The sequence below is a fragment of the Salvelinus sp. IW2-2015 genome, linkage group LG31 (genome assembly GCF_002910315.2).
Source record: "Salvelinus sp. IW2-2015 linkage group LG31, ASM291031v2, whole genome shotgun sequence".
In the NCBI taxonomy this organism is placed as follows: Eukaryota; Metazoa; Chordata; class Actinopteri; order Salmoniformes; family Salmonidae; genus Salvelinus; species Salvelinus sp. IW2-2015.
In genome coordinates this window covers 5,262,534-5,329,098 of record NC_036870.1, presented here as the reverse complement: position 1 = coordinate 5,329,098, position 66,565 = coordinate 5,262,534, and the positions used below count along the sequence as shown (strand labels likewise).

Sequence of the window (66,565 nt, the reverse complement as noted above, 5' to 3'; positions counted from 1 at the left end):
CCAGAGAGGTAGCAGTTGGTCGACGTGGCATCGGCTGCGGGACAGTACAGGCGCAAAACCTGACTCTATAGGGAGGGTCCGGGTGGCATCTATTCACGGCGCGCTCCGGTGCGGGACGTAGACCCCGCTCCAACTCTGGCTCCCCCACTTTGGTGGGCGCCTCTGGTGCGGGGGCCCTCGTCGCTGACCACGGACTGGGGACCCTCGCTGCAGGACGGACTGGGACCCCTCGTTGCAGGCCCGGACTGGGGACCTCGCCGCATGGAGGCCCCGGACTGGGAACTCCTCGGCCGCAGGCCCCGGATGGGAACGCTCGCTGCAGGCCCCGGACTGGGAACCCTCGCTGCAGGCCCGGACTGGGGAACCTCGCTGCAGCCCGGATGGACCTCTCGCAGGCCCCGGACTGGGGACCTCGTTGCAAGCCCGCGGACTGGGACCTCGTTGCAAGCCTCGGACTGGGGACCGTCGCTGGAGGCTCCGGACTGGAGACTCGCTGACGCTCGACTGGAGGCGTCGCTGGAGGCTCCGACTGGAGCCGTCGTTGGAGGCTCCGGACTGGAGACCGTCGTTGGAGGCTCGGCCTGGAGACCGTCGCCGAAGGCTTCGTGCCATGATCACCGCCGGAGGCTTCGTGCCATGGATCACCGCCGGAGGATCTTCGTGCCATGGTCATCGCTGAGGCTTCATGCAGATCACAGTTCGGATGCAACTGGAGGCTTCGTGCCATGGATCACCACTGGAGGCTGGCATGGTATCGTGCTGATGGATCATCACTGGGCCTTCTATGGCAGGGCGTGATCTGGGTAAAATAATGTTTCATGGTGAGTACCTATAACTGTTATCATACTATTACTATGTTAGTAGCACTGTATGCTGTGCTACCCATCTACAATGTGCATTGTCCTTATTGCAAACCTTTTCCCATACTACAAAATCCAAGCCAGTTTATGCATACTGACAAAGGCTTTTCATCAGGAAATCCCCAGGCATCAGTGCAGGTATGAGGGGAAAAGTAAGGTGGCGGTGCAGTGACATGTGGGTGGAAATGGAGGAGAGAGGAGTGGGGAGAGGGGGGGTCATAACAGTTCAAGGAAGGCAATGCTGAATTCCCTGTTACCTTGGTTAAGGAGTGGCCTGTCTGTCCCTACTACCAAAGCCAGAGAGCATTTCCACCAGGAGTGAGCGATCCCATTAAAAACACTTCACGGCTATTACAGATAAAGTATTTCCCTTATCCAAGGACAATATGAACCTAAACTCAGCAAAAAAAGAAACATCCTCTCACTGTCAACTGTGTTTATTTTCAGCAAACTTAACTGTGTTAAATATTTGTATGAACATAACAAGATTCAAAAACTGACAGATAACTGAACAAGTTCCCACAGACATGTGACTAACAGAAATTGAATATTGAAGATCCGAGCTCTGCTGGCCATGGCAGAACACTGACATTCCTGTCTTGCAGGAAATCAGCACAGAACGAGCAGTATGGCTGGTGCATTGTCATGCTGGACGGGTCATGTCAGGATGAGCCTGCAGGAAGGTACCAATGAGGAGGAGGATGTCTTCCCTGTAACGCACAGTGTTGAGATCGCCAGCATGACAACAAGCTCATTCGATGATGCTGTGACACATCGCCCCAGACCATGACGGACCCTCCACCTCCAAATCGATCCGCCGCAGAGTAAGGCCTCGGTGTAACGCTCATTCTTTCGACGATAACGCGAATCCGACCATCACTCTGGTAAGACAAACGCGACTCGTCAGTGAAGACTTTTTGCCAGTCCTGTCAGTCTAACGACGGTGGGTTTGTGCCCATAGGCAACGTGTTGCCAGTGATGTCTGGTGAGGACCTGCCTTACAACAGACCTACAAGCCCTCAGTCCAGCCTCTCTCAGCCTATTGCGGACAGTCTGAGCACTGATGGAGGATTGTGCGTTCTTGTGTAACTCGGGCAGTTGTTGTTGCCATCCTGTACCTGTCCTGCAGGTGTGATGTTCGGATGTCCGATCCTGTGCAGGTGTTGTTACACGTGGTCTGCCACTGCGAGGACGATCAGCTGTCCGTTCTGTTTCCCTGTAGCGGCGGTCTTAGGCATCTCACAGTATGGACATTGCAATTTATTGCCCTGGCCACATCTGCAGTCCTCATGCCTCCTTGCAGCATGCCTAAGGCACGTTTCACGCAGATGAGCAGGACCCTGGGCATCTTTCTTTTGGTGTTTTTCAGAGTCAGTAGCTGTTGTAAGGCAGGTCCTCACCAGACATCACTGGCAACAACGTCGCCTATGGGCACAAACCCACCGTCGTTAGACCAGACAGGACTGGCAAAAAGTCTTCACTGACGAGTCGCGGTTTTGTTTTACCAGAGGTGATGGTCGGATTCGCGTTTATCGTCGAAAGAATGAGCGTTACACCGAGGCCTGTACTCTGGCCTGTTCAGTTTATCTGTCAGTTTTTGAATCTTGTTATGTTCATACAAATATTTACACACGTTAAGTTTGCTGAAAATAAACACAGTTGACAGTGAGAGGATGTTTCTTTTTTTGCTGAGTTTAGGTTCATATTGTCCTTGGATAAGGGAAATACTTTATCTGTAWTAGCCGTGAAGTGTTTTTAATGGGATCGCTCACTCCTGGTGGAAATGCTCTCTGGCTTTGGTAGTAGGGACAGACAGGCCACTCCTTAACCAAGGTAACAGGGAATTCAGCATACGCCTTCCTTGAACTGTTATGACCCCCCCTCTCCCCACTCTCTCTCTCCTCCATTTCCACCCACATGTCACTGCACCGCCACCTTACTTTTCCCCTCATACCTGCACTGATGCCTGGGGATTTCCTGATGAAAAGCCTTTGTCAGTATGGCATAAACTGGCTTGGATTTTGTAGGTCATGGAAAAGGTTTTGCAATAGGACAATGCACATTGTTAGATGGGTAGCACAGCATACAGTGCTACTAACATAGTAATAGTATGATAACAAGTTATAGGTACTCACCATGAATACATTATTTTACCCAGATCACACCCTGGCCATAGAGAGGCTCCAGTGATGATCCATGGCACGAAGCCTCCAGTGATGATCCATGGCACGAAGCCTCCAGTGGTGATCCATGGCACGAAGCCTCCAGTGATGATCCATGCACCAAAACGTCTCCGGCGGACATCCATGGCACAAGCCTCCGGCGAACGGTTCTCCAGTCCGGAGCCATCCAAACGACGGTCTCCAGTCCGGAGCCTCCACGACGTCCTCCAGTCCCGGAGCCTCCAGCGACGGTCTCCAGTCCGGAGCCTCCAGCGGCGGTCCCCAGTCCGAGGCTTGCAACGAGGGTCCCCAGTCCGGGCTTGCAACGAGGGGTCCCCAGTCCGGGGCCTGCGAGAGGTCCATCCGGGCTGCAGCGAGGGTCCCAGTCCGGGGCCTGCAGCGAGGGTTCCCAGTCGGGGCCTGCAGCGAGGGTTCCCATCCGGGGCCTGCGGCGAGGTTCCCAGTCCGGGGCCGCGCGAGGGTCCCCAGTCCGGGCCTGCGGCGAGGGTCCCCAGTCTGGGGCCTGCAACGAGGTTCCCAGTCCGTGGCCTGCAGCGAGGCCCCAGTCCGGGGTCGGCGACGAGAGTCCCCAGTCCGTGGTCAGCGACGAGGGCCCCGCACCAGAGGCGCCACCAAAGTGGGGGAGCCAGAGTTGGAGCGGGGTCTACGTCCCGCACCGGAGCCGCCGCCGTGAATAGATGCCCACCCGGACCCTCCCCTATAGAGTCAGGTTTTGCGGCCGGAGTCCGCACCTTTGGGGGGGGGGTACTGTCACGCCCTGGCCATAGAGAGGCTTTTATTCTCTATTTTAGTTAGGCCAGGGTGTGACTAGGGTGGGCATTCTAGTTTCTTTATTTCTATGTTTTTGTATTTCTATTTCTATGGTTCTCAATCAGGGACAGCTGTCTATCGTTGTCTCTGATTGGGAATCATACTTAGGCAGCCCTTTTTCCCACCTGTGATTGTGGGYAGTTATCTTTGTTAGTGGCACTATAGCCCTGTTAAGCTTCACGGTTGTTTCTTCGTTTCTTGTTTTGTTGGCAACATTTAAAATAATAATAGAAAACGTACGCTTACCACGCTGCACCTTGGTCTCCTTCCGACGACGGCCGTGACAATACCGCTACATTTTTGTGTAAATACAGTGGGGAGAACAAGTATTTGATACACTGCCGATTTTGCAGGTTTCCCTACTTACAAAGCATGTAGAGGTCTGTAATTTTTATYATAGGTACACTTCAACTGTGAGAGACGGAATCTAAAACAAAACTCCAGAAAATSACATTGTATGATTTTTAAGTAATTMATTTGCATTTTATTGCATGACATAAGTATTTGATCACCTACCAACCAGTAAGAATGCCGGCTCTCACAGACCTGTTMGTTTTTCTTTAAGAAGCCCTCCTGTTCTCCACTCATTACCTTAGATTCCGTCTCTCACAGTTGAAGTGTACCTATGATAAAAATTACAGACCTCTACATGCTTTGTAAGTAGGGAAACCTGCAAAATCGKCAGTGTGTCAAATACTTGTTCTCCCCACTGTATATGATTGTCTCAGAGTAGTACGCACCATATGTAATAGAGGGGCTAACAATACAAGACGGCACAATGCATGGTAAACAACCCTAAACTGAAAGATGTAAGACAAGTCATCGTCACTGTTTGTGCTGTTATGGGAGCTCTTGAATGTGTGTAGTTTGTGGTGTTCGGTTATTGCAGCTTTTCATGAGACAGTCATGAGGTCCCTGAAGTTTGCTGCTGTGGTTTTTTATGTTTTGATGATTTCCTCCCTCATAGTAGTTTCTTCTATATTTGCCATTGCCTCAGGCTTACCAGTGTACCACACATTAAATCAAATTTTAAGACCCAAAGTATTAAGTAACAAAAATGATAAGTCACACACACACACACACACACACACCTGTCTCTTATACACATCTAACTTTTCTTTTTCCTTTGGTTTTGTCTTTGTTTTCACACACCTGTTTTCCATTTCACAATGATTTGTTCCTGTATTTAAACCCTCTGTTTCTCCCATGGTGTTGTGCGGGATTATTTCATGTTTAGTTAGGTTTATTATGATGGCTGGTTTTTTGACAGGTGCTATGTTCACCCGTGCGTTATCTTTACCGTCTTGTTTTGGTCAAGTTTAATTGTTACCTTGTGCCTTGTTGAGTAAAGTACGTTGCTCACTCATTCTGCTCTCCTGCGCATGACTTCATGCACCAGCTACACTCACCTTCTGACACCCTCCCTCTATTTACATCTCTCTCCCCTTTTTTGTCCCCCTCGCCCTCTCCATTTCTCTCTTGTGTTTAGCCTGCAAGCACTATTTCAATCCTCTGTCTAGGAGAGAGAGAGAGAGAGAGAGACAGAGAGAGCAAGTGCACGTGAGAGAAAGAGGGAAAGGGGAGGGTATGCCAGACAGGATTTGGAGTTCAAGTGCACGTGTAGAAAATTGCCTGAATAAAAGGGAGACTGAGCGGAAAGTAAGCAAGGAGGAAGGGAGGCGAAAAGAGGCACAAAGTGGAGAGAGCAGTGCTCTTACTCTCTCTTTCTGAGAGAAAATATATTAACCCAGGAATGAGGGAAGAAATGGAAGTACAAAAAATGAATAGTGGGAGAGAGAAAAAAATAAACTCCAGCAGCCCCCTCCTCTTCCCTCTCTCCCCAACAACACACTCCTCCTCTTCTATCCCTCCCTCCTGGATATTTCACCATGAAATCCCAGTCTCGCTCTAGCTAGCTTTCCCTTTTCTCCCCTCCCACCTCTTTACACACCCGGGCTGACTCCTTCCCTCACACGCCTACTATCCACTTTCGCCTGAGACCGCAGCCAGCACAGGGCTCAGTTTTTTATTMGATTTTTTTTWATTTGCTTTGCTTGCTTTGGGTCTTTCCCTCTTGTACAGCGAGACGAGTCCCATTGCACCCCTCCTCTGCCCCTGAAAACATAGGCCCTGGATTGTCCCTGCATCAGACTGCATGCTACCAATTGATTTGTGCATCTACTCCTCCCTATTATTTTTGCTCTTTATATAAAAAATTGCTCTCCAGCTTTAATGTAAAAATTCGGTTCATTTTGAGTCATTTCTTCACATACCCATTCTGGAAGAGAGGACGAAGAAAAGAAGAGAACGCTCACGGAATGGACAGACGAAATGGGACAGCAGAAGAAAGAGTGAGAAAATGGAGAGCATGTTCTGTGGGAGAGCAAGAGAGGTAGGAGAGAGAGTACCGGCACTACCAAGAAAAATTAGAGGGAGAGAAGAGAAGGGGGGACCAGTAAGAGGGTCAAAATCAAGGGAAAAAGAGGGGAAAAAAAGAGAAAACTAAAAAGAGAAGGAACAAGACCTAAACGTGTGCTGGTACTTTCTATATCGCTTTTGTGTTTTTTGCCCCCTCACTTTTCCTCATTTCTTATAATTCCGTCAATGTCCCTCTCGCCTCTGTGTGTCTGTTCATATCCTTTTTTCCTCTTCATACGTTTATCGCTTTCTTTCTCTCAGATTCTCCTTTCTCCCGCCCTCCTCATGCCTTGCTCCATTTTTCAACTATTTTATTTTTGTTTGAAAAATGTGTTCCCTAGGATCCTAATCCCCCATCCTATCCCCTCTCTCTCTCTCCTTCTCTCTCTTCCCTATCTCCCTCTCTCTCTTACTCTCCCCCCCTCTGCTGTTCTCTAACATATGCTATCTTAAGTGCCTCCCTGTAGGATTACCCTTGGTCGCATTTAGATGGGGCTTTTGGAGGGGGCTGCATTCAGAGCATCCCGTTTTGGGGGTCCAGACAGAAGAGAGAGAGGGAGACTGGGGGGTTGGAGTGAGAGGTGCCTGGCGGTTCACTCTTATGGCGGATCACTCTTCTGTGACTCCCTACGCATTCGTGGTGTTGTGCCAATCACGGTTCATGTTATATATCGGCGTGTGTATCGAAAGGATGTTGTATGTTATAATGAAGCGTTAAAGGAGGCATGAAGGGCATGTCGACTTGGCTGATGACAGCCAAGTTTGATTATTTTAGTATTAGAATATGGGTATTGGGAATTGGGAAATAGAAGTATAGGGTCGCCTCTTCTCTCTTTTTGTTATATGCTCCTCCCATCTTTTTCCCCTTTTCTGTCCCATCTTCCATCCGGGTACCCCTCAATCTGTCTGTCCTCCTGTATTGAAAGACAATATTCACAAATCAAGACATGGTCTGGTGTCATCAATAGATCAGGGTAAATGAACTACTGGTTCCGAACCACTTAAACGGTTTCAAAAAGTTAGTTTGATTATCTTTCCTGCATTTTTGAGGATAACTTGTTTGATGTGGTGATATTTACTGGTGAAGAGAGAGACTTGGTATGTACATACAATTTCGACACAGAGCAATAGCAATAGTAGTATCTTGTGTTCATTTAAAGATATCGTGGTCATTCATTACTTTGCCTCACATGTCATATCAATGTAATGACATGTGAGGCAATGGCGATTCACACTACATATGTTATATATATGTGATTGTTGGTTAGAAAAAGACCCAAATATGCTCTACCCAGCTGCTAATCCGTCCGTATGTATTGTATGTCCAGTACCAGTATGTAAACCCACCTTCTCCTCGCCATCATCAGCCTGATATACACTACATATACAAAAGTATGTGGATACCCATTCAAATTAGTAGATTYGGCTATTTCAATCACACCTGTTTCTGACAGGTGTTTAAAATCGAGCACACAGCCATGCAATCTCCATAGACAGACKTTGGCAGTAGAATGGCCTTACTGAAGAGCTCAGTGACTTTCAAAGTGGCACCTTTCCAACAAGTCAGTTCATCAAATTTCTGCCCTGCTAGAGCTGCTCCGGTCAACTGTAAGTACTGTTATTGTGAAGTGGAAACGTCAAGGAGCAACAGCTGCTTAGCGCAAAGTGGTAGACCACACAAGCTTACAGAACGGGACCGCAGACTGCTGAAGCGCGTAGCGCATAAAATCCTCTGTCCTCGGTTGCAACTCTCACTACCGAGGTCCAAACTGCCTCTGGAAGCAACGTCAGCACAATAACTGTTCGTCGGGAGCTTCATGAAATGGGTTTCCATGGCCGAGCAGCCGCACACAAGCCTAAGATTACCATATGCAATACCGTGCGTCGGCTAGAGTGGTGTAAAGCTCGCCGCCATTGGACTCTGGAGCAGTGGAAACGCGTTCTCTGGAGTGATGAATCACGCTTCACCATCTGGCAGTCCAACGGACAAATCAGGGTTTGGCGGATGCCAGGAGAACGCTTCCTGCCTGAATGCATAGTGCCAACTATAAAGTTTGGTGGAGGAGGAGTAATGGTCTGGGATGTTTTCATGGTTTGGGCTAGGCCCCTTAGTTCCAGTGAAGGGAAATCTTAACGCTACAGCATACAATGACATTCAACTTTGTGGCAACAGTTTGGGGAAGGCCCTTTCCATGTTCAGAATGACAATGCCCCTGTGCACAAAGTGAGGTTCATACAGAAATGGTTTGACGAGATTAGTGTCGAAGAACTTGACTGGCCTGCACAGAGCCCTGACCTCAACCCCATCGAACACCTTTGGTATGAAATGGAACACCGACTGTGAGCCAGGCCTAATCGCTAAACAGGAGTTCCCGACCAAACTAATGCTCTTGTGGCTGAATGGAAGCAAGTCCCCACAGCAACGTTCCAACATCTGGTGGGAAGAGTGGAGGCTGTTATAGCAGCAAAGGGGGGACCAACTCCGTATTAATGCCTATAATTTTGGAATGAGATGTTTGACGAGAAGGTGTCCACATACTTTTGGTCATGTAGTTTATCTTTCCCTTTCTCTCTTCCCTCCCCTGCGTTATCTGCCTCCCTACTCTGTGGTTGATTTATATACAGTATGTGCTTAAGTCGAACCAGTATGACTACAATACGCGGCCTAATTTCTACGCATGTTTCGTGCATAGTTACAGGATGAATTCACATGTCTTGATTTGATTAATGAAGACATCATCTCAATAGTATGCGTGGGACGTCCCTTTGTTTAGTGGCGTTCCAGCCCTGGCACCACCACGACCCCCTATGGCTTTTAAAGAAAGAGGGGGGAAAAGTCTTTGATGTCAAAGTTCACATGAGGCAAACGTCTGGGTTTGCAGCAGCATCAGTCAGGGGGGGATCCCATGCTCCGGCAGTACACCTGTTTGATTCAACTCCACCGTCAGATGTCTCTGAATGTTCCTCAACCTCAACAAACCGCCTTTGATTTCAGTCCTGTAGGTAGTTGATGGTAATGCCAGTGTACTGTATTGGGACCCGGGTGTTTTGTAATCTTTACGTGACAGTGGCTGGATGAGGGTGCAGGCTCATGATCAGTGGTAGTGAACTACATGGGTCTACCCCTGGCATGGACTCGATGGCCCCATCCTAGCACCTATAGTACAGTACATACCTGTGCTTGAAGTGGAAGAGACAGGTTGTAAATGACAAGAATACTGTATGTCTCAGAGGGAGGTTGACATCACATCTAAATACCACAGAGTACATTATTATCATAATCATACCAGATTTCAAATCTACTAGATCCATCCATTTCAGAAATGTAGAAATCATTCATCATCACATTAGGCTCATATGGAGAATTTTAACAAGTATATGAACATTGTCACCCTCCAGCAGCTCATGTGATATTCCAAACATGTAATAGAAATACATACTGTACAAGCCCATAGCTCTRATCTGTCTACATCTTGCTCTCTTAGGTTAGGTCTCAAATAGCACCATATACCCTTTGTAGTGCACTACTTTTGACCAGAGCTGTATGGGGGCTCTGGTCAAAASTTGTGCACTATATAGGGAATAAGTGTACCATCGATGTGTACCATTGTTTTAGCATCCGAATGTTCCTCTCACCATCAGTTCCATTCTTCTGTGTGTGAATCTGTTGTGTTGCTCATGCTTAAGAGATGATATTCAACCGCAGCATCAGACATTAACTGGATCAGTGCAGACCTAAGGATTTCCTCTGCAGGCTGGCTCTGTGTGTGTGTGTGTGTAGATGGGGTTGATTCATTGAGATACAGGGCCTTCAGAAAGTATTCACACCCTTTGACTTTTTCCACATTTTGCTGTGTTACAGCCTGAATTTAAAATGGATTAAATTGAAATGTTGTGTCACTGGCCTACACAATATCCCATAATGTCAACGTGGAATTATGTTTTTTAGAAATTAATTTAAAATTTAAAGCTGAAATGTATTGAGTCTATAAGTATTCAACACTTTTGTTATGGCAAGCCTAAATAAGTTTGTTTAACAATAATACATTTATCAATATAGAGATCATTACTCTGAACTGACCAAGGGGGACACCTAATTTCAGAGAGCTCTGTAGTGACTCTGCAATACTAACCTAAACGACAGCGTAAAAAAAAGGAAGCCTTTACAAAATAAAAATATTCCAAAACATGCATCCTGTTTGCAATAAGGCACTAAAGTAAAACTGCAAAAAATGTGKCAAAGAAGTTMACTTTATGTCATGAATACAAATTGTTATGTTGGGGGCAAATCCAMAACAACACATCACCGAGTACCGCTCTTCATATTTTCAAGCATTGTGGGGGTGGCATCATGTTATGGGTATGCTTGTCATCAGCAAGGACTAGGGAGTTTTTTAAGGTAAAATAAACGGAATAGAGCTAAGCAAAGGAAAAATCGTGGAGGAAAACTTGGTTCAGTCTGCTTTCCAACAGACACTGGGAGACAAAAATCCCCATTTCAGCAGGACAATTACCAAAAACACAAGGAGAAATATACACTGGAGTTACTTACCAAGACAACATTGAATGATCCTGAGTGGCCTAGTTACAGTTTTGACTTAAATGGGCTTGAAAATCTATGGCAAGACTTGAAAATGGCTGTCTAGCAATGATCTACAACCAACTTGACAGAGTTTGAAGAATTTTGAAAAGAATAATGGCCAGATGTTATACAATTCAGGTGTGCAACGCTCTTAGAGACTTACCCAGAAAGACTCACAGCTATAATCACTGCCAAACATAATTCTAACACCTGTATTGAATGTATTGAATCAGGAATGTGAAAACTTATTAAAATGCGATATCTGTATTTCATTTTCAATACATTTGCAAACATTTCTAAAAACATGWTTTCACTTTGTCATTATGGGGTATTTTGTGTGAGAGCWAAAAAATATAGTTAATCCATTTTGAATTCAGGCTGTAACACAACACAATGTGGAAAAAGTCAAGGGGTATGAATCTTTCTGAAGKCAGGGGTTGARTGTCAATTTTTAYCAACAGAAATCTGTTGATATGATATGATACACTGGTCATTGATGATATATATCTGTGATGGTATGGAAAAACTCCCAGTGTGACTGTTGCAAAGAGTAGGAGCRATATATCTGCAGAGCAATAGACAGATTGGTAGACATACAGTTGAAGTCGGAAGTTTACATTTAAAACTCGTTTTTCAACCACTCYACAAATTTCTTGTTAACAAACTATAGTTTTGGCAAGTCGGTTAGTACATCTACCTTGTGCATGACACAAGTATTTTTTTCCAACAATTGTTTACAGACAGATTATTTCACTTATAATTCATTGTATCAAAATTCCAGTGGGTCAGAAGTTGATTGTGCCTTTAAACAGCTTGGAAAATTCCAGAAAATGATGTCATGGCTTTAGAAGCTTCTGATAGGCTAATTGACATCATTTGAGTCAATTGGAGGTGTACCTGTGGATGTATTTGTRGATGAAGGCCTACCTTCAAACTCAGTGACATCTATGTTTGACATCATGGGAAAATCAAAAGAAATCAGCCAAGACCTCAGAAAAAAATTGTAGATCTCCACAAGTCTGGTTCATCCTTGGGAGCAATTTCCTGAAGGTCTGAAGGTACCACGTTCATCTGTACAAACAATAGTACGCAAGTATAAACACCATGTGACCTCGTAGCCGCCATACCGCTCAGGAAGGAGACGCGTTCTGTCTCCTAGAGATGAACGTGCTTTGGTGCGACAAGTGCAAATCAATCCCAGAACAACAACAAAGGACCTTGTGAAGATGCTGGAGGAAACAGGTACAAAAGTATCTATATCCACAGTAAAACAAGTCCTATATCGACATAACCTGAAAGGCCGCTCAGCAAGGAAGAAGCCACTGCTCGAAAACCGCCATAAAAAAAGCCAGACTACGGTTTGCACATGGGGACAAAGATCGTACTTTTTGGAGAAATGTCCTCTGGTCTGATGAAACAAAAATAGAACTGTTTGGCCATAATGGGAATCGTTATGTTTGGAGGAAAAAGGGGGAAGCTTGCAAGCCGAAGAACACCATCCCAACCGTGAAGCACGGGGGTGGCAGCATCATGGTGTGGGGGTGCTTTGCTGCAGGAGGGACTGGTGCACTTCACAAAATAGATGGCATCATGAGGCAGGAAAATKATGTGGATATATTGAGGCAACATCTCAAGGCATTAGTCAGGAAGTGTATGTAAACTTCTGACCCACTGGGAATGTGATGAAAGAAATAAAAGCTGAAATAAATAATTCTCTCTACTATTATTCTGACATTTCACGTTCTTAAAATAAAGTGGTGATCCTAACTGACATAACAGGGATTTTTAGGATTACATTTCAGGAATTGTGAAAAACTGAGTTTAAATGTATTTGGCTAAGGTGTATGTAAAGTTCAGACTTCAACTGTATACAGTAAGTGGACACGCTGATAGACATACTGGGAAACAGACAGGTGGATATACAGTAAAAACAATAGACAGCCTAACAGACAAGCAAAGACAAATATAGAGAATACAGAGGCTACCTCTCTTTAGGGGTAGCGGGGGAGCAGCAGTCAAGCATACAGAACTMGAACTGAAAGTTTTCAAAAGAACTAAAGATGACTGCAAAAAAGGTAACAGTTTTTTTCTCTTTTTCAGACCTGGCCTACGCACCCAACATTGCCACTCCCATTCCATGTAGCCCAAGACCTGAAAAGTAAGCAGTGGTGTAAAGTATTACTTAAAGTAGGTTTTTGGGGTATCTGTACTTTACTTTACTATTTATATTTTTGACTACTTTTACTTCACTACATTCCTAAAGAAAATGATGTACTTTTTACTCCATACATTTTCCCTGACACCCAAAAGTACTTCTTACATTTTGAATGCTTAGCAGGACAGGAAAATGGTCTAATTCAAATACTTATCAAGCGAACATCCCTGGTCATCCCTACTTCCTCTAATCTGGCAGATTCACTAAGCATGCTTTGTTTGTAAACTATATCTTAGTGTTGGAGCGTGTCCCTGGCTATCCGTAAATTAAAAAAACATGAAAATTAGGCTGTCTGGTACATTTACTTATTTAAAAGCAAATACTTTTAGACTTTTACTTAAGTAGTATTTTACTGGGTGACTTTCATTTTTACTTGAGTCATTTTTTATTAATGTATCWTTACTTTTACTCAAGTATGACATTTGGGTGCTTTTACCCCCCACCGAAGGTAAGGATATTTCTTTTATTTTCAGTCAAAACTAACCAACACAAATTATCCATCATACTTCACTTACCTTTCAAGGAAGTCATCTGAAGGTGAATAGAATCAAGTGCTCTATAGGTCATCTTTTTTCTCAAAGATCTAGCAGTGAGGAAGATCACTTGGTCAGCCATTTTGAGCTCGGAACCGATTTACCACCAGAACAATTGAATTACAACTCCCTGAGTCATCCTATAATGATTCCCTTTAAGGTTGTTCTMCCAAGGAAGCTAAATAGCAAACTAATGATAATGTTCTACAGTGATGGGTATTTCATGTCACATTTGATCTTCGTACAATGCGGGTTGCATGTTTGAGCTTTGACATACTGTACTTCTTACTGAGTTACAAGTGGTGAGKTTACCAGTTGGTCATGTCCTGATCCTGCAGTATTGTATGTAGTGAATTGCTAGGGAATCATGGAGAAGCAGAGGGGTATAAAGAAGAGCATGTGGCTTTGAGAAGCTTCACATTACATTTTTGTCTTTGTAACCCCCCGTCCCCCGTTCCCACCAGCAGAATAAGAGCTACATTCTGCCCCGGCGACACAATAGAGCCCTTCATATCCAGATATTGTCACAATGTGTTTTTGCAGCACCATATGCACACCTACACCCAGTKCAATGGTTCATTTGGTTATGCTACGCACTTTACCTGATCAACCCATTCTTGTTTACTGTGTTCGTTTAGAAATGTGTATAGGCTCCCTTCAGCGTTTGTGTGTGTGTGTGTGTGTGTGTGTGTGTGTGTGTGTGTGTGTGTGTGTGTGTGTGTGTGTGTGTGTGTGTGTGTGTGTGTGTGTGTGTGTGTGTGTGTGCCGTGTCAGTTTAGGCATCACAATTAATCATGCTTCAATATATGTAGATCAGTGGCTTTTCAGATACAGTATATGTGCTGATTTATTGTGTGTGCAGAACTAGGCTTGGTGAATGTGTGCACAGGACAGTACTGAGGAAGTGGCCAGTGGTGGTCTAGCCGTTTACTGTGGCTGCCTTTGGAGCACTGTCTCCCTTCACTGTCTCTATCCAATAAATAAATACAAACTTTAAAACAATGAGTTGCTAGTGTAGAGCGTTGTACAATGGTGCAACCCAGTGCCAGTGAGGGCTGCCAGTGTAACCCGCTCCACCCCAACAGGGCGGCAGSGCGTGGGTTAATGTCTGAGGACCGGAGGAATGTGTCCTGGTCGACAGGGAGAATTCCTCAGTCCTGCATGAGTAGGTCACAGTGCCGACAAGAGCCTGCCTCTTATTTTAGCACACACCCTCCCGCCTGCCCTCTCTCTCTCTTATCGCTCTCTTTTTCTGTCTCTCTCTCTCTCCCCCCTAACCCAGGCCCTTTCTGCCCCGCTCTCTTTCACGGGTAGTCTATTCCTGTCTATCAACCTCTTGCTCATTCTTCCTGCTTCTCTGTCTTACTTTCTGCTCTCTTCTCACTCCTGTTCATTGTGTCTCATTTTGTCTTGATCTCCACGTCTCTCTATTCACATTCACATATCCTCCACTTACATTAGGTATCCTATTATCCTTATGCACTATACCTACCCTTCGTTGATCTCTTTCTCCTTCTCTCAATTCAATTTCAATTCAATTCCATTTTAAGGGCTTTATTGGCATGGGAAACATATGTTAACATTGCCAATGCAAGTGAAGTAGATAATACTGTAGCTCTCTCTCTCGCTCTCTTCGGCACATGGAGTTCAGTACCTGTGGTGCTGGGGGGTTGGTTGAGAAAGGGAAAGATACAGACTGTGTGTCTGTGCGTACTTGTTATTAATGCAGCGCGGTACAGTGTCTGTATAGTGTGCCTGGTGCTGGTGGTCATGTATGATTTATAACATGTGTTCCCAAACACAGGAGGTTGGTGGCACCTTAATTGCGGAGCACGGACTTGTGGTAATGGCTGGAGTGGAATGAGTGGAATGGTATCAAATACGTCCGACACAAAATTTGAAATTGTGTTTTTTACATTGGATAAAAGTAGAGACTCAGAGCTCAAAAATTGTATAACATTCTATTGAAATGGTTACTTGCATAGTGGAGTCTTTTGTTTAGACATGTAGCTAGCTAGCCAGCTAAACAACAAGCCATAATCCCAACTCATTATGTTACTACCCTGCATGAATCTGCAGGTAGCTAAACCACCAGGTTCAATGTTAGCGAGCTAACATTGACTAGCAATGCAAATGGCTCTGAGATACTAATAATATTACCACACAGATCATACACATAACATTAGCTAGCGAGCCAGCCAGCTAACGTTAGCTAGCTAGCTAACAGTACACTTTAACTTGAAATGAAAACGACTTTCTGACAAAATTAGAAACGTGTAACATCTGAAAATGTAGCTAGCTAGACTATCTTATACATGGACACTTCTCCCTCTCTGTCACGGATGCCATAGTTGCCTTAGTTTGAAGTTGTAATCCGGAGACGGGTGTTTTATATAACAGCCTTCTGTGTGTTCTCTTTTCGACTCAGTTCGTAATTTAACAATTTTATTTACAGATGGCAAATGTATTTACAAATGGCATGCAAGTTTGTTATTAAGGCACATGAAAGTTCACATGTTCCAGAAAGCATTTCTGGCCAAAAACGCATTTTCATTCAAAAAATKTAGTTTATGTTCAAAAGGCTCTGCTGTGAAGTAGTGACGCACGACATACGCKTAGTTTCCTGAAATGAGTCACATATGAGCTATCTGGATATCTGACTGTAGTAACCCAAAGCTGTGATTCTCTCTTTCTGTAACCCCCCCCCCCTACTATCCCCAATCCTGACTGGTTCATATTGTGAGTGACAGACTCAAAGATAGCCCCCTCAGGTACGCTGATGTTCTAGCTTCTGTCAGATGGGGGATTTGACATACTTTAAACCTCATACACATGCCCCTTGAATGAAAGCACATTTCACATACACAGATGTAGGGCATCTCATATCTGACGCAAAGGAAGCTTTTAATGCCAGATTGGCAGGGAATAGAACTTAGCTCAGGGGGGCAGACAGAGGGAGGGAGGGCGGGAGAGAGAGAGAGAGAGGGGGAAGGGGGAAAAAGAGATCAGAGAGAGAGTCTCCTGGTCTGTCTCACTCAGACACACAGACAAACATACACACACAGCTCTGTATTACTATACTTGTGAGGACTTTTTACCCTAACCCTAAACCAAACCCTTACAATAACCCTAATTCTAACCCTAAACCTAACCCGAAGCCTAAAATAGCCTTTTTAGAAGTGAGGACCGGCCAGATGTCCTCACTTCTCAGAATTGTCCTTGGTTTACCATTGTTGTCAGGACTTCCATTGCTGTGAGCACTTTGTGCGCTGAGGTGGGAGGGGTGGCAACATCTGAGGTGTGTCTTTTAAAACATGTGCCAACGTGCCCATTTCAGGCAGTGCTGGTGGGGATATTTAAGACCAAACAAAAGCTGGTCATAGCGGTTATGACATGGATTTTGAAGTTGGAAGCACAGCCTATCCAGCCGTGATGCACAGTGCCCGTATGCGCATGGAGCAAGAGGGATGTGCTTTTTTCCCCCCCATGTATTTTAATTTGATTAAAAACCAAGCATAGCCTCCCCTCCTCTCAATGAAGGCAGTTTTTTGTAATGCCCAAGAGAGAGAGAGATAYTTACTTATCTTGGACACATTCTATAACTATTCTCACAATGATATAGTTTGCACACGAACCGCCCGTTTGGAAAACTAAATAGAGTTCACTCTTCCATAGGGGGGATTAGTGTAGTGTACTACGGKGATTTGAGACTCGTAGTAAGATGGRATGGTTTGAAGAGTTCGAGATATTTGACCAAGGACAGCTAATCAGCTGTACCAGTGATTGTCTGAGACGGGAGTTTGTCGCCAAGAAGTACTCTATATTTTTATTAACTAGGAAAGTCAGTTAAGAACATTCTTATTTACAATGACGGCCTAGCAACAGTGAGTTAACTGCCTTATTCAGGGGCAGAACGACAGATTTTTACCTTGTCAGCTCGGGAATTCGATCTAGCAACCTTTCAGTTACTGGCCCAACGCTCTAACCACTAGGCTACCTGTCGCCTCAAAAGCACAGAACCAGTCGTACGTGATGTGATCATGGTTCAAGACTTCTAATACATTTCTGTCATGGTTCCACGTGTCACCAGAGGGCTGCAGAGATCATCCTAGAGACATTAACGACACTCAGGTGTGTCCTGTTTACTCATTATGATTTCCCTGTTAAAAGAGGTGTGTTTTCTGTTGTTCTTTTCTGAAGCTGTGTGCRTTTGTCTCCTGAGTTTTCGAGACTTAGTGTTTGTTGTTTTCCCAGTGTTACTGTGATCCTTCCATTACCGTTTCTCAGTAAAGCATTATGCTTATCCTTAACTTCTTTGGGAACGGGGGCAGTATTGAGTATCTTGGATGAATAAGGTGCCCAGAGTAAACTGCCTGCTACTCAGGCCCAAAAGCTAGAATATGCATATAATTAGTAGATTTGGATAGAAAACAATATGAAGTTTCTAAAACTGTTTGAATGATGTCTGTGAGTATAACAGAACTCATATGGCAGGCGAGAAAGTGGGAAATCTAAGGTTTGTAGGTTTTCAAGTCTTTGCCTATCCAATATACAGGTCATATGGGGTCATATTGCACTTCCTAAGGCTTCCACTAGATGTCAACAGTCTTTAGAACCTTGTTTCAGGCTTCTACTATGAAGGGGGAGCGAATAAGAGCTGTTTGACTAAGAGGTCTGGCAGAATGCCATGAGCTAAGTCAGGCGCGCGGCCGTGAGAGCGAGCTGCGTTCCTTTTCATTTCTAAAGACAAAGGAATTGTCCGGTTGAAACATTATTGAAGATTTATGATAAAAACATCCTAAAGATTGATTCTATACATCGTTTGACATTGTTTCTATGAACTGTAATATAACTTTTATGACTTTTCGTCTGAACTAATTGCTCGCGCATTGTGCATTTGGATTACTGGGCTAAAAGCGCGAACAAAAAGGAGGTATTTGGACATAAATTATGGACTTTATTGAACAAACAAACATTTATTGTGGAACTGCGATTCCTGGGAGTGCATTCCGATGAAGATAATCAAAGGTAAGTGAATATTTATAATGCTATTTCTGAGTTTTTTGATACCTCTCCTTCTTTGGAAAATGGCTGTGTTTTTATGTGACTTGGCGCTGACCTAACATAATCACAATGTGTGCTTTTGCCGTAAAGCCTTTTTGAAATCAGACACTGTGGCTGGATTAACGAGAAGTTTATCTTTAAAATAGTGTATAATACTTGTATGTTTTGAGGAATTTTAATTATGAGATTTCTGTTTGAATTTGGCACCCTGCAATTTCACTGGTTGTTGTCGTATGGGACGCTAGCATCCACATATCCCAGAGAAGTTAACCTCTAATTCCTTCCCAAACCCGGATCCGGGAGCACCCCCCACAGTAAAAAAGCTGACTAGCATAGCGGTCACAAGTAAATACTAGCATCTAAATATCATTAAATCACAAGTCCAAGACACCAGATGAAAGATACACATCTTGTGAATCCAGCCATCATTTCTGATTTTTAAAATGTTTTACAGGGAAGACACAATATGTAAATCTATTAGCTAACCACGTTAGCAAAAGACACCACTTTTATTACTCCACCAGTTTTTTACTCCATCAGTAGCTATCACAAATTCGCCACTAACCACTAACCAAGAAACAACTTCATAAGATGACAGTCTGATAACATATTTATTGTATAGCATATGTTTTTTTAGAAAAATGTGCATATTTCAGGTATAAATCACAGTTCTACATTGCAGCTGCAATCTGAAATAGTGCCGAAGCTGACAGAATAATTACAGAGACCAACGTCAAATACCTAATTACTCATCTTAAAACATTTCTGAAAAATACACAGCGTACAGCAAATGAAAGCCCAACATCTTGTGAATCCAGCAATATGTCAGATTTTTTAAGTGTTTTACAGCGAAAACACAATATAGCATTATATTAGCTTAGCACAATAGCAGAAACACAAGCAATTTACCAGCAGCACAGGTTAGCGATCGTAACAATACAGCAAAAGATATATAATTTTTGACTAACCTTGATATACTTCGTCAGATGACAGTCCTGTAACATCATATTACACAACGCATATAGGTTTTGTTCGAAAATGTGCATATTTAGCAGCACAAATCGTGGTTATACAATGTGATCAGTGGCAACAGGTCATGCATTCTGGCCGGCGCCATCTTGGAAAGGCACCTAAGTTTACGATTATTTATCGATTAGATTGACTAAAAAATACAGGTTGGACAGCAAATGAAAAGATGCATTAGTTATTAATGCAACGCTGAGTTAGATTTTTAAAATTAACGTTACTAGACATACAGTGTGCGTTACAGCCAGACTAGTGCCGCAATAATGGCGGACAAATGCGTTTACATTTTTTCCACATAAATACGGAATAACATCATAAATAGCTCTTACTTTTGGACGAGTTCCATCAGAATCTTGGGCAAGTGGTCCTTTGTCCAAAAGAATCGTTGCTTTGGTTGTAAAACGTCATCTTCAACTTCGGAATTAGCAGCTAACAATAGCTATGTGGCCACAACATGCCCAAATGTTCAAAAGGCAATACTAAGGAAATTCCGAAAATAGCAATATACTCGCATAAACTGATATAACTCGGTTTAAAATAACTTCGTTATGATGTTTCTAACACCTATATCGAATTAAATTACAGACGGATATAGCTAAGGCCGATAACTGAGCGTTTCAAAAATGCCATCCTGAGGTCTTGCTTGCGCAATGACGAACGACGAAAAGAGAGCTCCCTTCGTTCCTTGGCCTTTTATAAGCTCTGAGAACTACGTAGACACTCCATTCCACTTCTCATTGGTTACTGACATCCAGGGGAAGGCGGGTGCAGTTCATGTCGACCCATAGGATACATACAGAGCTTTAAACTGATCTGAGAACAGAGCCTCGTTTTCAGACCTTCGCAGTTCCTGTCATGAATTTCGCTGCAGAAAGAGTTCTGGTTCACCCACAGACATAATTCAAACGGTTTTAGAAACTAGAGATTGTTTTCTATCCAATAGTAATAATAATATGCATATTGTACGAGCAAGAATTGAGTACGAGCAGTTTAATTTGGGAACGATAATGTGCCAAGTTGAAACAGCACCCCCTGTATTAACAACTTGATTCCTTGTCTGGTCTCATCTCTGCACCTGGTCCAACCTCACCATGTCACAGCAATCTTCAGCCTACAACATGGACCCAGCAGAGGTCAGTCAGGTCAAGAATATTGTAACCCACCAAGGAGCACTGCTGGGGCGGCAGCAAGAACAACTCTTCCAGATATCAGAAACCCTCCGGGCAAYTACCGACTCCCTCCAACCACAGTCCAACCCCAACCCAGGAGCAGCCAATGTCCAAGTCTCATCACCCAGTGCTACAGGCGTTGCCGTAGTTCCTCCAGGGGACCTCCACCGGGAATCCAAGATCCCAGCCCCTGAGTGGTATGACGGCCACCCTGGAGGRTGCAAGGGGTTCCTCATCCAGTGCTCTCTGRTGTTTGAGCTACTGTCCTCCTCGTTCCACACTGATAGGGCTATTATCGCCTATATAATCTCTCTACTCTCGGGCAAGGTCCTGGAGTGGGAAATGGCGGTGTGGGAACARCAGCCACCATCCTGCAGCTCCATATTAGCCTTCGCTGTGACAAGACTTCGACCACCCAGTCGGCAGACGAGAAGCGGCCAGCCGACCGTTCAACATCCRCCAAAGGGCCAGACCAGTGGCTGACTTCGCCATTGAGTTCCGCACCCTCGCTGCCGAGAGTGGATTGCTTTTCACCAGGGGTTGTCTAACTCCATTAAGGATGAACTGGCCTCTCGGGAACTGGGAGAGGACATCAAGTCCCTGATAATGCTGGCAATCAGGATAGATGGCCGCCTCCAAGAACGCGAGACATCGCTTTTTTGACACCACCCCAGTGCCCTGGTTTTCTGAGCACCCCAAGCCCCCCGAACACAGCATTGAGGAGCCCATGCAGCTGGGACGCACACRTCTGAGCCCACAGGAGCGTGACAGGCACACATGCACRAAGTCTGCTGCCTCTACTGCGGAAGCTCRGCCATCACCGTGCTACAYGCCCAGAGCTGACTGGAAAMCGCCAGGGCTCCACAGGACAAGGGGAKACCCTGACGAGCTGTGCAGTTAYCCCCTGGCTACCTATTCACCATCTGTCACTACCCGCAACCCTCCACTGGGACAACCGTCAGCACCAGATTAAAGCCTTCGTGGACTCCAGGGACTCAGATAATTTCATTGATCAGGACTTCACCAGAGAATTACAAATCCCCTGCGTGAAATATACAATCTCTCTGCAGATTCAAGCCTTCGATGGATGCCCCATTGGCTCCGGTCAGGTGTAATATCAGACCAAGCCCATTCTACTGCAGGTTGGGGTGAATCACTCTTAGTTTTCTTTTGATCACGGCTCCCGAGAACCTTGGCTAGCACTACATAACCCACTACTCTCCTGGTCCACGGGACACATACTAGACTGGGGAAAGAACTGCCAGACTAAATGTCTAAGACCCCCACCTAGAGCCTCGCCGCATCCCCCTGCATCCATTGAAGACCAAGACTTCTCCGTTCTCCCTCCCGAATACTTCGACCTCCGGGAGGCCTTCAGTAAGAGGCAAGCCACCACCCTCTCTCCTCATCGTCCATACAACTGCGCCATAGAACTCCTACCTGGCTCCACCACTCCTCGGGGCCGTCTTTACTCCCTCTCCATCCCTGAAGCTGCAGTCATGGACAATTACATCCAGGAGTTGCTGGAGGCAGGTTTCATTCGCTCCTCAGAAGGATGGAGGTCTGCGTCCCACCATCGACTACCGAGGGTTAAACAGGATCACAATTAAGAACCGTTACCTCCTACCCCTTCTGTCCGCCGCCTTGGAGCTGGACCAGGGGGCCCAATTCTTCACCAAACTGGTCCGCTGCAACGCTTACAATCTGGTCAGAATCAGGGAGGGAGATGAATGTAAAACTGCCTTTAACATCCCTAGTAGCCACTATGAGTATTTAGTCATGCCATTCGGATNGGTCCAACCTCACCATGTCACAGCAATCTTCAGCCTACAACATGGACCCAGCAGAGGTCAGTCAGGTCAAGAATATTGTAACCCACCAAGGAGCACTGCTGGGGCGGCAGCAAGAACAACTCTTCCAGATATCAGAAACCCTCCGGGCAACTACCGACTCCCTCCAACCACAGTCCAACCCCAACCCAGGAGCAGCCAATGTCCAAGTCTCATCACCCAGTGCTACAGGCGTTGCCGTAGTTCCTCCAGGGGACCTCCACCGGGAATCCAAGATCCCAGCCCCTGAGTGGTATGACGGCCACCCTGGAGGATGCAAGGGGTTCCTCATCCAGTGCTCTCTGATGTTTGAGCTACTGTCCTCCTCGTTCCACACTGATAGGGCTATTATCGCCTATATAATCTCTCTACTCTCGGGCAAGGTCCTGGAGTGGGAAATGGCGGTGTGGGAACAACAGCCACCATCCTGCAGCTCCATATTAGCCTTCGCTGTGACAAGACTTCGACCACCCAGTCGGCAGACGAGAAGCGGCCAGCCGACCGTTCAACATCCACCAAAGGGCCAGACCAGTGGCTGACTTCGCCATTGAGTTCCGCACCCTCGCTGCCGAGAGTGGATGGCTTTTCACCAGGGGTTGTCTAACTCCATTAAGGATGAACTGGCTTCTCGGGAACTGGGAGAGGACATCAAGTCCCTGATAATACTGGCAATCAGGATAGATGGCCGCCTCCAAGAACGCGAGACATCGCTTTTTTGACACCACCCCAGTGCCCTGGTTTTCTGAGCACCCCAAGCCCCCCGAACCCAGCATTGAGGAGCCCATGCAGCTGGGACGCACACATCTGAGCCCACAGGAGCGTGACAGGCACACATGCACAAAGTCTGCTGCCTCTACTGCGGAAGCTCAGCCATCACCGTGCTACACGCCCAGAGCTGACTGGAAACCGCCAGGGCTCCACAGGACAAGGGGAGACCCTGACGAGCTGTGCAGTTACCCCCTGGCTACCTATTCACCATCTGTCACTACCCGCAACCCTCCACTGGGACAACCGTCAGCACCAGATTAAAGCCTTCGTGGACTCCAGGGACTCAGATAATTTCATTGATCAGGACTTCACCAGAGAATTACAAATCCCCTGCGTGAAATATACAATCTCTCTGCAGATTCAAGCCTTCGATGGATGCCCCATTGGCTCCGGTCAGGTGTAATATCAGACCAAGCCCATTCTACTGCAGGTTGGGGTGAATCACTCTTAGTTTTCTTTTGATCACGGCTCCCGAGAACCTTGGCTAGCACTACATAACCCACTACTCTCCTGGTCCACGGGACACATACTAGACTGGGGAAAGAACTGCCAGACTAAATGTCTAAGACCCCCACCTAGAGCCTCGCCGCATCCCCCTGCATCCATTGAAGACCAAGACTTCTCCGTTCTCCCTCCCGAATACTTCGACCTCCGGGAGGCCTTCAGTAAGAGGCAAGCCACCACCCTCTCTCCTCATCGTCCATACAACTGCGCCATAGAACTCCTACCTGGCTCCACCACTCCTCGGGGCCGTCTTTACTCCCTCTCCATCCCTGAAGCTGCAGTCATGGACAATTACATCCAGGAGTTGCTGGAGGCAGGTTTCATTCGCTCCTCAGAAGGATGGAGGTCTGCGTCCCACCATCGACTACCGAGGGTTAAACAGGATCACAATTAAGAACCGTTACCTCCTACCCCTTCTGTCCGCCGCCTTGGAGCTGGACCAGGGGGCCCAATTCTTCACCAAACTGGTCCGCTGCAACGCTTACAATCTGGTCAGAATCAGGGAGGGAGATGAATGTAAAACTGCCTTTAACATCCCTAGTAGCCACTATGAGTATTTAGTCATGCCATTCGGATGATCAAACTCACCGGCAGTCTTCCAAGCATTGGTCAATGACACTCTTAGGGATATGTTGAATTGGTTCATCTTTGTTTACTTCGACGACATCCTGATCTTCTCCAAGACCCTTCTAGAACACATCCTGCACGTCTGCCAAGTCCTGAGACACCTCCTGCAGAGTCAACTATATGTCAAGATTGAGAAGTGTGAGTTCCATGTATCCCAAGTCTCTTTCCTGGGCCACATCTCTACCGCCAGCATCCAAATCGACCCTGTTAAGGTTAGGACGGTTACTGACTGGCCCTGCCCCGCCTCACTCAAACAAGTCCAGCGGTTCCTCGGGCCAGCGGTTCCTTCCAATTTTTGCAGGCATTTTTACAGAACTTTGGTACGATGGCATCGCCTCTCACGGCCCTAACCCGCAAGACCCAGACCCGTTTTGGCTGGACTCCCGAGGCTGACAGGGCATTTATGGAGCTCAAGGGACGTTTCACCTCTGGACCCATCCTCATTCATCCGGATCCTATTCGCCCCTTCGTGGTAGAGGTGGATGCCTCCGACACTGGAAGAGGGGCGGTCCTTTCACAGCGGAACGAGGGGGACAAGAGAATGCACCCATGTGCCTTCCCAAGCTGTTCTCGCCAGCGGAACGCAACTACGATGTAGGCAACTGGGAGCTCTTGGCAGTCAAGTGGGCCCTTGAGGGGTGGAGACACTGGTTAGGGGGACACCTCATCCTTTCATGATCTGGACGGACCATAAGAACTTGGTCTCCATTCAAGAAGCCAAGTGGTTGAATGCTTGCCAGGCTAGGTGGGCTCTGTTTTTTAACAGGTTCAACTTCACTAGCCTATCGCCTGGGTTCCAAGAAGCAGATGCCCTGTCCTGCCAACACGATGTCTCTAATGAGGAGAGGGACACCGAGCTCATCATCCCCAGCTCCCACATTGTGGCTCCTGTGTTATAGAGTATAGAGATCACGGTACAACAAGCCCAGACCCGAGAACCTGACCCCGGCGGGGGTCCCACTAACAGACTTTATGTTCCGCGATCAGCCCGTTCTCGAGTGCTAAAATGGGGACACTCCTCTAAATTAACTGGGCTTCCAGGGATTCATTGGATACTGGAGTTCCTTAGGCCAAAATTCTGGTGGCCCAACATGATTGAGGATGTGAGATCATTGGTTGCGGCCTGTTTCACCTGTGCCCAAAGCAAGTCCTCATGACAGCAACCGGCTGGGTTGCTGCAACCTCTGCCCATCCCCAGCCGGCCCTGGTCCCACCTGTCCATAGACTTTATCACAGGGGTACCTCCATCCCAAGGTCTTAACACTATCCTGGTAGTCGTTGATCGGTTCTCCAAGGCAGCCGATTTCGTTGCCTTACCCAAGTTGCCCTCAGCGAAAGAGACCGCTGATCTCATGATTACCCATGTCTTTTGACTACACGGACTTCCCCAGGACATTGTCTCGGATCATGGGCCCCAGTTCGTCGCATGGTACTGGAAAGCCTTCTGCCCCTGTCGGGGAAATCGGTGAGTCTCTCCTTGGAGTTCCACCCACAGTCGAATGGGCAAACAAAGCGGGCCAACCAGCAGTTGGAGGAGTTCCTCTGCTGTTTCGTCTCCACCCAGGCCAGCAACTGGAGCAAGTTCCTTGTCTGGGCGGAGTATGCTCACAATACACTGCCAAACTCATCCACTGGACTGTCGCCATTCGAGTGTCAGTTCGCCGTTTCCTGAACAAGATGCCTAAGCAGTGGTGCCATCAGCCGAGGCGTTTCTTCGACGATGTTGACGGCATGTGTGTTAACCATCAGAAGATTCTTTTGGAGATTCCCTTCCACGTGTTGCAATCTGAGTGTAACAATGACACTGTGAGTTGAGAAGCAGGTGCAGGTGAAACGTTTAATAAAACAACAAACATGAAAACAAGACAGCGTAACAGTAGCGATATAGCATGAACACAGGAACAATACTGACTGAGGAAGGAACCCAAGGGAGTGACAGATAAAGGGAAGGTAATCGGGGAGGTAGAGTCCAGGTGAGTATCCTAACAATCTGCAGGTGCGCGTAATGATGGATGCCAGGTGTGCATACTGATGAATCAAATCAAATCAAAACACATTTTATTTGTCACATGCGCCGAATGCAACAGGTGTAGACCTTACAGTGAAATGCTTAATTACAAGCCCTTAACCAACAATGCAGTTTTAAGAAAATGCAACAAAAAAAGTATGAGATAAGAATAACCTAATTAAAGAGCAGCAGTAAAATAACAATAGCAGGGCTATGTACAGGGGGTACCGGTACAGAGTCAATGTGCAGGTGTCGAGGTAATTGAGGTCATAGATAATAACAGAGTAGCAGCAGCGTAGAAGAGGGAGGGGGTCAATGAAAATAGTCTGGGTAGCCATTTGATTAGATGTTCAGGAGTCTTATGGCTTGGGGGTCGAAGCTGTTTAGAAGGCTCTTGGACCTAGACTTGGCGCTCCGGTACCACTTGCCGTGCGGTAGCAAAGAGAACAGTCTATGACTAGGGTGGCTGGAGTCTTTGACAATTTTTAGGGCCTTTCTCTGACACTGCCTGGTATAGAGGTCCTGGATGGCAGGAAGCTTGGCCCCGGTGATGTACTGAGCCGTACGCACTACCCTCTGCAGTGCCTTGCGGTCGGAGTCCGAGCAATTGCCATACCAGGCAGCGATGCAACCCGCCAGGATGCTCTTAATGATGCAGCTGTCAAACCTTGTGAGGATCTGATCTTTTCAGTCTCCTGAGGAGGAATAGGTTTTGTCGTGCCTTCTTCACTACTGTCTTGGTGTGCTTGGACCATGTTCGTTTGTTGGTGATGTGGACGCCAAGGAACTTGAATCTCTCAACCTGCTCCACTGCAGCCCCGTCGATGACAATGGGGGAATGCTCGGTCCTCCTTTTTTCCTGTAGTCCACAATCATCTCCTTTGTCTTGATCACGTTGAGGGAGAGGATTTTGTCCTGGCACCACACGGTCAGGTCTCTGACCTCCTCCCTATAGGCTGTCTCATTGTTTTCAGTGATCAGGCCTACCACTGTTGTGTCATCTGCAAACGTAATGATGGTATTGGAGTCGTGCCTGGCCGTGCAGGGAGTACAGGATGGGACTGAGCACGCACCCCTGAGGGGCCCCCGTGTTGAGGATAAGCGTGGCAGATGTGTTGTTACCTACCCTTACCACCTGGGGGCAGCCTGTCAGGAAGTCCAGGATCCAGTTGCAGAGGGAGGTGTTTAGTCCCAGGGTCCTTAGCTTAGTGATGAGTTTGAGGGCACTATGGTGTTGAACGCTGAGCTGTAGTCAATGAATAGCATTCTCACATAGGTGTTCCTTTTGCCCAGCTGTGAAAGGGCAGTGTGGAGTGCAATAGATTGCATCATCTGTGGATCTGTTGGGGTGGTATGCAAATTGGAGTGGGTCTAGGGTTTCTGGGATAATGGCGTTAATGTGAGCCATGACCAGCCTTTCAAAGCATTTCATGGCTACAGACGCGAGTGCTACGGGTCGGAAGTCATTTAGGCAGGTTACCTTAGTGTTCTTGGGCACAGGGACTATGGTGCTCTGCTTGAAACATGTTGGTATTACACACTCAGACGGGGAGAGACTGAAAATGTCAGTGAAGACACTTGCCAGTTGGTCAGCGCATACTCGGAGTACACATCCTGGTAATCCGTCTGGCCCTGCGGCCTTGTGAATGTTGACCTGTTTACAGGTCTTACTCACATCGGCTGCGGAGAGAGTGATCACACAGTCATCCGGAACAGCTGACGCTCTCATGCATGTTTCAATGTTACTTGCCTCGAAGCGAGCATAGAAGTTTTTTAGCTCGTCTGGTAGGCTCGTGTCACTGGGCAGCTCTCGGCTGTGCTTCCCTTTGTAGTCTGTAATAGTTTGCMAGCCYTGCCATGTCAGACTGAGGGACACCTGAGAGAGGCAAAGCCTGAAACCTTTTGTCGTCTTCACTTCTTTGTGTACCGAGCTCTGGTTGCGAGCTTGGTTGCTTGGTTGGGTACTCATTCTGTAGCACGTGACCGTTCTGGAATTCTTCCAAATGGTACCTAAGGGTGGTATTCCTCTGCATGGCAGAGTCCACTTGGGCGCTTAGAGTACTTAATCTAGACACGTGAGTGTCACACTGTCTCCGTTCAGCCTCATACTTATCCGTCATGGTTTGCAGGTAGAGGTCTTGAGTGCAGAGTGAGCGATTCAGTGATGAGATTTCCTCCGCTTGTTGAGAAATATATTTTTTTTCATCTTTCTCGCCTTGGTTCTCTCAAAAATCATTTGATCAGCAACTTCAATGAGTTCCTCTGTTTTTTCATCCAACTTGGTCATGGTGTTCCTTAATTGAAAGTTTGGTTTGCAGCATTTGGACTAGAACATTCCTGCTTTGAGTGTTGTTAATCAAAACTGCATGCATGTTATCAAGTTGTGCGTCCCTGTTTGTAGAAAACTTGCGTACTATTGTTTGTACAGTTGAACGTGGTACCTTCAGGCATTTGGAAATTGCTCCCAAGGATGAACCAGATTTGTGGAGGTCTACAATTGTTTTTCTGAGGTCTTGGCTGATTTCTTTTGATTTTCCCATGATGTCAAGAAAAGAGGCACTGAGTTTTCAAGGTAGGCCTTGAAATATATCCACAGGTACACCTCCAATTGACTCAAAAGATGTCAATTAGCCTATCAGAAGCTTCTAAAGCTATGACATCATTTTCTGGAATTTTCCAAGCTGTTTAAAGACACAGTCAACTTAGTGTATTTAAACTTCTGAACCCACTAGAATTGTGATACAGTGAATTATAAGTGAAATAATCTTTCTGTAAACAATTGTTGGAAAAATTACTTGTGGCAGGTACAAAGTAGATGTCCTAACCGACTATAGTTTGTTAACAAGACATTTGTGGAGTGGTAGAAAAACGAGTTTTAATGACTCCAACCTAAGTGTATGTAAACTTCCGACTTCAACTGTATGTTCATATAAAGGTAGTCAATATAACTTGGAACATGTTGAATCCGCTTAAAAAAGATGCCAAGTTCCATGGGGGTAAAATAAGGATGATATTTCATGATAATGTACAGTACCAGTCAAAAGTTTGGACACACTCTTGGCATTCTCTCAACCAGCTTCATAGTCACCTGGAATGCATTTMAATTAACAGGTGTGCTTTGTTAAAAGTTRATTGTGGAATTTCTTTCCTTAATGCRTTTGAGGCAATCAGTTGTGTTGTGACAAGGTAGGGGTGGTATACAGAAGATAGCCCTATTTGGTAAAAGACAAAGTCCATATTAGGGCAAGAACAGCTCAAATAAGCAAAGAGAAACACTTTACGACATGAAAGATTCTTTTTTTTCAAGAACAAGTTTCTTCAAGTGCAGACGCAAAAACCATCAAGCTCTATRACRAAACTGGCTCTCATGAGGACCGACACAGGAAATGAAGACCCAGAGTTACCTCTGCTGCAGAAGATATGTTCATTAGAGTTAACTGCACCTCAGACTGCAGCCCAAATAAATGCTTTACAGAGTTCAAGTAACAGACACATCTCAACATCAACTGTATAGAGGAGACTGCATGAATCAGGCCTTCNACATTTTAAAAATCTGAAATGGTGGCTTTATTCACAAGATCTGTATCTTTCATCTGGTGTCTTGGACTTGTGATTTAATGATATTTAGATGCTACTATCTACTTCTGAAGCTATGCTAGCTATGCTAATCAGTGTGTGGGGGGTGGGGGGTGCTCCCGGATCCGGGGTTGATACTCGTGAAAGGTTAAGGTTAGGACGGTTACTGACTGGCCCCGTCCCGCCTCACTCAAACAAGTCCAGCGGTTCCTCGGGCTTGCCAATTTTTACAGGCATTTTTACAGAACTTTGGTACGATGGCAGCGCCTCTCACAGCCCTAACCCGCAAGACCCAGACCCGCATGACCGTTCTGGAATTCTTCCAAATGGTACCTAAGGGTGGTATTCCTCTGAGTATAGAGTATAGAGATCACGGTACGACAAGCCCAGACCCGAGAACCTGACCCCGGCGGAGGTCCCACTAACAGACTTTATGTTCCACGATCAGTCCGTTCTCGAGTGCTAAAACGAGGACACTCTAAATTAACTGGGCTTCCAGGGGTTAATTGGACACTGGAGTTCCTTTAGGCGGAAATTCTGGTGGCCCAACATGATTGAGGATAAGAGATCATTGGTTGCGGCCTGTTTCACCTGTGCCCAAAGCAAGTCCTCATGAAAGCAACCGGCTGGGTTGCTGCAACCTCTGCCCATCCCCAGCTGGCCCTGGTCCCACCTGTCCATAGACTTTATCACAGGGGTACCTCCATCCCAAGGTCTTAACACTATCCTGGTAGTCGTTGATTGGTTCTCCAAGGCAGCCGATTTCATTGCCTTACCCAAGTTGCCCTCAGCGAAAGAGACCGCTGGTCTCATGATTACCCATGTCTTTTGACTACACGGACTTCCCCAGGACATTGTCTCGGATCATGGGCCCCAGTTCGTCGCATGGTACTGGAAAGTCTTCTGCCCCTGTCGGGGAAATTGGGCTTGTGGTTCCACCCACAGTCGAATGGGCAAACAAAGCGGGCCAACCAGGAGTTGGAGTTCCTCCGCTGTTTCGTCTCCACCCAGGCCAGCAACTGGAGCAAGTTCCTTGTCTGGGCGGAGTATGCTCACAACACACTGCCAAACTCGTCCACTGGACTGTCACCATTCGAGTGTCAGTTCGCCCCCCCCCCCCTGTTTCCTGAACAAGATGCCGAAGCAGTGGTGCCATCAGCCGAGGCGTTCCTTCGACGATGTTGACTCACCTGGATCAGAGCGCGATCCTCCTTACTCTGTTCATCTCCCTGACACCAACACGAAGCAAACCGGCACTGAAGGCCTCTTCGGCTCCTCCATCTGGGTCAACAAGTGTGGCTGTCCACCTATGATCTTCCCTTAAAGGTGGACTTGCAGAAGCTCGCTCTACGCTATGTAGGACCATTCAAGATCCCGAGTCTCATCAACCCGGTCACCTATCGTCTCCAGCTTCCCAGGTCTATAAGGGTCTGTACATCCTTCCATGTCTCCCGTCTCAAGCTGGTAAGGACCAGTCCCTTCTCTTCCCCCACACCTGCCCCTCCGCCCCCTCGACTTGTCGATGGTCGCCCGGCCTACACGGTCCGACGCCTGTTGGAGGCTCGTCAGGTTCAAGGCACCCTGCAGTACCTGATGGACTGGGAGGGCTACGGCCCGAGGAGCGGGCGTGGGTGCTTGCCCGGGAGATCCTGGATCCGGGACTCATTCGGGACTTCACCAACTATGTGGTGGTCGCCCTGGCTCCGCGACTGGTGCCGCACCTAGAAGGAGAGGTACTGTCATGGTTCCACCTGTCACCAGGGGGCAGCAGAGACCGTCCTAGAGACATTAACGACACTCAGGTGTGTCCTATTTACTCATTATGATTTCCCTGTTAAAAGAGGTGTGTTTTCTGAAGCCGTGTGCGTTTGTCTCCTGAGTGAGTTTTCAAGACTTAGTGTTTGTTGTTTTCCCAGTGTTACTGTGATCCTTCCATGACCGTTTCTCAGTAAAGTATTATGCTTATCCTTTACCACTGATTCCTCGTCTGGTCTCTTCTCTGCACCTGGTCCAACCTCACCATGTCACACTTTCCTCCTGAATGGAGAGTTCTATTTATTTAAGGCATGTGTGTTAACCATCAGAAGATTGTTTTGGAGATTTCCTTCCACGTGTTGCAATCTGAGTGTAACAATGACACTGTGAGTTGAGAAGCAGGTGCAGGTGAAACGTTTAATAAAACAACAAACATGAAAACGAGACAGCGTAACAGTAGCGATATAGCATGAACACAGGAACAATACCGACTGAGGAAGGAACCCAAGGGAGTGACAGATAAAGGGAAGGTAATCAGGGAGGTAATAGAGTCCAGGTGAGTATCCTAACAATCTGCAGGTGCGCGTAATGATGGATGCCAGGTGTGCATACTGATGAATCAAATCAAATCAAATGTTATTTGTCACATGGGCCGAATGCAACATTTCACCTTACAGTGAAATGCTTACTTACAAGCCCTTAATCAACAATGCAGTTTTAAGAAAATGCAACAAAAAAAGTATGAGATAAGAATAACATAATTAAAAAGCAGCAGTAAAATAACAATAGTGGGGCTATGTACAGGGGGTACCGGTACAGAGTCAATGTGCAGGTGTCGAGGTAATTGAGGTCATAGATAATAACAGAGTAGCAGCAGCGTAGAAGAGGGAGGGGGTCAATGAAAATAGTCTGGGTAGCCATTTGATTAGATGTTCAGGAGTCTTATGGCTTGGGGGTCGAAGCTGTTTAGAAGGCTCTTGGACCTAGACTTGGCGCTCCGGTACCACTTGCCGTGCGGTAGCAAAGAGAACAGTCTATGACTAGGGTGGCTGGAGTCTTTGACAATTTTTAGGGCCTTTCTCTGACACTGCCTGGTATAGAGGTCCTGGATGGCAGGAAGCTTGGCCCCGGTGATGTACTGAGCCGTACGCACTACCCTCTGCAGTGCCTTGCGGTCGGAGTCCGAGCAATTGCCATACCAGGCAGCGATGCAACCCGCCAGGATGCTCTTAATGATGCAGCTGTCAAACCTTGTGAGGATCTGATCTTTTCAGTCTCCTGAGGAGGAATAGGTTTTGTCGTGCCTTCTTCACTACTGTCTTGGTGTGCTTGGACCATGTTCGTTTGTTGGTGATGTGGACGCCAAGGAACTTGAATCTCTCAACCTGCTCCACTGCAGCCCCGTCGATGACAATGGGGGAATGCTCGGTCCTCCTTTTTTCCTGTAGTCCACAATCATCTCCTTTGTCTTGATCACGTTGAGGGAGAGGATTTTGTCCTGGCACCACACGGTCAGGTCTCTGACCTCCTCCCTATAGGCTGTCTCATTGTTTTCAGTGATCAGGCCTACCACTGTTGTGTCATCTGCAAACGTAATGATGGTATTGGAGTCGTGCCTGGCCGTGCAGGGAGTACAGGATGGGACTGAGCACGCACCCCTGAGGGGCCCCCGTGTTGAGGATAAGCGTGGCAGATGTGTTGTTACCTACCCTTACCACCTGGGGGCAGCCTGTCAGGAAGTCCAGGATCCAGTTGCAGAGGGAGGTGTTTAGTCCCAGGGTCCTTAGCTTAGTGATGAGTTTGAGGGCACTATGGTGTTGAACGCTGAGCTGTAGTCAATGAATAGCATTCTCACATAGGTGTTCCTTTTGCCCAGCTGTGAAAGGGCAGTGTGGAGTGCAATAGAGATTGCATCATCTGTGGATCTGTTGGGGTGGTATGCGAATTGGAGTGGGTCTAGGGTTTCTGGGATAATGGCGTTAATGTGAGCCATGACCAGCCTTTCAAAGCATTTCATGGCTACAGACGCGAGTGCTACGGGTCGGAAGTCATTTAGGCAGGTTACCTTAGTGTTCTTGGGCACAGGGACTATGGTGCTCTGCTTGAAACATGTTGGTATTACACACTCAGACGGGGAGAGACTGAAAATGTCAGTGAAGACACTTGCCAGTTGGTCAGCGCATACTCGGAGTACACATCCTGGTAATCCGTCTGGCCCTGCGGCCTTGTGAATGTTGACCTGTTTACAGGTCTTACTCACATCGGCTGCGGAGAGAGTGATCACACAGTCATCCGGAACAGCTGACGCTCTCATGCATGTTTCAATGTTACTTGCCTCGAAGCGAGCATAGAAGTTTTTTAGCTCGTCTGGTAGGCTCGTGTCACTGGGCAGCTCTCGGCTGTGCTTCCCTTTGTAGTCTGTAATAGTTTGCCAGCCCTGCCATGTCAGACTGAGGGACACCTGAGAGAGGCAAAGCCTGAAACCTTTTGTCGTCTTCACTTCTTTGTGTACCGAGCTCTGGTTGCGAGCTTGGTTGCTTGGTTGGGTACTCATTCTGTAGCACGTGACCGTTCTGGAATTCTTCCAAATGGTACCTAAGGGTGGTATTCCTCTGCATGGCAGAGTCCACTTGGGCGCTTAGAGTACTTAATCTAGACACGTGAGTGTCACACTGTCTCCGTTCAGCCTCATACTTATCCGTCATGGTTTGCAGGTAGAGGTCTTGAGTGCAGAGTGAGCGATTCAGTGATGAGATTTCCTCCGCTTGTTGAGAAATATATTTTTTTTCATCTTTCTCGCCTTGGTTCTCTCAAAAATCATTTGATCAGCAACTTCAATGAGTTCCTCTGTTTTTTCATCCAACTTGGTCATGGTGTTCCTTAATTGAAAGTTTGGTTTGCAGCATTTGGACTAGAACATTCCTGCTTTGAGTGTTGTTAATCAAAACTGCATGCATGTTATCAAGTTGTGCGCCCCTGTTTGTAGAAAACTTGCGTACTATTGTTTGTACAGATGAACGTGGTACCTTCAGGCATTTGGAAATTGCTCCCAAGGATGAACCAGATTTGTGGAGGTCTACAATTGTTTTTCTGAGGTCTTGGCTGATTTCTTTTGATTTTCCCATGATGTCAAGAAAAGAGGCACTGAGTTTGAAGGTAGGCCTTGAAATATATCCACAGGTACACCTCCAATTGACTCAAATGATGTCAATTAGCCTATCAGAAACTTCTAAAGCCATGACATCATTTTCTGGAATTTTCCAAGCTGTTTAAAGACACAGTCAACTTAGTGTATGTAAACTTCTGACCCACTGGAATTGTGATACAGTGAATTATAAGCTGTCTCTTATACACATCTAGATGTGTATAAGAGACAGGACTTCAACTGTATGTTCATATAAAGGTAGTCAATATAACTTGGAACATGTTGAATCCGCTTAAAAAAGATGCCAAGTTCCATGGGGGTAAAATAAGGATGATATTTCATGATAATGTACAGTACCAGTCAAAAGTTTGGACACACTCTTGGCATTCTCTCAACCAGCTTCATAGTCACCTGGAATGCATTTMAATTAACAGGTGTGCTTTGTTAAAAGTTRATTGTGGAATTTCTTTCCTTAATGCRTTTGAGGCAATCAGTTGTGTTGTGACAAGGTAGGGGTGGTATACAGAAGATAGCCCTATTTGGTAAAAGACAAAGTCCATATTAGGGCAAGAACAGCTCAAATAAGCAAAGAGAAACACTTTACGACATGAAAGATTCTTTTTTTTCAAGAACAAGTTTCTTCAAGTGCAGACGCAAAAACCATCAAGCTCTATRACRAAACTGGCTCTCATGAGGACCGACACAGGAAATGAAGACCCAGAGTTACCTCTGCTGCAGAAGATATGTTCATTAGAGTTAACTGCACCTCAGACTGCAGCCCAAATAAATGCTTTACAGAGTTCAAGTAACAGACACATCTCAACATCAACTGTATAGAGGAGACTGCATGAATCAGGCCTTCRTGGTCAAATTGCTGCAAAGAAACCACTACTAAAGGACACCAATAAGAAGAAGAGACTTACTTGGGCCAAGAAACACGAGCAATAGACATTAGACCGGTGGAAATCTGTCCTTTGGTCTGATGTGTCTAAATTTGTGATTTGTGAGATGCAGAGTAGGTGTGTGGTTCCCGCATGTGTGGTTCACACTGTGAAGCATAGAGGAGGAGGTGTGATGGTGCTTTGCTGGTGACACTGTGATTTATTTAGAATTCAAGGCACACTTAACCAGCATGGCTACCACAGCATTCTGCAGCGATACGCCATCCCATCTGGTTTACGCTTAGTGGGACGATCATTTGTTTTTCAACAGGACAATGACCCGACACACCTCCAGGCTGTGTAAGGGCTATTTGACCAAGAATGAGAGTGATGGAGTGCTGCATCAGATGACCTGGCCTCCACAATCACATGACCTCAACCCAATTTAGATGGTTTGGGATGAGTTGAACCATAGAATGAAGGTAAAGCAGCCAACAAGTGCTCAGCAAATGTGGGAACTGCTTCAAGACTGTTGGAATAGGCATTCCAGGTGAAGCTGGTTGAGAGAATACCAAGAGTGTGCAAAGCTGTCATCAAGGCAGTGRGTTGAAGAATCTAACATATTAAATATATTTTGATTTGTTTAATACTTTTTTGGTTACTACATGATTCCATGTGTTATTTCATAGTTTTGATGTCTTCACTATTATTCTACAATGTAGAAAATAGTACAAATAAAGAAAAACCCTTAAATGAGTAGGTGTGTCCAAACTTTTGACTGGTACTGTCTATAGGGGACAAGAATACCGTTATATGCCTTTCGCCAAACACACATATCACTAAACGATTACTGGTACAGTTTCAACATGATGATCCTCTCCTCATTTGGACCCACATAATGCGCATGCATCGATATTATCTAGGATGCACCTGTTTGAACACTAGTTAGGTTTCCATCCAATCGGCGACAGACTTTCATGCAAATGTAACAAAATATGCATMAAGAAAATATGCTAATTTTCCCGCCAGTGGTGTGTTTCCACCAAACGGACTTGTTGCGGATAGAAATCAGTGTGTGATGATGTAGTCCACACAAAATGTCATTTCTCTCTTAAGTTTTCATGTATCGAATAAAAATCGAAAGTTTTTTCGAAAGCAATTTCAACTTTACCCATAGTTTTATCACAAAAAGTTTTTTGCATTAAATAGCAAATGTGGTTCCCATCAGCTCCCGAGTGGCGCAGCAATCTAAGGCACCGCATCTCAGTGCAAGAGGCGTCACTATAGTACCTGGTTCGAATCCAGGCTGTATCACATCCGGTTGTGATTGGGAGTCCAATAGGGCGGCAGACAACTGGCCCAGCGTCGTTGGGGTTTGGCCAGAGTAGGCCGTCATTGTAAATATTACATTTTTTTTTTCTTAACTGACTTGCCTAGTTAAATAAAGGTTTAATATAAAAAACAAATGTACCTACTCTAGTCGTGGCATGTGTGCTGTAGTCAACAGCTCGCAGATACAGTGCAGGTAGGCTGTGCGGTTAGGCAAGTCTACATGATGATATTATTACGGATAACAGTGAGAATATTTTTGGGGGGTCAATTGGCAGCMAAGCATCGATCCTCATGCCACCATAATGAGACCCGAGATAATTATTGGAAAGAAGCATCAAGATCAACATGCACTTTCACCACCCTGTGGATTTCATCGTAAGTTATTTCATCCGTAGCCTAATAAACTGCATGGTTTCCCAAGTCGTAGTGGGAAGACCACAGACCATATCATGACTTCAAGTAGSATTTTTCCACAGACATTTCTCGCATAATACATTTTACCGAACAAACAAATGATTTGTCGGCATTTATAACATYTTCCCGAAACATCCTGTTTCCATCACAGCTGTCGTGATTKTTCAATACGGTATAAAAACTGTGGATGGAAATGTGGTTACTTTTAATAGAAATGTACACTTATGCMCCTGAACCTCCTGCTGAATCTCAGCAGTTAACACCACTACGCTATATTTCTACACAGATCATTCAGAAGAAATGGTCAGTTTGACTTGTATGCATGCGGTGGCCTTTCTAATTAAAACTTGTCTCCAGTACTGAGGAACCTTGAGCAAGATGGAGAGCAGGTTCAATAGCACTCAGCACTTTCACCACTTCACATCAAAAAAAGTCTCATCCAGTATAGACACCGAAATGGCCTTCTGCGCTTTGATCTCGCCGCCAAGCGATGAGGTGTTGTAGAAACCCAAGTTATCCTGTTTCCACTTTTGAAATGTGTGAAGACATTGGCTGAAAGAATTTGAAATATTTGTCACGATAGATAAATAATACCAATCTGRAAAGGAAATCGATAGTTGGAAAAGATAGAATGTATGGTATGTATAGTGCATGATACTTGCATATGCATTTCTCAAAATAAAAGATGGAGATTTGCTTTAGACGGTGGGGTGATAGATTGATGGTCAGAGTCCACTTGGCCCTCAGCTGTAGCGTGTCTGCCTCTATCATACAGAGCCAGATTTCACTGACTGGGGTTCAGAGGTCAAGGATAGGTGACACACAGCCATACCCTGGACACCCTCCAAACCGTGGCTTTGTCCCAAATTGCACCATATTCTCCATATAGTGCACTGGTCAAAAACAAATAATGTYGCTCAAACAGAAGGGGGAACTAACAAAGAGTCACTGACAACAACCAAAACGAAACAGGTGGGATTTTAGGAGGGGTTCTGAAAGACACTCATGGGGGTGCCCACTGAAAGTTGACTAGCAACAACAACTGGAACCTAAAAGACACCGACCATGAGMGGCCACCAAACTTGGCGCAAAACAAAATCAGACAAAGGATTGTTTGTCTAGACATCAAAATAGGAATAGCCAACTAAAGGTGTTAACGCTCTGCATCTAACAAGACAACTGGAGTACTGGGCCAGCCACTCTTAAATAGCACCTGGGCCAGCACAGATGAAACACCTTCCCACTAATGAGATGAACAAGACACCACAGGTGTAACACATACTGACTAACGATGTGACACCAATCGGTACGTCCTAAGTGCTAACGTACTAAAGTCCAACCTCAAAACATAAATGGAAAAACCAAAGCCTGTAATAATATCCAATTCCCTCTCTTCTCTCTGTCTGAGTCACTGCTTTAACAGAATGTCAATAACAATGCAGGAAGGTTGAATTAGTCTCCAGTATCTCTGCTCTCCTCTCTCTCCCCTCCTTGACCCTCTTTCTTCACTGTCACTGACGTCTAGAGTTTAAGTACTCAGGTTGTGCTGTAGAGATGACTGGTTTCTCCCCAGTGTACAGTTAGCCAGTGCACTAGCACTAACAGTCAGTCCCCGTCCAACCCTCCAACTCACCACCTCCCACTTCTTCATCCCCCTCCTCCCTTTTTCTCTCTCTCCCCTTCTCTCTCCTTCACTCTCTCACTTGGCTTCATATTGATCTGAATTCCTTTGTTTCTTATTGATCCGCCACTCCACCCTCTGCCGCATTAAACAAACATAAAGACACACACACACACTCTGGAAAAGCACACACACACCCACTCACATAGGACATATGTGAACTGCGTCAATGCATGCACGTTGTGAAGACAGGTCTGTATCTGAATTGTATTTAATGGAAATACCACTATGCATGCATAAATATGCACTCACTCAGTGCTATTCCCGTCAATGTCTCTATCTCTCTCTGTCCCACACACACCTGCGGACACACTTAAAAAGGTCTCTCCTTAAATGATCAGACAAGCAAATGACACAGAATGGAGACCAGATTCCATATTGACCCAACACTCCAGAGCTGAATTGAAAACAGAGTCAGACCTTGAAGGTAACACAATTAGGCTAAAGCTGCTGTTCATTTTTCAGTGTTGACGTTTTTTGAAGGGGCTTTACATTTTTGTTTAGTGTTGCATTGTCATTGTTGTTTTTTGGCAACACTGGCACCACACATACAATTCATTCATAGAAGGATGTCTACACTCTTAGAAAAAAAAAGAGAACCTTTTGAAGAACCCGTTTTAGTTCCATACTGTAGAASCATTTTGGTTCCAGGTAGAACTCTCTTGGGTTCCATGTAGAATCCTTTCCACAGAGGGTTCTACATGGAACCCAAATTGGTTCTCCTATGGGGACAGCCGGAGAACCTCTTTGGGACCCTTTTTTTCTAAGAGTGTAGTATGCATGGGGAAGTATGAAGGACACAAGTGAAAACTCAATGAGTATCCAGACCGAGATTCACTTGAACATACACTTTAAGAAACATCAATATTTTAGGCTCAACTTCCTTCTTGCTGATTCAGAGCCATAATGATGCGTCTCTGATAATGACCCCCTGACAGGTTGTCTGACCTCCCAAACCATCCCCCCTCACAATCTCTGGTTGGTGGCATCAAGTTGCCGTAACACCTGACTGTTTAGCCTGGTCTTTGACCTCCTTTAAGGGCATGCTGAGCTCAATCTTACATCTTCAGCCATGGTTTAAATTCAAAGGGATGGGAGAGGCAGGGGAAGGGGCAACAGTTCCTCTGGTGATGTTAGATCAAAACACACTGCAGGCAACACTGATCTCTTACTTTTTTATTTATTTTTTACCGTTATTTTACCAGGTAAGTTGACTGAGAACACGTTCTCATTTGCAGCAACGACCTGGGGAATAGTTACAGGGGAGAGGAGGGGGATGAATGAGCCAATTATAAACTGGGGATTATTAGGTGACCATGATGGTTTGAGGGCCAGATTGGGAATTTAGCCAGGACACCGGGGTTAACACCCCTACTCTTACGATAAGTGCCATGGGATCTTTAATGACCTCAGAGAGTCAGGACACCCGTTTAACATCCCATCCAAAAGACAGCACCCTACAAAGGGCAGTGTCCCCAATCACTGCCCTGGGGCAATGGGATATTTTTTAGACCAGAGGAAAGAGTGCCTCCTACTGGCCCTCCAACACCACTTCCAGCAGCATCTGGTCTCCCATCCAGGGACTGACCAGGACCAACCCTGCTTAGCTTCAAAAGCAAGCCAACAGTGGTATGCAGGGTGGTATGCTGCTGGCATGCTTCCCATCTGAAACAGTTTGGAGCAGTTTGTGCATATATTAGGATGACATTTTGTGACGTTGTCGTTCGTTTTGTCCTTCGGCAAGGGTTTTTTCAGCTGTTCGTGCACACAAAAATGTTTGAGGCAAACCGAAGTTCGGAAGTTACGTTTTGTGACGTTTTTGTTGGTTTTGGCCTTCGACAAGTTTTTTTTTTGTTAGGGCTGTTCGGAAGGCGAAGTCTACGCCCTTTCATCGGTAATTGGTCAACAGTAAGGATTACTCAATGAAGAGTTTGTTGTCATTCAAAGATGGACGACTCGTTTTCATATACATTTTTTCATTTGAGAAATACTGCACCAAACATCCTAGTTAAATATAAAAATGTGCGACTAAGATTTCCTTGGCAAACATGTAAAAGTGAATGACATATCTTGACTATTTTGAGGAAGTGTATACTGGCTACGCGTCTCCAGATTGACAAACGGTACTAAGGATGCTTTTTCCCCTTGTTTTCTTTTAAGCCAAGTTGTTTTCAAGCGAAGGTCGAAGGTATGCAAGCGCACTCGTTCGGTTCGCCGCACCGAGACAGCTAGGTGCCAGCTGAACCAAAGCATGCAGAGGCCTTAAGTGCATGCAAACACTGTGTTGAGATGTAATAATTATTGCATTTGTTTGGCTCACTACTATTTAATTTATAATGTCGGATTGTGCTGTTCATCATTGTTAATGTATTATTCATCACTATTGTCTTAAAGCATCTCTTCATGGCTTTGTATGTCATGTTCTATTCAGTCTTTGTCAATAGCACAACATCATTGTAATATTTTCACTCTTCCATTTTCCCTTTCATTATCTACACAGATAATATTGCGGATATACTCTGTTTCCTGACGTAAAGCWACAATATGTAACTTTTTGGTCAACCTGACCAAATTCGCATTGAAATGTGTGTTATAGATCTTTCATTCCCATTGAAGGCAAGTCTAATAAGCTGTAGATATGTTCTATGTGTGCTATTTCTATTCTTTCCGTTCTGAAGTTTAGTTTTTGCTCTTTTGCTTTGGTTTCGTACACCAGCTTCAAACAGTTAAATATACAATATTTTTGCTAATGGAAAATATATTTCACAGCGGTTTAGATGGTACAATGATTCTCTACACAATGACTGCTTGTTTTGTCAAAAACTGAAATTAGGCAAACTATTAGAATTGTAGTGATTTCTGCATAGTTTATCTATAAGACTATGAGCTATTATGATTTCGGTTCAATGGGTTTACTCTACTATTGTTATTTATTGTTCAAAGATTTGCTTCACAAATGTTTAGCTTACATTATCCAATGCTCTATGTTTCCATCGGAAATAGCACTGGACAAGGTCAGGTCTGAACTGTGGACATATGAATTGATTTATTAATAGATAATAATAAACAGCCTATTCTCTGTTGCTTTCAGGAATGCTGTGGTCTACTCTTGTCTTGAGTCCGTGGAAACTTCCCACTAAGGAGGAACAATGGAAAGAATTTCAGTCCAGCCTCAGTAAGGTAAAGCTGCCTCCAATCTTTCTCTCTCTCACCCTTTTTTCACACCCTCTTTCTCTTTCCCTCTCTCGCTCTCTCTTTGTCTCCTCTCTCTCTCTCTTCTCTCTCAGACACACACACAACACACACACACACAACACACACACACACACACACACACACACACACACACACACACACACACACACACACACACACACACACACCACACACACACACACACACACACACACACACACACACACACACACACACACACACAGAGCGAGAGAGACACACAGAAACACGCACATATACACACATATGTGAATGTTCTGGCAACTTCAAATCTCATTCCACTCACAATCACTCCCACTAGTAGCTATTTCAAACAGATGGTAGAATATCTAATTTACATAAAACATCAAATAATGAGCTATATCAACTTTTTCAATGGGCTATATTAGAATTGGGTACAAGTACATTGACTTACATAGGCTACAAAAACACATGTTCCACACGTGCACTCACAGGATTGGCACAATACCCATAGCAACTGAAAACTGCGCCATAGTAACTATTGGGCATCTTGCCAAGCCATTGAGGTTGCCAGGCAGTGTCAGTGTTCCCATGGTAACATCTTATGCTGCCTTTGTAAATATGGGAGAGAGAAATGGGGGAAGAGAATAGAGGGGTGGGGACTACTACAGCATCTCGTATCATCTTGAGAAAGCTAATCATTTATGGTCTGGGAGAAGCAGATACTTACCCTGGCCTTGAATCAAGTTGCCATCTGGCTGAAGAGGGAAAGTTTGTCTGTGGGGTGGTCTGAGCCTTGCTCTCCCATACAGAGAACCAGACCCAAACTCTAAAGAGTACAAGGGACTGTATATGACTCCGGAGAGGAGTATAACACATTCCAGCATCCTCCCCAACGTCTAACGGTCACATAAACACACTCTCATAAAAGTTCTGAAAATAAAAGGGAAAATAATTACCACATATCCACACAGTATACACAGTTTATACTCCCACCTGCCTCCGCTCTGGTGAGGTAATGCGTGTCACGTCGACTTGCCGTCCAACTCAATCTGCTTTTCCAGTTAGAAGAGGAGACAATGATAGATTGAGTCAAGACTCTCCACTCAACAATTTATTTGTTGCCATGCAGACTTCATGGACTCTGCTCTCCGGCTGTCTGGGTACACAGTGGCTTAGTTGTCTGTCAATCAAATCACAGTGGAGACATGTTAAGTCTTAAGACGTGTCATTTTTTTTAAAAGTGTGTCAAAGGTGTATCTGTCACCTGAGCTCATTATTTTTTAGCTTTGTATCACTTTCTCAGTGATTGACAAAGATCAGACTGGCACGTTTGATACCAATGCAGCTGTCACGTCGCTCTAGTGTCTCTATCCAGTCAAGTCAGAAGCATATAAATTCAAAAGATTTTGTTTTGCCTTCCCTCCCTGTTAAGTCAAACTGTGTTTTAAATGTATTATCTTCCTCAAATCTCATTTAAGACTTTGTCAATCTCTCAACTTTTGACTACAAGAACAGATGTTACGTTTATTCTTTTAACAAACAAACAAGCTTTGGTTACTTTTTTTCTTTCTCTCTCCTTATATCCTTAATGGATAAAAAAAAATGTAACTGCTGGTTACTCAGAAGGGGGCCAATGTCCTTCTATCTTCAGTGAATATCCAGTGGGACACTGTTTGCGTCCCAAAAGGCACCCTATTCCCTATGTAGTGCACTACTCTCGGCCCTGGTCAATGGCTGTGCACTATGTTGGGAAAAGGGTGTCATTTGGGACGTAGACACTGTTAGTTACAGAGACGGGCTGGGAGGGAGCCACCCACTGTGAAACAGCTGGAAAGTTTGACCATCCATCAGTCAACTGTGCAGTGCCAAATTTGGATTCTGTCGACGGATGTGCTTCCTTCTCTCACCTTAACAAGCCCAACTCTGGTGTCTGGTGCAAAGTCACAGATTCCCAGACAGAGCCTAATAAGTGCATGTACTGTCACTCTCTGAATATACAGAGAGGAATTTCTAATTCTTTATTATATCTAAATATTCTTCATCAATATTTGTCTTGACGGTGGAGCTCTGTGCTACGATCCTCCAACCCTCCCAATTAATTTGGTGTCAATCAAGTTGTTTGAATAGTCATCTACAATAGCTTCACATAACCCCAAACCATCTTGGGTTCATAAACCATAGACTGGCATCCAACGCAAGGGCTTTCCATCAGGCTTACACTGGCACACAAACACACACACAAACAGACTGGCAGAGAAATGGCATTGGCACAACCATGCCGCATACACACGTGATTCGACTACGAATGAGACAGTGAGAGAGATTGAAAGGAGAGGAGCGGAATCAAGGGGATGAAGAAGGGAGACCTGTATGAAAAGAGAGATTGTCCAACAACAAAAAGAGCTGGAAAAGATTTCTCAGACAAATGTTTAGCAATGAAGGACAACTGAGAGGCACTTTGAGACCGGGGAAGCCGGCCAATGAAAGCGAATGAAGGGTAGACGGGCTTTGTGGGGTAGACTGAAGGAGAAAGAGAAGTGGCGAATGGGGTTTGCAGTTGGATGCCATCCAAAATGAGTAAAAAAAAAAAAAAAGATTACGATCTGTAATGTCTCCACTGATCATACTTTTCATAATAGGTTTGACATTGGCACTAAATCTATTGAAGGGCATAAAAGTTGGTCTTTCCCACCTGATATATCTGTGTAATATATCAAACGAAGGGTAGACTCAGATAGCTGGCTCTGGTGATGGCATTTATGCTCATACATAGGCCTTGACAAAAAGCCACTGACGTAATTGTCGCAATACRAATTTCCCAGTCAATATGCATCAGTTGACATGAAACCTTGTTCCCGCGCCTCAACCTTTTGGTCAACAGAAATTCCGTAAGGCTTTAGCTCGCCAACTCAGAAGTGAAGGAAGTTTTTTTTTTGGCGCATTAACCAAGCTGAATGGGGAGCCTAGCAAAGCTGTGTAGCTATCAAGTAATCAGTGAGTCCTTCAGGCACAAAGGAAGAGTGTCAAAACACCACCATTGACTTCCAACAACAGCCAATTTACTGCTGTTATCGGAGAGGAAAAGATCTGCACCTCACTCTGCAGTCTGTACGCGCCTATCAAAATCAGCTCCCTATGTTGTGCAGTGAGAGAGACTGACCCAATGTTGAGCTGTAGATCTGCACCTCCCTCTGCAGTCTGTACGCGCCTATCAAAATCAGCTCCCTATGTTGTGCAGTGAGAGAGACTGACCCAATGTTGAGCTGTAGATCTGCACCTCCCTCTGCAGTCTGTACGCGCCTATCAAAATCAGCTCCCTATGTTGTGCAGTGAGAGAGACTGACCCAATGTTGAGCTGTAGATCTGTAACCCATGATTACTCATATTTTACAAATAAAAAATCAAACCTGGATCTACCATCAGGACAAGTGTTGCTTCATTGATCAGAGAAGGGAGTATATTATATTAGTACATATTATACTCCCTGTTTTAGGCACTCCCATATGATTATTAAGACAGAATGTCTACTGATACAATGACTCATGCTGTGGTGATTGAACGAGTGTGCTAAAAGAAGATATCTAGCATCATCATTTCCAAATCACTACACTCTATGTCTTGATCATTCTTGTGTCACAATCTTATTGCCATCAGTTGATAGTCTAGTGAAGAGTGATCCTACAGACCTTTTTACCTGAGTAAAGTGATGATTATCAGTTCACAAAGAGAGACAATAATTCTGATGTTTTTTTTGTGGGAGAAGAAGGAGAAAGGATGAGACTGAACTCAGCATTTCTAGACTGCTTTAGAATAATGAAGTATTCTCAGTATTCAAGGGGGTGAAGATTTTGGATGCACCACATTATTGTTTAAGTACGTCAGACAGACTGCAGGTAGAGTGCCTGGCTTTGTGCTGTAAGACAGTGAAGGGGATGCGTCCCAAATGGCACCCTATTCCCTTTATAGTGCACTACTTTTGACCAGATCTGGCACTATAAAGGGAATAAAGTACCATTTGGGACGTAACCAAGGTCTTGCCATAAGTGAGTTGAAGGGGGAGGGGATGTCTTGAAGGTTCAATCACGTACCACAAGAGGGAGACAATACCACAGAAATGCATTAGGTGGATGCATTTCTTAACCCTCGCGCATTTTTTTTATCACTTTGGAATCTGAACATTTCATCATGATACCCTGTACAATGTTAGGATATAAGTTAACAAACCTTTCTGGAWTTTTTTWWTTTWTTTTTTTWAATTCAGGATGACTTTCGAACCAATTTTGAATTGTATGATGAATCGGGTGAAAAACATACTGTATTTAGAGTAAAAATACTGAAAGGACAGACCATTAAAGAGATGGACAGTCATTCTGTCAGGAAACTCCAGCAGTGACCCTGCTCTAAGAGGGCTCTGCAGTGTGAGGTAGTTGGTTGTATTGTTTCGCATAATAAACAGCCTGGAGATAACTGTACAACCTTCTAGCTTTCCCTGCGGTGTCACCAATACATCATCCAATGGACCCCTTCTCTCAACTCCCCTGTGGTAAGTATGAAGAGTTGACTAAAGACCCCACAACAGTTCTGGACATTTAGACAGAGTGGGCCATTTAGAAAGTGTCAGCTCTACGCTACGACGCTCCATTAATCTTGCCTTTTAGTTCAGGACTAGGTTGAATCTGTGTCCAGGAAACCGCCCCTAAAAATACCTTTACTATGTATTCTGTCAATTTATAATGAACAATGTATAATGATGTGTAATACCACTGAGTAAGAAATGTGAAATAGGGCTGTGTCCCAAATGGCCGCCCCCAGGTGATGAAGGTAGGAAACAACACCTCCACTTTGCTGATCCTCAACACAGGTGCCCCACAAGGGTGCGTGCTCAGCCCCCTCCTGTACTCCCTGTTCACCCATGACTGTGTGGCCACGCACACATCCAACTCAATCATCAAGTTTGCAGACGAGACAACAGTAGTAGGCTTGATTACCAACAATGACGAGACAGCCTACAGGGAGGAGGTGAGGGCTCTGGGAGTGTGGTGCCAGGAAAATAACCGCTCACCCAACGTCAACAAAACAAAGTAGCTGATCGTGGACTTCAGGAAACAGCAGAGGGAGCACCCCCTTATCCACATCGACAGGACCGCAGTGGAGAAGGTGGAAAGCTTCAGGTTCCTCGGCGTACACATCACTAACAAACTGAAATGGTCCACCCACACAGACAGTGTGATGAAGAAGGCGCAGCAGCACCTCTTCAACATCAGGAGGCTGAAGAAATTTGGCTTGGCACCTAAAACCCTCACAAACTTTTACAGATGCACAATTGAGAGGGCTGTATCACTGCCTGGTACGGCAACTACACCGCAAGCAATTGTAAGGCTCTCCAGAGGGTAGTGAGGTCTGCACAAAGCATCACCGGGGGCAAACTGCCTGCCCTCTAGGACACCTACAGCACCCGATGTCACAGRAAGGCCAAAAAGATAATCAATGACAACAACCATCCGGGCCACTGCCTGTTCAACCTGCTACCATCCAGAAGGCGAGTTCAGTCCAGATGTATCAAAGCTGGGGCCGAGAAAATGAAAAACAGCTTCTATCTCAAACCATCAGACTGCTAAATAGCCATCACTAGCACATTAGAGGCTGATGCCTGTATACATAGACTTGAAATCACTGGCCACTATAATAATGGAAAACTAGTCACTTTAATAATGTTTACATATTTTGCATTACTCATCTCATATGAATATACTGTATTCTATTATATTCTACTTTATCTTAGTCTATGCCGCTCTGACATTGATAATCTCATATGTATATATTCTTAATTCCATTCCTTTACTTAGATTTGTGTGTATTGTGTATACTGTTGTGAAAGTGTTAGGTATTACTTGTTATATTTTACTGCACTGTTGGAGCTAGAAACACAAGCATTTCGCTACACCCGCAATAACATCTGCCAAACACGTGTGACCAATAAAATTTGATTTGATTTTGATTTTATGTATTCCCTAAATAGTGCTGTACATTTGAACAGTSCCCATAGGGACGCAATCTATGTGTGCGATTGAATAAGGGGCATAAGAAGCCGATTAAGGCACATTATTTAGACTTTGAAAATGTTATTTGAATTTCATCCCAACATTAATATTTTTTTATAAACAAATACCCTAATGCAACCAAAATGTSAATTCGATTGAAATAGACATGGAATGACATAAGGAAAATGGTATTCTCATTAATATATGCTGTTGACATCAGGGCTTTTGTTCCTGAATGTGAAACTCCAAAGGCACTTAGACAGTGAGGGAAATCCAKGCAGACATCAACATGGTCTGCTGTTTGATAAGTATTTGGTGCAGCATGTGGACGTATAGAGGTTTTATCAATTATTCTCCTACACAGTTTGAGATTTCTCAACTGCGCTCTGTTAACTAGAGGTACACATACAATAACATAACCTAAACACTATTATCATGGTTTGTTCATGGTCACAGATTACAGTGTATTGCCCTTTTTATTGTTGCACTCCCCCATTGCCATTACAGGTTATGACAGCCTCTGGTCCCGTAATATAGAGCAAATGGAAATTTGTGATGCTTTTAACCATTTTGTCTCAGCTGGCCACCTTTTTGAAAGAATAGTTTCTGAGAATTACTCTAATTTCTCTATAGGGAGTTTATTTAACTTGAAACAGACTGTACAGACAATCTTATTTTTTTCATTTCAAGTATTTTATGTCTGATATATTTAGTACCTTGCTAAAGATCGATGGGRAAAAAATCCCCATGGGCTTACTACAGCTCTCTGCCCGACTCATTGTTGAATCATTAACCGTTATTTTTTACTTGACAATTGCTACTGGTGTTATCCCCTTCTGGAAAATGGTGGAGATCCTTCTGACTTGGATAACTTGGAAATTGGGCGATAGTTATCTTGCCTAGCCAAGGTATTAGAATCCCTGACCAACTCCCAGCCCTTGTTGATTTAAAACTTGTACTTACAGTAATGCGAGCAAAACTAAATATATGTTGCTCTCTAATTCACGCAAAGAAAATTCTCAGATGGACTAAACACAGTGCCTTCAGAAAGTATTCACACCCCTTGACTTTTTCCACAAAAGCAGACATTGAATATCCCTTTGAGCATGGTGAACACCTACAGAGTTTAATGGCTGTGATAGGAGAAAACTGGAGGACGGATCAACAACATTGTTGTTACTCCACAATACTAACCTAATTGACAGAGTATAACTTCTTATGGGCAGGTGGGACGGTAGCGTCCGGTGAAATTGCAGAGCGCGAAATTCAAATTACAGAAATATAAATATTTAACATTCATGAAAATACAAGTATTATACATCAAAATTAAGCTTAAYTTCTTGTTAATCCAGCCAATGTGTCAGATTGCAAAAAGGCTTTAGGGCAAAAGCACACCATGCGATTATCTGAGGACAGCGCCCCGCATACAAAAGCATRAAAAACATTTTTCAACCAGGCAGGTGCGACACGAAAGTCAGAAATAGCGATATAATAAATGCCTTACCTTTGAAGATCTTCTTCTGTTGGCACTCCAAAAGGTCTCAGTTACATCACAAATGGTCCTTTTGTTTGATAAAGTCCTTTTTTATATCCATAAAAACTCAGTTTAGCTGGCGCGCTTCATTCAATAATCAACCGGTTTCCCTCCTTCAAAATGCATACAAAATGAATCCCAAACGTTACCAATAAACKTATCCAAACAAGTCAAACAACGTTTATAATCAAACCTCAGGTACTCTAATACGTAAATAAACGATCAAATTTAAGATGGAGAATAGTATKTTCATTACTGGAGATAAATAACAAAGAATGTGCTTTCATCCACGAGCATGGAAACACTACAGCCAAAATGGGAACCACTTAGAAAAACTACAACTTCTAGCTAATTTTTCCAAAAACCAGCCTGAAACTCCTTCTAAAGACTGTTGACATCTAGTGGAAGCCCTAGGAACTGCCATCTGGGAGGACTTCGCCTCATAATAAACATGAAAGCCAGTGGAAACAGTGGTAGGCTGATTTTGTTTTTTTTGGGATGGTTTGTCCTCTGGGTTTTGCCTGCCATATCAGTTATGTTATACTCACAGACATTATTTTAACAGTTTTAGAAACTTCAGAGTGTTTTCTATCCAATGCAATTATATGCATATCCTAGCTTCTGGGCCTGAGTAACAGGCAGTTTACTTTGGGCACGTCATTCATCCGAACTTCCGAACACTGCCCCCTAGCCCTAAGAGGTTTTAAATATCTGTGCGTTTGGATTGATAAATATCTAATGTATTAAAACGCCAAACCCATTCACAGGGATGGTTAACTCTTGGGGTTCCACCAGTCWGCACCAATCTAGGTAGATCTGCTTTCAGTTTTAATGCCCCCCATTCTTGGACTAGCCTGCAGAACTTCTTGCATCTTGGTTCCCTGGTGCTGCCAGGGCAGTTTAAGATTATAGTATTAGATGTGTTGAATGAAAGTTGCAGTTGTTTTGATTGAATTCAGAGATTGTTTTGGTTGTAATGTTGAAAGTTGTAATGTAGTTTTCTTTTTGTTTTGTTAGAATGATCATTTTTGTACTGTTGTATTGCTGTGCTCAGGGCACCTTTCAAAATGAAACCCTGGTCTCAATCAGTTTCCCCTGACTACATACAAGTTAAATAAAAAAAATAGGCACACGCCCTGGATTATATAGCCTTTGAATAAAATGGACAGGTGACAGGTTTCTACTGTGATCTCGTAAATTCGCCATCTTCACAAGAGTCTGCTGTTCTGTGTGGTTGCAGGAAGTACAGCTATTAGTACCAATATGTCCGAAAGCATGGGAGCTTTGAGCTCCCCCCACCATACTGCCTTCCCCCTCTCCTCCTCCTCGCCTTACAACCCCCCTCCACTCCCCCTAAGTCCCCCCCAGTGTGTCTGGCTAGTGGCTCAGACAGTCACTATCCGCATTGCGTTACAGTGCTCGAGTAAGGCGAGAAAAAGAACACATATCATTCATCTGTGCCTGCCGCTGTTTTATCTTTAAGCACTCAAAGAAATACTTGCTTGATCTCTCCTCCAACAGGATAAATATACCCAGCATGGCACTAGTGCCAACTATTGTCTGCTATTTTGRAATTTCGTGCCATTCATAGGTTTGTGGGGGCACTTTATTATTTTTGACTTTCTGACATTCCTTTCAAGCCGTCAACCGTTGATGYTTCATTCTTGATATTACCAATTGTCTCATATGACTTTATCTTGATTGTGTTATATTCACATACAACCTGTGTTGGTTTAAACGTGCTACACAACTGTGGCGCGGAATAAGTGAATCACGTAACATGAAAATAACAGTGAATCTGTTCATGTGTGCATTTGAGATAAACGTGTCTGTGCCAAGTAGAAATGATCAATGAAGAGATGGCAGTTATATGCATATTATAATTGGGATTCTAACTGTAAAACATTTATATTAAGAGATATTTATAAGAGGCAGATTCTTAGGGACATATTTGCCTCAGAGGTACTGAGTGTTGTTTAGATGTAGAGATGATGCTAGATGTATGTTGTTTACATGCCCAGTGTATAATAGTGAGGACGGTGGTGGTCGAACAGAATGTGAGGTTACTCACTTTTGGGCTTGATGTGGCTTTGATCCTCATGCTGTGTGAATACCACAGCCTCAGTCTCTGTTTGCTCCTGCCACTGCCACCTTCCCCCACTCCCTCCCTCCAGCTCTCACACACATTTACTCTCTTTCCCAGATGCACGAGCACAGCAGTGTACGAGCACACACACCACACATGCAAGTGTGCACACACACACATACGTACAGATAGACACACACACACGTAAAGACACACATGCGCGCACACAGACTGCAAGATGGGCGAGACAAGTCGTCACGCCTGAAAAAAAACACAAGGGTGAGAGTATGAGCGAGAAAGAGAGAGAGAAAGTGAGAGGGGGGAGGAGGAAAAGGGAATAGATGGAGATGAGGGGAAAGGGGGTGAGAGACAGAGCAGGGGAGGCGGGGACAGAGCGGTGAGAATGTCAGCAGGCGAGAGAGAAAGATGGACTGTAAGCTTGCATATGTGTTTTGTGTGTGTTTGTGTGTGTGCGATGTATATAGGTGACACAGATTTATGAGGGGAGGAGGTCAGAGATGGAGGCACTGGCTGGTGTTTGTGGTAGGGGGTTGTGGAAGTATGGCCGTAAGTACAGCAGTAATGGCATCAATGCGATTGTCTGTGGTGTACCTGTCTCACACAATGGCTGCTTGGACTGTAATCGCCCGGAGAATTAGGGATCTGACTTGGCACATGGAGACAGCCATTAACAGAGCCAGGGACAGAGCCTGTGAGAGGGATAGGAGAAGGAGAGAGAGACAAAAAAGAGAACGCTGGGGGAGTAGAACGGGCACCTTTTTCATGTTACTGTCTAGGCTACAGCCCTGAAAAAAAGGAAGACAGTGAAGATGGAGCAGGATAGGGTTTATTGTGCTTTATTTCCTTTACCGATGGAATAATTGTCCTTTTTCTCAGTGGGGTAATAGATCAATAACTAATCGAGAGTGTGTGTGTGTGTGCTACTGTGCATGTTTGCATGCGTGTGTGTGCACGCTCTTGTGTATGCATGTACAGTATGTGCATCCATTTGTGTGTATGTATGTGCACACAGTCATGTGTGTGAGTGTGTTTACACAAGGAGCACAAATTCTACACCAGCTAAAGCCAAAATGGTGAGTGGATACACTCGAGCGAATAGGCAAACGAAAAGAGAGAAGCTATCTATCTGACCTCTTCGGCTAGCCGCCGTTATTCTCTTTCCATTTCTTCTTTCACATTCATCCTGTTTTTTTTTTGCGTGGTGTTTCTACTCCCTCTCTCTCTGGTTTTCTTCATCCACCTTCCTCTTGTGCTCTCATGCTTTGGAGAGAAAGGAGGAGCTCGTCAGTCTGGGACGGGGGAAACCTGAGGGACAAGAGGAAATTGAAGGGGTCTAATTTCAGACAGTACATGCTACATGCACCTTCGTTGTGTTGGATTTATTTGCATGACATGTATGTATTCCGTTGCATGAGCTCTGAGATGTGTTCTTGCTGCCTTGTGAAGGCCATCTTCCCCATCTGTCTTTAACATGCATGATCTGTCTTTAACATGCATGCAGCAAACTTAGCGCATCGGTAGTATCTCAGTAGTTTTAAGCCTTTTTTTACTTTTAAGAAAGCATTTCTTTAGTTATGTTTCACTGTTTGTCTAATATAGACTAGCGTAGAAATGTGTCTGTAAATCAATGATATTTCTACTAAATATAAATTTAAACTAGAATATGGGTGTGGGTACGCAGACCCACGAACCACTGCGGCCCCTCATGAGYWAATTTTTTTTGTGGCCCCCTCCCCATCAAAGTTGCCCATCCCTGGTTTAGACAATAGTATGTCCGTCTGTTTCAACAGTAACTTTTTCTCTGTCTGTCTACCACTAGGGGGTAACTAGAGGAATGAAATGCATATACAATATCTTCATGTCTTGAAAGATTCAAATGAAAACACAAGAATGGTACAGCGCATCAATACCATCCAATGATTGTTTCTTTCTTTTCATCTTTCAGGTAACATCTCTGGCAAGTTTTGGAGGTTTAGAGATGAGCCATTATGAGGTGGAGCCGTTCACCAACCCAACACACAACACAATTATATGGTATCCAAACTAGTGGCAGATTGACTCTTTCTTTCAGGGATCGTCATAAGTAAGTTTCCCATTAACTGCTGTTCGCCGTTTCGCTACAAAAGCCTTTATACACTTCCCACCATCATCCAAATGATGACTCTGATTGTGACGTGATAATATGACATGCTCTATTCTCTTTGTTGTGTTGTACCTTTTATCCTCAAATAGATTCACATTAAGTATATTTAGAGACTTGACTTATATCTACGCATGTTTTGTTGTCCCTGAGACCCTTAACCTGTGATTACTTGAAGGTCACAGGTGAGGTCCTTGGGAACAAGGCTGCATGCAAGTTCATCTGGATTTGGGGGAATAAAAAAAAAAATATTAGGAGAGGGGTAAGAATGATGTAATCGGGATCAAGAAGATGTCATCGGATGAACAGCCAGGAAGCACGGAAATATCACCACCTAAAGCACCAGTTACCCTACTGGAAATTTGACACAAAATAAACACATTCTGTTTGCAATTCTAACATGTTCCAYCTCATGTGAAATTACTTGATTACCTGTTTCCTGTGCATTTGTAATGTGTTTTGGAACTACAAAGGCACTCCAAACAACCTTTAAGGTGTTTATGAAATAATTTTTTATGTTACAATTCGATTTGTGTTACAATAAATGTTGTTATTGTGAAATGAATGTATATTCATACGTTTTTAGCATGTACATTTCTGGTAGGGGACCCTCACAAAATTGTCTTTAATAGAATAATAATATTATTATTATTCACAAATGTTAAGGCTAAACTCCATTGTACTGATAAAGGAAATACAAATTTTCTTGGAAAAAATGTATAAGGGATGACATTGACATTGTAAATAAGGACACTAAAATGATGTCACACAAGCAATTAACAAAGGTGTATGGAGTATAACGAACTCATCGCAGCAGAGGACATTTCTCAAAATAGAAAGGAATGAATTGGTTTGTCTGCCTCCAATGAAAAACCATGCATGGCTTAAAATGACTAGTWTAAATCGTAAAATGTATCAGTTTCACTTAAGGTCGAGAGGTTTGATAACTACGCCGCATATAATTCTAGATAGTTGGGAACAGATTTTTTATGTCCCAATACCATGGCATCGGGTTTATGAACTGATTTACAAAACAACAATTGAAGCATAAATCCATTATTTTTTATTTAATGTTATTATGTAAAATTCTCACCACAAAAGGAATGCTTAATATATGGGGCATTGAACCGTCAGCCTTGTGCAGATTCTGCCAAGAGGAAACATAATCAATAGAATATATTTTCTGGTACTGTCTATCTGTGGCTCGCTTTTGGAGTCAGGTCCACAAGTGGTTATTAAGTCATAAAGTCTGTGCTCAGATTGACCTACAAACAGTACTGTCAAGAGATTTGAAAAACCACGATCAATTATTGGGAAATATGATAATACCCTAAGGTAAAGTATTTATTTTTAGGAGAATCTCGGTAGAAATGGTACAAATAGAGAGGTTCAAGACCCTCATAAAACATCACAGTAAAATAGAAGGATGTATGCAAAAGGAAATAGTCAAATGTTAGTGTACTGGGAAAGGTGGCTTAGTCTGTGGTTATCTGAGAGTAGCAATTCAGATTTTTTTTTCTTTTTACATTTGACCTTGGAGTCCAGTGTAATTAGGAAAGAAACGTTATACACTGACGGTACAAAACATTAGTAACACCTTCCTAATATTAAGTTGCACCCCCTTTTTGTCCTACACCTTGTAGAGTTCGATCCCCGACGAATTGAGGCTATTATGAGGACAAAACGGAGTGCAACTCAGTATTAGGAAGGTGTTCCTAATGTTTTGTACATTCAGTGTCATATATATATTTACAAAGTTTAAGTCGGATGTTTACATTCACTTAGGTTGGAGTCATTAAAACTCGTTTTTCAACCACTCCAAAATGTCTTGTTAACAAACTATAGCTTTGGCAAGTCGGTTAGGACATCTCCTTTGTGCATGACACAAGTAATTTTTCCAACAATTGTTTACAGAGATTATTTCACTTATAATTCACTGTATCACAATTCCAGTGGGTCAGAAGTTAACATACACTAAGTTGCCTGTGCCTTTAAACAGCTTGGAAAATTCCAGAAAATTATGTCATGGCTATAGAAGCTTCTGATAGGCTAATTGACATTTATAGAGTCAATTGGAGGCGACCCCTGTGTATATTTCCAAGGACCTACCTTCAAACTCAATGCCGTCTTTTGAGCTGACATTATAAAAAAAGAAAAAAGATTTAACTTATTTAAACGCACGGTAGGCTAGTATGAGAACAATTTCTCATGTGAACTGCAGCCGTAGGCCAGATAAAACGCAAAGCAGTTCGACACATCAACAAACACAGAAGTACACATGGATATAAAATACTACGTAATAATACAGCATAAGAAAAAAGTCTATATATAGAGGCAATAAATAGGCATGTGGAAGTTTAAATTAAATACTGGCAATTAAACAATGGAATGTGGTAGAATGTGCGAAGATTGAATGTGCCAAGTAGAGAGATACTGGGTGCAAAGGAAGCAAAATAAATATAATACAGTTGGGGATGAGGAGTTGGATGGGCTATTACAGGTACAAGTGGATCTGTTGGGAGTCTCTGACAGCTGGTGCTTAAAGCTAGTGAGGGAGACATGAGTCTCCAGCTTCAGTGATGTTTGTGTAGTTCGTTCAGTCATGCGAGCGAGACGAACTTGGAAGAAGGAGGCGGCAAGAGGATGAATGGCTTTAGGAGGTACAGTGAGAATGACTGCTGGAGCGGTGCTACGGGTGGGTGCTCGCTGACATGTTGAAGGACTGGATAAGGGCGGGCTTTACCTAGCAGGAGACTTGTAGATGACATGGAGCCAGTGGTTTGGCGAACGAGTATGAGAAGCAAGGGCCAGCCAAACGAAGCGTACAGGTCGCAGTGGGTGGTAGTATTATGGGGCTTTTGGGACAAAAACGGATGGCACTGTGATAGACCAGCATCCAATGTTTGAAGTAGAGAGTGTTGGAGGCTATTTTGTTAATGAATCGCCAGTCAGAGACGGTAGGTAGGTGGTCCAGTTTTACGAGGGTTATGATTTTGGTGCAGCCATGAGTAAGGAGCTTATGTGGCGATTACAGGAACCAAGTCTAAGATTTAATTTGGATTGGGAGAGCTAATTGAGTCTGGAAGGAGATTTATCAGTGTCTAACCAGACACCTAGGATTTGAGTTGTCCACATAATTCTAAGTCGAGAACGGTCCGAGAGTAGTGTTGCTGGACGGACGCGGGCGGTGAGGCAGCGATACGCGCTTCGAAGAGCATGCATTAGTTTTACCTTGCATTAACAGCAGTTAGGGGAAGGTTGTCGGATTGAAGCTGTCGTCTGGAGGTGATAGGATACCAAGTGTTCAAAGGAAGGGCCGAGGTATACAGAACGGTGTCGTCGTGTGCTAGAGGTGGATCAGAGAAATCACGCAGCAAGAGCGACATCATTGATGTATAACAGAGAGAGATCGGCCCAGAAGTGAACCCTGTAGGCACGCCCCATAGAGGACTGCCAAGGTCGGACAACAGGCCCTCCGATTTGACACGCTGAACTCTATCAGAGAAGTAGTTGGTGAACCGGGCGAGGCAATCATTTGAGAAACCAAGGCTGTTGAGTCTGCCGATAAGAATGTGGTGATTGACAGAGTCGAAAGCCTTGGCCAGGTCGATGAATACGGCTGCACAGTAATGTCTCTTATCGATAGCGGTTATGATATCGTTTAGGACTTTGAGCATGGCTGAGGTGCACCCATGACCAGCTCTGAAACCAGATTGCAGAGGAGAAGGTACGGTGGGATTCGAAATGGTCGGTAATCTGTTTTGTTAACTTCGCTTTCGAAGACCTTAGAAAGGCAGGGTAGGATAGATATAGGTCTGTAGCAGTTTGGGTCTAGAGTGTCTCCCCCTTTGAACAGGGGGATGACCGTGGCAGCTTTCCAATCTTAGGGAATCTCAGACGATACGAAAGAGAGGTTGAACAGGCTAGTAATAGGTGTTGCAACAATTTTGGCAGATCATTTTAGAAAGAGAGGGCCCAGATTGTCTAGCCCGGCTGATTTGTAGGGGTCCAGATTTTGCAGCTCTTTCAGAAAATCAGCTATCTGGATTTGGGTGAAGGATAAATGGGGAGGCTTGGGCGAGTTGCTATGGGGGGTGGAGAGCTGTTGATCGGGGTAGGGGTAGCCAGGTGGAAAGCTTGGCCAGCCGTAGTAAATTGCTTATTGAAATTCTCAATTATAGTGGATTTATCGGTGGTGACAGTGTTTCCTAGCCTCCTAGTGCAGTGGGCAGCTGGGAGGAGGTGCTCTTATTCTCCATGGACTTTTCAGTGTCCCAGAACTTTTTAGAGTTTGTGCTACAGGATGCAAATTTCTGCTTGAAAAAGCTAGCCTTAGCTTTCCTAACTACCTGTGTATATTGGTTCCTAACTTCCCTGAAAAGTTGCATATCATGGGGGCTATTCGATGCTAATGCAGAACGCCACAGGATGTTTTTGTGCTGATCAAGGGCAGTCAAGTCTGGAGAGAACCAAGGGCTATATCTGTTCCTGGTTCTACATTTTTTGAATGGGGCATGCTTATTTAAGATGGTGYGAAAGGCACTTTTAAAGAATAACCAGGCATCCTCTACTGACGGAATGAGGTCAATATCCTTCCAGGATACCCGGGCCAGGTCGATTAGAAAGGCCKGCTCGCCGAAGTGTTTTAGGGAGCGTTTGACAGTGATGAAGGGGCAGACCCATTACGGATGCAGGCAATGRGGCAGTGATCGCTGAGATCTTGGTTGAAAACAGCAGAGGTGTATTTAGAGGGCAAGTTGGTTAGGATGATATCTATGAGGGTGCCCGTGTTTACGGATTTGGGGTTGTACCTGGTGGGTTTATTGGTAATTTGTGTGAGATTGAGGGCATCAAGCTTAGATTGTAGGATGGCCGGGGTGTTAAGCATGTCCCAGTTTAGTTCACCTAGCAGCACGAGCTCTGAAGATAGATGGGTGGCAATCAATTCACATATGGTGTCCAGGGCACAGCTGGGAGCAGAGGAGGATCTATAGCAAGCAGCAACGGAGAGACTTGTTTCTGGAAAGGTGGATTTTTAAAAGTAGAAGCTCTAATTGTTTGGGTACAGACCTGGATAGTAAGACAGAATTCTGCAGGCTATCTCTGCAGTAGATTGCAACACCGCCCCATTTGGCAGTTCTATCTTGTTGGAAAATGTTATAGTTAGGGATGGAAATTTCAGGGTTTTTGGTGATCTTCCAAAGCCAGGATTCAGACACGGCTAGGACATCCTAGGCAGAGTGTGCTAATGCAGTGACTAAAACAAATTTAGGGAGGAGGCTTCTAATGTTAACATGCATGAAACCAAGGCTWTTACGGTTACAGWAGTCAACAAATRAGAGCRCCTGGGGARTRGGAGTGGAGCTAGACACTGCAGGGCCTGGATTAACCTCTACATAACCAGAGGAACAGAGGAGGAGTAAGATAAGGGTGCGGCTAAAGGCTATCATAACTGGTCGTCTAGTGCGTTCGGAACAGAGAGTAAAAGGAGCAGGTTTCTGGGCGCGATAGAATAGATTCAAGGCATAATGTACAGATAAAAGTATGGTAGGATGTGAGTACATTGGAGGTAAACCTAGGCATTGAGCAATGATGAGAGAGATATTGTCTCTAGAGACATTTAAACCAGGTGATGTCATCGCATATGTGGGAGGTGGAACTAAATGGTTGGTTAAGGCATATTGAGCAGGGCTAGAGGCTCACTAGTGAAATAAGACAATAATCACTAACCAGGACAGTAATGGACAAGGCATATTGATATTAGGGTAGGCATGCGTAGCCGAGTGATCATAGGGGTCCAGTGAGTGGTTGGGCTGGCTGGAGACACAGCGATTCAGACAGCTAGCAGGCTGGAGCTAGCAAGCTAGCAGAAGGGCATTCAGGGGACGTTGCAACGTAGGGGCAGTTGAGTACCCCTCGAGCAGATTACGTCGGTAGTCCAGTCGTGAAGGGCATCATGGGAAAATCAAAAGAAATCAGCCAAGACCTCAGAAAATAATTGTAGACCTCCACAATTCTGATTCATCCTTGGGAGCAATTTCCATGCCTGAAGGTACCACGTTCATCTGTACAAACAATAGTATGCAAGAATAAGCACCATGGACCAAGCATACGTTATACCACTCAGGAAGGAGATGTGTTCTGTCTCCTAGAGATGAATGTACTTTGGTGTGAAAAGTGCAAATCAATCCCAAGAACAACAGCAAAGGACCTTGTGAAGATGCTGTGGAAAACAGATACAAAAGTATCTATATCCACAGTAAAACGAGTCCTATATCGACATAACCTGAAAGGCCACTCAGCAAGGAAGAAGCCACTGCTCGAAAACCGCCATAAAAAAAGCCAGACTACGGTTTGCAATTGCACATGGGGACAAAGATCGTACTTTTTGGAGAAATGTCCTCTGGTCTGATGAAACAAAAATAGAACTGTTTGGCCATAATGACCGTCGTTATGTTGGAGGAAAAAGGGGGATGCTTGCAAGCCGAAGAACACCATCCCAACCGTGAAGCAGGAGATGGCAGCATCATGTTGTGGGGGTGCTTTACTGCAGGGGGACTGGTGCACTTCACCAAAATAGATGGCTTCATGAGGCAGGAAATATTATATGGATATATTGAAGCAACATCTCAAGACATTAGTCAGGGTTAAAGCTTGGTCGCAAATGGGTCTTCCAAATGGACAATGACCCCAAGCATACTTCCAAAGTTGTGGCAAAATGGCTTAAGGACAACAAGTCAAGGTATTGGAGTGGCATCAAAAGTCCTGACCTCAATCCTATAGAAAGTTGTGGGCAGAACTGAAAAAGTGTGTGCGAGCAAGGAGGCCTACAAACCTGACTCAGTTACACCAATTCTGTCAGGAGGAATGGCCCAAAATTCACCCAACTTATTGTGGGAGGTTGTAAGGCTACCGAAAACGTTCGACCCAAGTTAAACAATTTAAAGGCAATGCTACCAAATACTAATTGAGTGTATGTAAACTTCTGACCCATTGGGAATATAATGAAGAAATAAAAAGCTGAAACATATCATTCTCTCTACTATTATTCTGACATTTCACATTGTTCAAAATAAAGTGGGGATCCTAACTGACCTAAGACAGGGAATTGTTACGAGGATTAAACGTCAGGAATTGTGAAAAACTGAATTTAAATGTATTTGGCTAAGGTTTATGTAAACTTCTGACTTCAAATGTACAGTATATATTCAATTTGAATGTTTTCCACCAAGTTTTTCTAAACAGGGGAGAAGGGGGTAGGGGCATTGTAATCTATGTACAGTGGGGAGAACAAGTATTTGATACACTGCCGATTTTGCCCAGACAAAGCATGTAGAGGTCTGTATTTTTATCAATAGGTACACTTCAACTGTGGAGACGGAATCTAAAACAAAAATCCAGAAAATCACATTGTAGGATTTTTAAGTAATTCATTTGCATTTTATTGCATGACATAAGTATTTGATCACCTACCAACCAGTAAGAATTCCGGCTCTCACAGACCTGTTAGTTTTTAAGAAGCCCTCCTGTTCTCACTCATTACCTTGTATTAACTGCACCGTTTGAACTCGTTACCTGTATAAAAGACCCTGTCCACACACTCAATCAAACAGACTCCAACCTCTCCACAATGGCAAGACCAGAGAGCTGTGTAAGGACATCAGGGATAAATTGTAGACCTGTACAAGGCTGGGATGGGCCTACAGGACAATAGCCAAGCAGCTTGGTGAGAAAGGCAACAACTGTTGGCACAATTATTAGAAAATGGAAGAAGTTCAAGATGACGGTCAATCACCCTCGGTCTGGGCTCCATGCAAGATCTCCGCTCGTGGGGGCATCAATGATCATGAGGAATGTGAGGGATCAGCCAGAACTACACGGCAGGACCTGGTCTGACCTGAAGAGAGCTGGGACCACAGTCTCAAAGAAAACCATTAGTAACACACTACGCCGTCATGGATTAAAAATCCTGCAGCGCACGCAAGGTCCCTGCTAAGCCAGCGCATGTCCAGGGCCCGTCTGAAGTTTGCCAATGACCATCTGGATGATCAGAGGAGGAATGGGAGAAGGTCATGTGGTTCCTGATGAGACAAAAATAGCTTTTTGCTCTAAACTCACTCGCCGTGTTTGGAGGATAGAAGGATGAGTACACCCAAGAACACCATCCCAACCGTGAGCATGGAGGTGGAAACATCATTCTTTGGGGATGCTTTTCTGCAAAGGGGACAGGACGACTGCACCGTATTGAGGGGAAGATGGATGGGGCCATGTATCGCAAGATCTTGACCAACAACCTCCTTCCCTCAGTAAGAGCTTGAAGATGGGTCGTGGCTGGGTCTTCCAGCATGACAACGACCCGACACACAGCCAGGGCAACATAAGGAGTGGTCCGTAAGAAGCATCTCAAGGTCCTGGAGTGGCCTAGCCAGTTCTCAGACCTGAACCAATAGAAAATCTTTGGAGGGAGCCGAAAGTCGTATTGCCCAGCGACAGCCCCGAAACCTGAAGGATCTGGAGAAGGTCTGTATGGAGGAGTGGGCCAAAATCCCTGCTGCAGTGTGTGCAAAACTGGTCAAGAACTACAGGAAACGTAAAGATCTCTGTAATTGCAAACTAAGGTTTCTGTACCAAATATTCAGTTCTGCTTTTCTGATGTATCAAATACTTATGTCATGCAATAAAATGCAAATTAATTTACTTAAAAATCATACAATGTGATTTTTCTGGATTTTTGTTTTAGATTCCGTCTCTCACAGTTGAAAGTGTACCTATGATAAAAATGACAGACCTCTACATGCTTTGTAAGTAGGAAAACCTGCAAAATCGGCAGTGATCAATACTTGTGTCTCCCCACTGTATATATATATAGTACCAGTCAAACGTTTGTACACACCGACTCATTCAAGGGTTTTTCTTTATTTTTTACTATTTTTTACATTGTAGTATAATAGTGAAGACATCAAAACTATGAAATAACACATAGTAAAAAGTGTTAAACAAATGTTATAAATTTCAAAATATATTTTAGTCACCCTTCGCCTTGATGACAGCTTGCGCACTCTTGGGCATTCTCTCAACCAGCTTCATGAGGTAGTCACCTGGAATGCATTTCATTTAACATGTGTGCCTTGTTAAAAGTTGATTTGTGGAATTTCTTTCCTTCTTAATGCGTTTGAGCCAATCAGTTGTGTGACAGGTAGGGGTTGTATACAGAAGATAGCTCTCCCTATTTGGTAAAAGACCAAGTCCATATCATGGCGAAAACAGATAAATAAGCACAGAGAAATGACAGTCTATCATTACTTAAAGACATAAACGTCAGTCAATCTGAATTTTTAAGAACTTTGAAGGTTTTTCTAAGTGCAGTCGAAAAACCATCAAGCAATATGTGAAACTGGCTCTCATGAGGAACGCTATAGGAAAGGAAAACCCAGAGTTACTTCTGCTGCAGAGGATACGTTCATTAGAGTTACCAGCCTCAGAAATTGCAGCCAATAATATGCTTCACAGAGTTCAAGTAACAGACACATCTCAACATCAACTGTTCAGGGGAGATTGTGTGAATCAGGCCTTCATGGTCGAATTGCTGCAAAGAAACCACTACTAAAGGACACCAATAAGAAGAAGAGACTTGCTTGGGCCAAGAAATACAAGCAATGGACATTAGACAAGTGGAAATCTGTCCTTTGGTCTGATGAGTCCAATTTGCCATTTTTGGTTCCAACCCCCGTGTCTCTGTGAGATGCAGAGTAGGTGAACGGATGATCTCCGCATGTGTGGTTCCCACCGTGAAGCATGGAGGAGGTGTGATAGTGCTTTGCTGGTGACACTGTCTGTGATTTATTTTGAATTCAAGGCACACTGAACCAACATGGCTACCAGAGCATTCTGCAGCGATATAGCATCCCATATTTTTTGCGCTTAGTGGGACTATCATTTGTTTTTCAACAGGACAATGACCCAAAACACACCTCCAGGCTGTGTAAGGGCTATTTGACCAAGAAGGAGAGTGATGGAGTGCTGCATTAGATGACTTGGCCTCCACAATCACCCGACCTCAACCAAATTGGGATGGTTTGGGATGAGTTGGACCGCAGAGTGAAGGAAAAGCAGCCAACAAGTGCACAACATATGTGGGAATGCCTTCAAGACTGTTGGAAATGCATTCCAGGGGAAGCTGGTTGAGAGAATGCTAAGAGTGTGCAAAGCTGTCATCAAAACATTGATTTGTTTAACACTTGTTTTGTTTACTACATGATTACATATGTATTAGTTYATAGTTTTGATGTCTTTATTTATTATTATTATTATTATTTTACAATGTAGAAAATAGTAAAATAAAGAAAAACTTTGAATGAGTAGGTGTGTCCAAACATTTGACTGGTATTGTATATACATGTACAGTGCCTTCGGAAAGTAATCAGACCCCTTTAATTTTTCCACATTTTGTTGTGTTACAGCCTTATTATAAAATGGATTWAAAAAATTAAAACTCAGCAATCTACACACAATAAATACCCCATAATGACAAAGCAAAAACAGATGTATTAAAAATAAAAACTGAAACACCTTATTTACGTAAGTATTCAGACCCTTTGCTATTTGACTCGGAACTGAGCTCAGGTGCATCCTGTTTCCCTTGATCATCCTTGAGATATTTCTATAACTTGATTGGAGTCCAACTGTGGTAAATTAAATTGATTGGACATGATTTGGAAAGGCACACACCTGTCTATATAAGGTCCCACAGTTGAAAGTGCATGTCAGAAAAAAGATCAAGCCTTGATCTGGTGAAGGGTACCAAAACATTTCTGCAGAATTGCAGGTCCCCAAGAACACAGTGGCTTCCATCATTCTGAAATGGAATACATTTGGAACCACCAAGACCTTTCCTAGAGGTGGCCGCTCGTCCAAACTGAGCAATTGGGAGAGAAGGCCCTTGGTCAGGGAGGTGACCAAGAAGCCAATGATCACTCTGACCGAGCTCTACAGTTCCTCTGTGGAGATGGGAGAACATTCTAGAAGGACAACCATCTCTGCAGCACTCCACCAATTAGACCTTTATGGTAGAGTGGCCAGACGGAAGCCACTACTCCGTAAAAGGCACATGACAGCCCGCTTGGAGTTTGTCAAAAGACTCTCAGACAATGAGAAACAAGATTCTCTGGTCTGATGAAACCAAGATTGAACTCTTGTGCCTGAATGCCAAGCGTCACGTCTGGAGGAAACCTGGCACCATCCCTACGGTGAAGCATGGTGGTGGCAGCATCATGTTTTTCAGCGACAAGGACTGGAAGACCAATCAGGATTGAGGAAAAGATGAACGGAGCAAAGTACTGAGTGATTCTTGATGAAAACCTGCTCCAGAGTGCCTGGACCTCATACTGGGGCAAAGGTTCACCTTCCAACAGGACAACGACCCTAAACACATAGCCAAGACAACTCAGGGGTGGCTTTGGGACAAGTTTCTGAATGTCCTTGAGTGGTCCAGCCAGAGCCCAGACTTGAACCCGATCAAACATCTCTGGAGAGACCTGAAAATAGCTGTGTAGCAAAGCTCCCCATCCAACCTGACAGAGCTTGAGAGGATCTGCAGAGAAGAATGGGAGGACCTTCCCAAATACAGGTGTGCCAAGCTTGTAGCGTCATACCCAAGACTCGATGCTTTAATCACTGCCAAAGGTGCTTCCAGAAAGCACCTTTGTGTTCGAATACTCATACTAACCGCTAAACCGTACTATTTGTGACATGAATTGAGTATATAGTATGCTTATTAGTCATAGTATGGATATAGTTGGTATGCCAAAAGTTTCCGGATGTCGTACTAAATWMGCCAAAATATGAAGTACACACGCAGAGGACACTATTTCCGTACTTTTGGGCCCATAATGCAATTCTTCAGGAAATGGGTGTGGCTTCACGTCGTTTTSAAATTTGAAGAAATTGGCGGAAAATATGCAGCCGAAGCACAACGAGAGCGGATACAAATTCATTATGACAAATGTTCAATTATGACAAATGTTAAGAAAATTAAACAATGTAATAAAAATGACTTTTCAAATAAGTTACCTTACACGTTATGTCGGCTGACAATTTGTTAGCTACGCTGTCATTACGAACCGCAGCATATCGTTACAGCAGAATCGCAGCTAGCAATGAGGAATC

The 66,565-nt window shown here is 44.4% G+C and overlaps 1 long non-coding RNA gene across 1 annotated transcript; it reads left to right on the top strand.

Annotated features, from left to right (window-relative positions):
* The first annotated feature begins 5,827 nt into the window (after positions 1-5,827).
* Positions 5,828-54,965, top strand: LOC111955882 (uncharacterized). The gene is made up of 4 exons (XR_002876172.2): positions 5,828-6,245; positions 12,954-13,011; positions 42,472-42,560; positions 54,206-54,965. It is a non-coding gene; the product is annotated as an uncharacterized lncRNA (long non-coding RNA).
* The last annotated feature ends 11,600 nt before the right edge of the window (positions 54,966-66,565 follow it).